The sequence below is a fragment of the Lepisma saccharinum genome, chromosome 18 (genome assembly GCF_977018435.1).
Source record: "Lepisma saccharinum chromosome 18, izLepSacc3.1, whole genome shotgun sequence".
Lineage (NCBI taxonomy): Eukaryota > Metazoa > Arthropoda > Insecta > Zygentoma > Lepismatidae > Lepisma > Lepisma saccharinum.
In genome coordinates, this window is record NC_139246.1 from 44,295,628 (window position 1) to 44,367,716 (window position 72,089).

A 72,089-nucleotide genomic window follows, 5' to 3' on the forward strand; every position below is an offset into this window, starting at 1 on the left:
AAGGGCCTGCTTTCAGTCATCAGAATTGTACTCCTTAAAGTAACACGTGATTTAGGATTTAGAAGAATGAGAATAGCGATGGATAATTTGCCTACTATTTTCTTTGCCGTTGGCTGTACGTACGTGCTCGATTTGCAAAGCATCGAGCTTTAGGTCTCGTGTTTTACCGAATTACGTCGTTCCTTGCTTAAACGATGCTTACCACGGCATAGAAAAATGCACTGCAAATATAGTCAATGAAAAGTATAAAACAAAGTTACTTTATAACTAAATGCTATGTTTTTAGAGTCTATACCTTAAATCAAAGCTAATAAAATAATCTTTAAGAAGATTAAGAAGATTGACCGGTAAAACAACCCAGTTTAAAGTAAATGAAATTCATATCTCCAATATCATATTTCAGATTTCACCTACACTCTGTCCCTTTATTTCTGGAGCAAGCGAACGAAAATAAGTCTTTGAGAAAGTAGTGACGTGTGACGGCTCCACCAATAAACACGTGTGAGGGAATGGGATTGCGTGGAGGGGGAAAAGCGACCTCTGTTACCAGTCTTCGCAGCAGCGTGTACTGCTTCGCTCTGCCCACTCGATCGCCCCTCCTTATCTGTAGCTATGCGCGGCCTTGCTCCAGAGATAGTTGGGACTGGGTATAGAATAAATAAACAAATAATTTCAGTAGCGGGTTCAGAAATGTTTCAAGGGAGGCAGGCCTCCTAAGAGAGTGAAATTCTCTCCTGTATACTCTATTCCCAAAATCTATGGAGCAAGGCCACGGATATCTACGGATAAGGGGGGGGGGGATCGAGTGAGCAGAGCGAAGCAGTACACACCGCTGTGAAGGCTGGTAACTGCGGTCGCTTTCCCCCCTCCACGCAATCCCGTTCCCTCTCACGTGTCCATTGGTGGAGCAGTCTCGCGTCTCTACTTGTACAGAGACTTGTTTTCGTTTGCTTGCTCCAGAGACACCCGGGACAGAGTACATCTTTTCTATGAACCAAAGGGAATTCAGTAAAGCCACTATTGACACACAAACTTTAAATACATAATTTCTTTATTAAATTGTAAAACTTGCAAGCGCAAATATATTACATAAAAATACATGTATAACTGTATTCACTATGTATACGAACTCCGTAATTATGTATCTACTGAGTTAAATAAGTAAATAACTTATAATTTAGAGTTAAAGGATAAAGGGTGGGGGAAATAAATATATTTTAATCAAGTGAAGGTTAACTCACTTGAACATATTGCCTAAGTATTTTGCAGACGCCAGCAAAGAAAGACGAAAATATTGCACGTGCTGTTTTCAGCATAGCCTCTGGCTACAGGTCCACGCTTGGCCTTCGAATTTAACGTCGATGTTCCTCGTCTGAGAGGATTGCCTTCACATCACAGCCAGTTCTTTGGAAGTTCATCCAGGGTTTTGGATTGTTCTACAATGAAGTTGGTAAGTGTGATCTGATTGAACGCTTCTGCTTCTCTGTTTCACATGAAAGCTTCTTTTCTATTTCCTATTAAGAATCTAACAGTGATAGACAATGTGGGGCTTAGGGTATTTTTTTTTTTTTTACCATTGCTTTGTGCCAACTTCTTTTGTTGGTTGTCTTCACTTTTACGATCTTTCGTGACCAGAACTTGCAGGTGTTCTTAGAATCTATTTGTGAATATACAGAGTGTATAAAGGCAAAGTCCACCTTACATATAGCATCGTGTCATGAAGGCGCATTCATGGAATGGGGGGGGGGGGGGGGGGTAGGACCACACATATTCTCGATCTTGGCCATTTTATTTGGAGATGATGTGATCTGCACGACGCTCCGGCCTACTTTACCCTTCAGGGTTGCCCCAAAGTACCCACTGATTTCAGACTGGGTGTGCTTCAGAGCCGCTTTCGTTGGCCTGCTCCACAGATTCCCGGGACAGAGTATAGAACCATCGTCGCCGTCTGAGATGTAGTGTTTATAAACAAGCCTTTGATTCAGATCAGGGCTGACAAAACGTCATACAGATGGAACCACGCGATGACAGAAAAAACAAGAAAGGATGGAGTTAACGGGACGTCGGTATATTTGCAAACAGTGACAAGCGACTGCCACGAGAAAATTTGAAGCACATGATAACGATGAGGAAAAATATGTACGTGAATAAATTTTGATATGCAGGGTTTTCATAAAGTCCCAGTATCATTACAATAAAACATAGCTCGGAAACTACATGCAATAGAACAATGCTGTGCAAAATGAGCTACAACTCTCCACGTTTATATGCCATGCACCTCAATGTGCGCCCCTCTAGTTGCTCTCAGAACATCAAGGCGGTAATCCACTTCTGCCCATACACGCCCCAGCATATCACCAGTAACAGTTAGGATACTCTCCGTTATTCTTCTTGGAAGGGTAGCAACATCTGGAACAGGAGTGCGGTAAACACAATCTGGACATACCCCCAGAAGAAGAAATTCAAGGGTGTGATATCAGAGGAGCGTGCTGGCCAGGGAATAGGTACATTACGACCTATCCACCTGCCAGGGAAATGCCTATCCAAAAGACATAGAACATCCTTGGACTAATGAGGAGGTGCCCCATCTTGTTAAAAAATTAGGGTTGGCTCGAATTCCTCCAACTGAGGAAGAAGATACTGTTAAAGCATGTCGTACTAAATGTTTTTTTGTAATGCTACCGAGACTTTATGAACACCTTGCAATCATAGTAAGTAGTTCTATAGTGATGTAGTAGATTTCGATTTATACACCACGTAGTATTCACGATTGTTTTCTGGCTGTACTGTTCCACTTTCTCCGGCTACTGGGCGTATGATTATGTTTGTATTACACCTGCATTTTTACAAACTCTGTACTGCAGAATGTGCCCAGTGAGAATCTAACAAAGTATATATTTAATAACAAATTATATATATTTTTCGCTTTTGATATACATAGTTTCAGTCTATTACTCCCCATTTTACATTTATTTAGTTTTGAAATTCTGAAGTGATACATTGCCGGTTCCATATTGCAGCCATTACACCGCAGCGTGTGGGTTAACTCCACTTTTACTCGCCGATCTCGAAGGGTAAAGTTCACCGTCCTATTACTTCCAGTTTACCCGGCGTTTCTGTTGGTGCAACACATATTCAGCCGATTCGTGGAGTAACTCTGAGTTGACTCAAAAGCGACCCAAATACCAGGTGGTTATAATTAAAGTGACGGTGTTCAGGGTAGTACAGCACGGGCTGTAATGAGAGTAGCAGTCTGAAACTTCGTAGGTATGCTAATGAAGCAATGCGCTCGTGAATTATGAAAAAAAAAAAAAAAAAAGTTCGAATTCTCGCCACCAGGGTGAAAAATGGCGCTGTAAGCAGTCAAAACGTGGTATAGTTACAGGAAAAAGGCACTATAAATCGCAGACGCTACAATTTCACCATTCGAATTACATGAACATTACTAAAGAAAAAAGCAACAAGCGTCACCAACAACAACCAGGGAGCTCACACAATGGTTAGGCAATATCACCGACTTTGACGTCAGAGTTACGGAAAATTCCACGTTTTGACTGCTTACAGCACCATTTTTTACCCTGGTGGCGAGAATTGGAACTATTTGTTTCTTTGTGGGTTTTTTTTTTTTTTGCATAATTCGTGAGCGCATTGCTTCATTAGCATATCTACGAAGTTTCAGACTGCTACTCTCATTACAGCCCGTGCTGTACCACTCTGAACACCGTCATTTAATTATAACCACCTGGTACTAACGTTCAAATACGCGAGAAGTAAATCCGCTGCGTATTTACGTTACTCCAGATTGCCGAGACATACACAGCGACGTACTACATTTTCATCCATACACCCTTCCCTCGGAGCAGTGGATCGAAGGCAGTGATATGCGTCTACGCGTAAACAACGATAGTCTACATTCGACACGTAGACTATTTTATACACGTAGATTACGTAATCTATGTAAACAACATGGCGAAAGTTGATAACTTAGTAAAGGGCGCCGTGGAATTAAAAGAAAATTATACTGCGTATCAGTTACTGATGTGTGAGGAGAACTTTCCATACTCTTCCTTCCAAATTCGAACAATTTGTCACCTAGGAAGAAACCTAATATAGGAAATAGTCTAGTGTTTTATGGGAAAAAGACTCTTGCCTCACGACTGCCATCTGTTGTTGTTTTTGCATACTATGTATCTTCTTCCATAGTTGATAATAGAAGAGAAGAGAAATTTTGTTGTAAATAGGGTTCTTTTCATTTCTTTAGGAACCAATATAGTTGAATATGTCACTTTCCCTTCATGAAACCCTTGAAACTTAATTTTAATGCACGTTAGATTGTCTACGAAGTCTACGTAAACTACAACCCAATGTAATCTACGCGTAGATTACGTGTAGACAACGCATGTAGACGTAAATTTATAGTCTACGGCACATCACTGGTCGAAGGTCTCGACTACCTATCACACGTGGTCCTAGGCTATGAAGGAAAGAAGAAGACAAGGTTTTCATAAACGCCATATGTACGTGAATAGATACAACCATTTTGCTGGTTCTCGACGTATTTCAAGGAAGTTATGTTGCTATATCAAGGTTGCAAACTTCTAAGAAATCAGGTTGTCAACTCCAGAAAGACCGCCACCTTATCAAAATGATTAGTTTTATCACAATTTTAGTCTCTGGGCTTCAGGCTTCGCAGATAGAATAACTAAGCTGCTCGTCAAGTCAACCTTGCAGCAGGTTTTCGCATATGTAGTTCCAAACGTGCGCGCAAGAACATAGTTCCACTGAGACGGGTTCTATTCCGACACAACTGCATACTTGCAAGAAAACAGTTATTTAATTTGTAATATACAGACAAAATAGTACATCCATTAGCAGGTATGGACTTAATTGGTTGCAATCACTGTGCAGACGAACTTAGAACCGTAGATTCGCCAACTGCAATGTGTAGTGCGTTGAAGATACACTGAAACTTTAGAGCGAGTCGAGCGAGACTGAATGCGTTGCAGAACGCGTGCAATCGGCGATACCAGTGTTGCACATCCCACTCTTTTAACCCTATGTTTATTGTAGAGCGGCGAGAATGGCTGAATCTACTGTTCAGCGCGCGGTTTTACCCTAATGTTATTTTGGACTTCGTCCGAAGGGAAATTTTCTTCAAAGACAAGCAAGTTGTTTTGAATGCATAATCCTCCTTGCGGCAGCAAGATCAAAGTAAAACAGGGCGTGAGGTGATTTGCCGTCAATGTGCGCACGAATTGTATCACGGGTGTTGAATGATTTGCTGTTTGAGTTTAGCAAGAGGAAACGATTGTTTGTTTTTTGACGACAAAAGAATCTCCGCGGTATTAAAAGATATCGCAGTGAGAAGAAACATGTTTATTATTTGGACGAGACGTCCTTCAACTCGGTGGGTGGGGGAAGGGGGAATAAAACATGGAAGGATACCAGCATGCAAAACCACGCCAGGGCTGAAGAAACCAACGATGAGGGGAAGGGGGAGGTTTATTGTTTCACCCACTGGCGGCAATGAAAGCTTTGTTGAAGGTGCATATTTACTGTTCCGCGCAAAGAAAGGGAAGGGTGATTATCCGCAAGAAATGGACAGACCAAGATTTGAATCCTGGTTTAGTGAAGTGATTCATAAATTGAAACCAGAGTAATAGCGACAGACAATGCACCTGATTGTATATATCACCAATAACAAATCATGTTTTTTTGGTGGTATAACTTGAATTGCGTGTGTCTTACAGGAACGGATGTATTGCGGACGAAGCAACCACGTTTTTCATAAATGTATTTCTTTCTAAACCAAAAAAAAAAAAATTGTCATTAAATTCAAGAGGGCCTATCGTTGTTTACTTTTATCTTTGTTCATTTTTATTCTTGCGTGCTCGAAATATACACACACGCTCTCATGTTTCGAAGATATTTCGCATTTATATTAAGTAATGACACATTTATTAAATAATCTATGCGCAGAAAGTACTTTTAAAATTTTATGTTTCAGGAGACAAAGAGAAGCAAAAATACATTCCACTTGACATGCATGCGGGTTTTGATGTGTTGTGCGGTTGGCAATACTGTGGATTTTCTCAGTGTCTGCGATGTAAGCAGCTCGGCGGTTGAGGAAAGACTGGCACGGAAGATTCTGAGCTCAGTTCTCGCGCGGATTGATACATAAAACCTGCTGCAAGGTTGACTTGACGAGCAGCTTAGCCTAGAATATAGGCTCTTGCCTCGGAGCCAGTGTGATGTGCGTTTACGCGTAAACAACGACAGTCAGAATTCTACACTTAGACTATTTTATGCACGTACATGACGTAATCTATGTAAACAACATGGCAAAAGGTGATAACTTAGCAAAGAGCGCCGTGGAGGTAAAGCAAAAGTATACTGCGTATCAGTTGCTGATGTGTGAGAAAAACTTTCCATACGCTCCCTTCCAAATGCGAACAATTTCTCACTTAGGAAAGAAACCTAACATAGGAAATATTCTAGTGTTTTATGAAAAAAAGACTAATTTTGCATCACGACTGCCATCTGTTGTCTTTTTTGCATACTATTTAATTTCTTCTATAGTTGATAAAGAGAAGAGAAATTTTCTTGTAAATCGGATTCTTTTCAGTTAGGAACCAATATGCTTGAAATGTCACTTTCCTTTCATGAAAACCTTGAAAATTAATTTTAATGCACTTTAAATTGTCTACGTAGTCTACGTAAACTACAACCCAATGTAATCTGCGGGTAGATTACGTGTAGACAACGCATGTAGACGTAAACTTATAGTGTACGGCACATCACTGCTCGTAGCCCAGTTCTTCCAAGCACAAGCTTAGGTAGTTCCGTACTACCTGCTTTCTATACAGGGTGTATCAGAAGTCCGATACCACCCCTTGTAAAATCCGCAGTGATATATTTTCATGGAATTTGATATGGGCGATACATAATAAGCCTAGGGGGACATCTTTTAGAGTATATCACGCGGACGGTCGCCATCTTGGTTCCGCCATCTTGAATTCAACTTTTTTATTTAAAACGATAGGTGGGTCATGTGATACAGTGTGTAGTGGACGACAGCGGACAGTCACGGATGAAGCACAAGCTACGGTTGTGTTGACCTCCTTCTCGACGTCACCGCAGCGAAGCACACGTCGTATAGCAATGCAATGTGCTATGAGTCACAGTTCAGTTTACCGGGTGCTACAGAGGCACAAGTGGCATCCGTATAAGGTGCAAATGCAGTAACACCTGTCCGTGGTCGATCCAGATCGCCGCGTGCAGTTTTGCGAGTGGGCTATCCCGCAAGTACGGCAAAATCCAAACGTCGCTATGCAGATACTCCATCCCGATGAAGCGATCTCCTACGTAAATGGGGATGTGAATAGACAAAACATGCGCTATTGGTCGCCTGACAATCCCACATGAACAGATCCCTCCAGAATGACCGGTGCAGGGAAGATTATGGTGTGAGCAGGCATATGGGGAACACGGATAATCGGTCCTTTATATATTAACGGAAAATTAAATGCGGAACGATACCTGGGGATGCTACAGGAACAGATACTGCCAGCTCTGATGTCGGAAGATGGTACATTTCCCAGATTTTTTCAACAAGATGGTGCGCTTCCCCATTATGGCGTCCAGGTGCGTCAGTACGTGGATGAACAATTTCCTGGGGCATGGATTGTTCGATGTGGGCTCGTTGAATGGCCTGCCCGATCAACACACCTAACGCCAATGGATTTCTACCTTTGGGGACACGTTAAGGCAATGGTGTATGATGTGAAAATTCGTGATTTTCGTCATCTGGAACAACGTATCATTGCTGGCTTTGAGCAAATTTCACCAGATACCTTGCTCGGTGTCCACTGACATTGGGAGAAGCGTCTACACACGTGCATTGCCCAACATGGACAACATGTTGAGCACATTCTGTAACAGGTAAATCTCAATTTCAGATGCAAATAACTTTTCACCAAATGAAGTTCCATGAAATCTGATTTCAGATGATATCCTGACGAAATTCTAGCCTATGCTCATGTATCACATGACCCACCTATCGTTTTAAAAAAAAAAGTTGAATTCAAGATGGCGGAACCAAGATGGCGGCCGTCCGCGTGACATACTCCAAAAGTTGTCCCCCCTAGGCCTATTATGTATCGTCCATATCCCATTCCATGAAAATACATTACTGCGGATTTTACAAGAGGTAGTAAAGGACTTCTGATACACCCTGTACAAAGGGGTCCCCAGGTACTGAGCTTTCAGCGGTTGTACCTAAATAATTATCGTTGTTCAAAGTAGCTTTGTCTTGGCTGAGGGAAGATCAGGGCATTATTTTCGCTGGTTCTTCCAATCCCAACCTGCCCTTTCATCCCCAACCGCCTTTACGTACGCGTATACGCAGAAAAGTTAAGACCTCCTAAACGTTTGGGCCGTTGGAAAATTAAGGGAGTGTGTAAGAATGTTACGGTGCGTACCATCCGCATGTCCCCAAATACTGTCGGATTTCTACGTCGCGTGCAAAACTTAATGACCTTGGCGTGTTTTTGCGTTAATGTATGTCCGCCTCGAAATTAAATCGACTGTGGTGCAAACATTCATAAGAGAGATTTCACACCGAAGTGACAAGCGACATGTCGCCTGGCATCATCTGAAATCGAGCAAGCGTAACCTTATACATGCGTAGTATTTCACATACGGGTGGGGATGTTGGGAGGCTATCTTGAATTTTGGAATTGTTGATTAGGAAGACCTGGGTTTCGATTTCCAATGTGTGTAATTTTAGGTGTGAATTCTTGCAAGAAGTCCCTGCATGGAGCGGTTCTGGAGTTCGCCCAGCCTCCAATAACTAAGCAACTATGTAAACTCTGAAGGGGAAGAGGTAAAATCGGTTTGAGCGTTGTGCTGATCACGTCATCTCCACATATGACCGATATTTTGAATATGTCGGGTTCCACCTTCACATCTTGCACGTGCCTTTCGGGCATGATGTAATGTGCAAGGAATATATTTACCTTTACCATTCTAACAGTTTCAAAAAATATAACTCTTCAAATATGGTGCGTGTTTTCATATGGGCAGTGAGCAAAAATTAAATTAAAAAATTTAAAGCTACATACATTTGAGGACTATTTTGAAATTGCACTTGAGCGAAATCCATCTACGGGTTATAGTTAGTGGCCGAGAAGGCAAATTTTCGTATGTCTCGCATGCTATACCTTGCTCAATATTATTTCCAAAACTCTGTCTACACTAGAGTTCAGCAGCGAGAGGATTTCGCTCCAACGCCAAAAAGTTCGCGTGGACAACGCTAGATAGCGCAAGAAATCGAAAGCTTCCTCGATGTAATGAATAACGCTAGAACATGCAAAACGAGCGGTATAGACTCGAAGCCCAGTAGTAGACGTAAACACAGTAATTTATCTGTAGTATTTGGCCCTCAAATATAGACCGTGAAATGAAATACGCAGTGAAATTGAAACGTAAGTGAATAAAGTCATCATCTCCATGTTAAAATGTACTTTAGTCTATCTATACAGTGATATATGAAAATGAAATAGATGATTTGGAAACTACGAAGGATATTTTACCTCTACTTTTTTTTTTTTCGAAGTCAGGACTTTTCCTGTCCAGCATATTGTTTATTGAAGTGGGATGTGGGTTGTTTACATAGTAAATGTGTACAGGAACATTGATAATTACAATGACATTAGTGTTTCCTGCTACTGTCGCAGGAGAGAGGTCGTGGGTATGTGCCCAACATATACAACTGACTACAAACAATACATACAAGATATACAAGGATTAATCATGATAATTTACACGAATTTGAACGATTTTATTACTATATTAAAATGATATTCGATTGTAAACGCTCGAGGGTGAGAGGCTCGAATGAGTACGAGCGAGCCAAAGTGGTACCATGCAGTAATCTAGGCTATACTATATTTTTAGGGTGTAAGAAACTAACATCACATGTACAATGGGGTTATTTGTGTTAAGAATTACAGAAACACTGCATTGTATGATGTGTATTTGATTGGTGCTGCCACCTGGTGGCTGATTGTAGAACTTATGACTCTTGGTGAGTAGTATGTGTGAACCACGGAGTATTCTGTGTGAGCAGTCTCTACTGCAAGGACGTTGGCTTTTTCTTGTTAGTTTTTTCTCTTATGTAATGCTGTTTGTACGCTAACTACAATATACGCTAAACATTGATACATTGGACTATTTTCTTCAAATAACTTTAACAATTTGCAATAAAAGTTTTAAAATATAGCTTTTAGTTTAAAATGACAAATGAATAACTCATGGCGCAACAGCTCGTGAGGGCCAAGGCCTAACTAGTGTTTAGTTTAAAAGAAAAAGTGAAGCAAATGTGTAAACACGATAATCCTTATAAATTTACAATCTTGATCCGGACTTTTTATAGTGCCTGGAGTAAATAGTTTGAACGTAATTCATCACAAGTTTCAAAATTGAAGAGACAAACTTACATTCCAAAATTCGTTTGATATTTCCTATGCTACATTTTCGGTGCTTATCAAACGAAGCTCCAGTAAATTAAAGGGCTTCAGGTCGTCTAGATCTGGCAATATAAATCTCCAGTTGAGAAGTGACGAGGAGTGAAAGGGGAAAATATCAGGACTTTTGCCCACTATAACTGACTTTAGATATTTTGAGCTTAAGGGGGTCGGTGGAAAGGTTAAATTTGAATAAATTTTAGATGCTCGACGTATCCTATTTACCCCCCATTTTGTGCCCTATCTTGAGGGAAAGCCTTATCACTGAAATTATAACTAATTTACAGAATTTCAAATATAAAGTAACATGTCGGTCTACTTTCAACAAATAACTTAGCTAATCGAACTAGGAAAGAATACATTTTGATCTTCAAAACCCAGACATTCATCTTCAGAGATAAATGAAAAGTCCCTTTATACCTTTTCTAACTAAGAATCTGAGTCCTCATGCAACAAATTGTCCTCTGTACAAACCAGCGCATTACTAATGCCACACTTCGTAAAGATTTAACCACTGTCTTAGTTTTCGCAGCATCCCATGAAGCTTTGGCCCATTCACAAACATTCCTGATGTAATTGAATATCTGCGTATCAGACTTATTTTTAAAGTACTTATACGCCGGTCAATCCAGCAAAACCTATAAAATTTCAGGAAATAAATGGTATTCTTGGCGCGCTGCAAATATGTAAAACATTATAAATTTGACAATAATATTGAATACATGTTTTACCTTACAGGTTTTCCTTATTTCTATCTTGGCATTAACACTGGCTAAACCTCAGTTTGGGCCAGGTACGTTTTCAGGCGGAGGAAAACAAGGTCCACCTGTTCCAATTTTAGCCTACAGTAATGACGTCAACCACGATGGATCGTACAGTTATACCAGCCTTTGTGAAATCTTATACAGAAGATGCTAGCTGTATTAATTTAAATTTTATCTTGCATGTTGTAGGTTAGTGGCATGTACGAGGTCTGTCCGGAAAGTTCGCGAACTTGGTAAGTTGTTTGCACTTACCTGGAAACTAATCAATTTTGCCACCTTCGAAGTAGTTCCCTCCTCAGTCTGCACACCAAATCCAGTGTTTCTGCCATGAAAGGAACACTTCTTTTGGGACGCTGTGCAGTTCCTGTAGCGAATTTCCCTTGATGGCGTCAAAGGATTTAAAACGGCGTCCTTTCAGAGCAAATTTTATTTTGAGGAACAAAAATAAATCCAATGAAGCTAAGTCCGGTGGAGGCTGGGGAACAAGTGGCGCCAAGTTCTTGGCCAAATACTTTCTTATCACCAGCGATATGAGAGTCTGCTTCTGATCCTCTGAAAACTTCCGTGGCACAAATTTTGCCGCTAGGTGATACATTCCAAAAATTTCGGTCAGAATGAGACACAGTTTTTGAGATGTTAACCTCTTCGGCTACTTCATGAATTGTCGGAAGGGTTGGAACGAATCACTTCATTAATTTTCTCCACCAATGAATCCGTTTTTGACGTTGATGGTGTTCTTGAAAGCGCATCATCTTCAACAGAAAGTGCGGCTACCTTTAAAACGCTCCCACCACTTGTGCTCCCAAAAGATGAATCTTCAAATCGTTTTTTTAACTCCATTTTCCGTTTCCGTATGAGAAACTTACTTACCAGAGGAGGGCTCACAGACCCACACTTTTCTTTATTAGTAACATTCAAGAAACTATTGTGTTATTGAATCACTGCTTCCTTTGTTGATTAGCCTATACATGTTCAGTTATTTATTAATTATAATAAATAACCATTTATTGCATGATTGTCACAGACATATTTTACCATCCACTAGAACTCACCAGGGGCGTCCCTGATGGCTTGGTGGTAACGTCGTCGCCTTGTAATCAAGAGGTTCCGAATTCGATACCAGGTAGAGCCACATCACAGTGGTTCGGATCCGACTTTAAACTGTAGGTCCAGTCCCGATTAGCCTTTCTGTGCATAAAGTGGACTTAAAACATAAATTCAAAATAAAACTAAAAAAAATCATTAATGCATTTTCGTTTACATAGGTGTAGTTGTTCATTAATTATAATAATTACCAAAATTACCATAATTACCACCCAATTGTACATTCTGACTAGCGTGATTGTCTGAGAATAACGCACATTAAAGGTGGCGCCTGATAAGACAACCTAGTGCATTTTGGCTCCTATTTACAATACATTTATGCTTTTATGAACAAAAGTTATACAGAAATGTTGGGAACACCCTAGGTAAAACTCTAATTTATTTTCAATTTTTTAAAAAAATGTTCACAGTTCTAAAATCGAAAAAAAGAGTCAGTGGGCCTGACAGCCCCCCCCCCCCCATCGGGTAAGCTAGGGTTAACATCTGATGTGTATCCGTGAAGTAATTTCTTAGTTTCACGCAGAATTTAATAACAATCAGCTGCTCCTCGCTTATTTCGGTACGAAAGAAAATCACTGAATGCAGTCAACAAGTATTTACACAAATGAAAGTAATACAACAAATCAACATAGATCAAACTGCTAGATACAAAAGTTGCCGCTAGATGGCTATCTAGAAAGTATTCCGATTCAATTATCTATTTCCGAATAAATGAAAAGTTCATGAACATTTCAGGCGGCACGTATTTGCATCGAGAAACTATGTACAAATTTTACAGACACGAGGAATCAATTGAACTAAGAATCCGTATGAAATTTTAGTTTTCAGCCTAATTTTCTCAGGTACGCTGCGGGAACTGCCTTATTTATTGCTACCGAGGTTATAATGAAAAATATAGAAAGAAATGTCTCTCTTTGTTGTTTATAAGCTTTTGAGTCCCAAGCCAATTTTCACATGTAACCCCCTTGGTCCCGAGCCGATTTTGAGCAAAATGCAGAGTTTCAATTAAATGAGTGTAGATCGGAGGCTAATTGCCCTAGAGAGATGAGTGATATACTGTTGTACGCGGAATGAACCAGAGATTCAGACTATATGAAATTTTTGCAAATTCGGCGTATATGTGGCGGTGGGGAGGGGGCTAACTCTCAAAATTTCGGGGGAAAAAATGGAGTTCCCCCTCCCCCCCAAGAAAAAATACATGACAGTGTCGACTTGCACATGGAAATGATCGCTGACATGTAAGAAACACATAAATATTTCCATTATTATCATATGACCAATGTAACGTGAGTTGTACCACCAAAAGGAATGGTACTAATTCAAGCTTCAAAATGCAGCGGTACCTTGAAATGAATTTAGCTCAGAGACTATTTGCCCTGGAGATATGAACGATATACCGTTGTGCGTAGAATAAATCACAGATTCAGACGATATATAATGTATGCACATTCGCCGTGCATATGGAGGGGAAAGGGGGGAAATCACTTGAAAAATATGTATTTTTAAAGAAAATAAGGGGTTTCTCCCTCCGCCCCCTCGAAAAAAAGGATATGAAAAGTTCAAAATGCACATAGATATTATCGCTGGCATGTAAGAAACATAAAAATATTTTCATCATTGTCATATGACCAATATTACGCGAGTTGAACCCCTGAAGCGAAAGGCTTGTACGCCACTGTCTCAAGGTTCGGAATTGAGCGAAATGCAGAGTTACATTGAAATGACTATAGCTCAGAAACTAAATGCCCTAGAGATATCAAAGATATACCGTTGTACGCAGAATGAATCACAGATTCAGACGATATATAATTTATGCACATTAGGCGTACATATGGAGGGGAAAGGGGGGAAATCCCCTCAAAAATACTTTTTTTTAAAAAAATGGTGTTTCCCCCTGCCCCCACAAAAAGAATATCAAAATGCATAAAATGCAAAATATATGCAAATTCGGCGTATATATGGAGGTAGAAGGGAGGAAACGCCCAAAAATAATTTTAAAAAATTATGTCAATTCACTCAAAAAATGTCCTCCCACTTGGGTACAAAACGACACACCTACGCACAACTTTCACGGACGAAAAGCTACAACGCAGTGAAAAATGAGCGCCGATTCTTGCAGCTGCTTGAAATTCTATTTTTAGACAATGCAGGATAACCTGTGTTGCAACTTGTGGACACTTGCGCTAAAAAGCAAAGGCTTCCTTCAGCGCGCTTCGAAATTCCGTTCTCACAACCCAGATTCAACAACCAGTCTTCCATCTCCCCCACCCCCTGCTTGCGATGCCCTCACGGAAAACTTTCATTTTGACATCGGATACTGATAAACAAGCTTCCTTCTAATGCAGTTACCAGGCGGGAGTGAAAAGCATTGCTTTAGAACAACAAAGCCCGTCTTCCTTTGTCGCCAAAAATTTTCCCTTGAAAAGAGACGCAAAAGAGAAGTCCCTTCTCCCGCCTTTTCCCCTCCATTTTAATGAAGAAAAAAAAGGTGCAAGAAACATTTCTGTTAAATACATGTGTTAGGAACAATATATATATAAAAAAAATCGAAATTCTAGCCAAAAATAGAAAAGTTATAACGTAAAAACTACGACCTTGACACAGCGTTTCGATCGAGACGCTTGGGACCGCGAGGGTTACATTTGGGTATCTCGATCGAGACGCTTGGGACCCAAAAGGATGACCTTATCAGAAAAGAACTTCACTTTCCAGTAGTACACCTCATAACTGCTTCTTGCATGCCGACGAGGATCTGGCGCCTGAACACACGGCCAGAATAATCCTCTGTGGGATCGTGTTTTCCTGTGTTTGTTGTTAGGTGCGGTACGTGCTTCTTTATACTCAGATTTATGAAGCCTCAGAGACAGTATATACCCTGTCCCAGTTATCTCTGGAGCAGGGGAGCAAAAGCAAGTGTCTGCGCAAGTTGTAACACGCAACGGCTCCACCGATGGGCACGTGAGAGGGAATGGGATTGCGTGGAGGGGAAAGCGACTGCAGTTACCAGTCTTCCAGTAGCTTGTACTTCTTCGCTCTGGCCACTCGATTTTCTCCCCTTCTCTGCCGCTATGAGAGGCCTTTCTTCAGAGATGACCGGAACAGGGTATAGCTTTAGTTGGTAGTAGTCTACGACAGTATTAGTTTTAAAGCAATTGAGTTAGGAAATTTTCAACATGGTTTTTAAAAATTGTATCCTGCTTTTCTTGTATTAAAACCCTGTCTTCCAGATTATTTAAATTAGGGGCTTATCCCCGTACTGTGTAACGGACACCAATAGCCTATGTGCTGACGCTCCCGTAATTTAAAATCAATCATTCTTATTAGTGTTTTTATGCAATGCATTAATACAATAAACAGTGGTGTAAGAACAAGAGGTAGACGTATTTATTTAGAGGGAGGAGGTAGATCCGCAAATGTGCTGTTGCAGTTTTAGATGCAAGGTGCGAATATAGTCATTAAATGTGTCATTACATAATTAACTAATATCATTAAAACGAGGATGAATCAAAAAATAAGATAACGAGCTCTCACGGGTATCATATCCGTCCTGTTCTTTGAATTTCCCGCCAGGCTCGCTGCAGAAGAGAACAGCTTTATCACACATTCGTTAGATGGCGCATATGTTGCGCCAGCCCCTCCCAATATCTGTTGAAAGATGTCCGCGCTCATGAAACATGGTCAAGCGAGGAAGTTCGTAGTGTGATCAGGTTTTTTCGTCTAAAGGCACCTCATCAACAGAAATTCATCGTCAACTGGTTAAAGTATACGGTGCTAATGTAATGTCACGGAAATAGGTGTGGGTTTGGCGCACTGTGTTCGATAACGGTAGAACAGATTTGCAAGATGAGCAATGATCTGGTCGGCCAAGCACGTCCACCACAGATGACAATTTGGGCCATACTGAAGGTCTGATTCATTACGATCGTCGCATTCGACTTAGCAAATATGGCTAAGGAACTCAACATCTCAGTGTGCAGTGTGCACAAGATCGTTCATGAGCAACTGGACTTCTCTCAACAGGCGTCTTGTTGCTACACGACAACGCCTGACCACATTCAGCCAACAGCACGCGTGAATTTTTACGGCGCTTCCGCCGGTAGGTACTGGACCATCCTCCCTACATCCCCCACCTGACACCCAGTGATTTCCATTTCTTCGGACCATTTCGCCTGGGTGGTAGGCGATTCACAAGCGACACGGAAGCTCAGCGAGCCGTCATGACGTGGCTTCAGGGACTTGACGCAGATTTATCCTATGCAGGTATTGATGCCTTGGTGTATCGTTGGAACAAATGTTTGGACGAACATGTCAATGTGTATCAGTGCCATATTACTGTGCATCAGTATATCTGCCTATGGAATACAGTTTGTCCATGAGAGCTCTTGTCACCTTATCTTTTGAATCACCCTCGTATATAAAGGAATTAATTTGCTACACTTATGAACTAGAAAATTAATTATTTTTAGAACTGGTGGAAAATGTTAAGTAATTACAAAATAGTTAAAATGTTTTTTTTATTAAGTGTTAAAGTTTATTTAATTCTGCTTTCTATAAATAATGAAGAATGAGATTTCATACTTACGCGTATATAAGTCTTGCATTCGTGTTTTACTTTTAGTGTGCATGTGTTGTGTAGATCTCTTAATTGTCTCTCCAGACAAAATATTTCCTTATCAGAGCTGCAGCTAGAGATTTCAGCGCTCAGGACAAGAATAGTCCTAAATTTCCAAGTGCCTGCCTGCATGAAGCTAGCATATTAAAGCATAGATATTAAGTTATGGGATTATCTATATACCATTTTCCGATGAATCTGACGAAAAGAAAACTTTGAATTCAAGAAATATAGCTAATAAGGGGACAGTCGGGTGTACAGCCCACCTCATCTTGATTCAATCGGTGTGAGGTATAGTTCACATCTGAAAATTTGATTGAAAAAATAGTGTCCAATATAAAACTAACATATAAATGGAAATATGAGAAGATAATTGTTGGATTTGATTGATTTGCTTCATTTTACTTCGCTATTTGTGCCACTTTTGGCTAATTTGCGAAGATGGGGATGAGTGACGATATGTTGAAATTGATGAATAAGCACTCACAAACATCCATGCCCAGGAAGGATTCGAACCCAGGACCTCTGGCGTCGTAGCGCGATGTGCTAACCACTTCGTTTTTAATATTTTTTTTTATTGTCTCATTCTGATATACAAGTTTTTGGATTACAGTGTTGTTTACATAAGTGTATTACAAAAAGTAAAAAGGTAAAGTGTTCCCCTGTGCATAGCACCACGCCATGAAGGCGTATAGGGGGTGTGGGGGTAACGCCCCACACTTTCTTGATCCGGTCGTGAGTGGGGGTGATGTGATCAGCATCACGCCCCTGACCGCCTTTACCCCCCAGGGTTTCCCCCAGGTACCCATGTTATTCGACGCTGGGTAGGCGCCGGGGCCGCTTCCACCGTTAGAAAAGTTCCCGGATTTGAACTGCTATTACAATTTGTATTTCTGTCTGGTTTGAAACTTTACATTTTTGTTTGACCTAAATTAAGTATAAATCACTATTAAGAAATTTGCATACTATTTCTTCCTTGTTTGAAGATGAATTTTTTTGTAGTGTTCTTGCAAGAAAATACTGAATTTTTTTCTGAAAACTACTCACGTCATTATGAAATATATAGTATAATAAGTATTCAGTTATCAATCATTGTACTGCTCATTGTAACCACTCCGCCACGGGGGCTGGCAATCATGAGAAGATATGAAATGAAGAAATAAAGGTCGACCAAATATCTGTGTACCATGGATTGCCGGGTTCAGTATCCTTGAAAGATTGGGCTCTTTACCCCTGCCCCCAATTTCAAGTTACAGCTCCGTTTCTTATTAGTCCAATATGGTATTATTTTATAATCTAATATATGACTATAGTGCTACGTTTTAATCCCATGCTGTTACCAGAGATAGTCTAGAGATGAGGAGAGAGATGCATACAACACTCAGAGATAGATCTTATTTTTCTTCGTGTGTATTTTCTACATTATTCTTAGTGAAGTACGTTTGAAGTCAAATCTAGTAGCTTCTCCTTGTTGTTATAAACAGGCACATATCTACATTTACATTTCGGGCGGGAAGTCCGATTAGAGTCTCAATAATAATAATAATAATATAAATAATAATAATGTAATTAGAATAAATATATTAAGTTAAGTTTATATGTTAGATATGAAATTAATTAATATTGTATTATTATTATTACATGAATAGGTAATTCTTCTCCTCTATCTTTCTCAATCTACATTTTCTTCCTACTTTCTTCATTCTCTCTCTCTCTCTTTGTTTGTTTACTTCTTTACCTCAACTTTTCTACTTCTTTATTTCTCTGTCTTCCTTCTCCTTAATCTGTTATATTCTTCTTCTAATCTTTTCCATCTCTCTTTCTAAATCAATATATTTTGTCTTTGTTTCCATCTCTGTATCTTCTTGTTTATTTACTTCTCTATTTCTCTACCTGTACACTTATTTCTATTTCTTTCTTTTCCGTCCTCTATATCTTTCTATCTTCCCCATCTCTCTACTGTCTCAATATCTGGGTTTCTTTCTTTCTACTACCTTCCTCTTTCTCTCTCTTTCTCTGTTACTCTGTCTTTCTTCCTTGCTCTCTCCTCTGTTTCTATCGTTTGGTATCATTCTTTCTTTACCCTTCTTTTTACCTTCCTCTGTGTGCAAGTAGGAGGCTATTTGATGACCTTATAGTACACAGCCTCGTGAGGACTATTTGCTTGTGCAGAAAACAATTGACCCCGTGTGACGCACCTGACTCAAGAAAGAGAGTAGTAAGCAATTTAAGAAAGAGGCAGCGATCATGATTGATTCAAGGAGGACACACAATAGACACAATGACTGTTTTCATCCTTCAAAGAATTTAAAATCATGAAATTATATAATAACAATTAGTATATTATTCAAGTAATGGGTTGATTTATAAGAGTCGCATTCTATTTACGATAATGGATTTTTTAACTCAAGCTGATCTTTCAACTGTCCTACCACTGTCGCTAATAGTCGAACAACAATTTAGACCAATATTACTCGAACTACCATCAATCGAACTAGCTTTCGACAATATTATTCGCTATACTATTTCTATAAATAGTAGATGAACTACCTTTTCGATTTATATTGGACGATCTGCAATTTTGAGTAATATTAACTTTTTGCTGACCAAGCGTCTCGAACGAGATACCCAAAAAGAAACCCTCAGGACACCAAGCGTCTCGATCGAGACGCTGTGTCAAGGTCGTAGTTTTTACGTTATAACTTTTCTATTTTTGGCTAGAATTTCGATTTTATTTTTTATATTGTTCCTAACACATGTATTTAACAGAAATGGTTTTTCGCTTTTTTTTTGTCTTCATGAAAATGGAGGGGGAAAGGCGGGAAAAGGGACTTCTTTTTGCGTCTCTTTTCAAGGTCAATTTTTTGCCGACAAAGGAAGATCAACTTTGTTGTTCTAAAGCAATGCTTTTCACTCCCTCCTGCTAAGTGCATTCGAAGGAAGCTTGTTTATCAGTATCCGATGTCAAAATGAAAGTTTTCCGTGAGGGCGCAAGCAGGGGGGGAGGGGGAGGGGGAAGACTGGTTGTTGAATCTGCGTTGTGAGAATGGAATTTCGAAGCGCGCTGAACGAAAGCTTTGTTTATTATAGCACAAGTGGCAAAAGGGGTTACCCAGCATTGTCTCAAAATTGAATTTCAAGCAGCTGCAAGAATTGGCTCTCATTTGTCACTACGATCTAGCTTTTCGTCCGTGAATGTTGTGCGTAGGTGCCGTTTCGTGCCCAAGTGCGGACATTTTTTGGGTGAAGTGACAATTTTTTAAAATAATTTTTTGGGGTTTTTCTCCCTTCCCCCTCCACATATACACCAAATTTGCATAAATTTTGCATTTTGTGCATTTTGACATTTTTTTCGGGGCGGGGGGGGGGGAAACACCATTTTTTTTAAGAAAAGTATTTTTGAGGGGATTTCCCCCTTTCCCCCTCCATATATACGCCGAATGTGCATAAATTATATATCGTCTGAATCTCTGGTTCATTCCGCTTACAACGGTATATCACTCATATCTCTAGGGCAATTAGCCTCCGATCTACACTTATTTTATTGAAACTCTGCATTTTACTCAAAATCGGCTCGGGCAATAGAGGCTTACTTGTGAAAAAGGTCTTGGGCGGCAAAAGGTTAATAGAACTACTAGTTTAACTAACATTGATCGAATTACCAATTTGACTAATATTGGTCGAACTACCAGTTCGATTAATAAGAAACTACATTTTTATTTTTATTAATGTCTATTAGTCAATATTGTTCAATTGCGCTTAATGCTTATAACTAGTTTCTAGCAACAAGAGTTTTGAACTATGTTATTCCAAAGATTATGGAATCGGTTTGAGCATAAGTATACAGTTTTGTGCGTGTGCGTGTTCCATTCTGATATCATATCACCATTGACGCTCATCGATATGATTAGCCAAAACAAGACAATTTCTGAATATATTTTTTTATGTCTTCATCTATTTTCGTTTCATTTGTGTTCAGTGTTAGGGAGATTTCACACCAAAGATGCACGCGACATAGAACTTCACACCGAAGAGACAAGCAACACGCGACATAGTGCGAACTTAGCAAAGAAACAAGTGTCGCATGTCGCGTGTCGCATGTCGTGTGTCTCTTCGGTGTGAAATCTCCCTTAAGGATATATTTAAATGGCAGTAGAACTGTAAAGGTTTATGCGTTATTTTCATTAACACCTTCTTTTCTATTCTTTTTAGTTACGAGACCGGAGACGGTAGCAAGAGACAGGAGTCGGGCTTCGTTAAGAATGCCGGGAGAGCCAACGGCTTGGAAAGTCTTTCGGTCCAAGGTTCATACTCGTATGTGGGACCCGATGGATTCACCTACACGGTGACCTACATTGCTGATGAGAACGGATTCCAACCGCTGGGTGCTCACATACCCACAGCCGTCCAGACACCTCTTCAGCCCGTATCGGAGTTAAAATTCGGATAAGAGAATTATACACCCTGTGCGAGAAATAAGTGCGGACATTGTCTGCTCTGCCATTTCATTTGGTGATGGAATAACTCAAAATGACTTGCTGGCGTAAGATGCGAATTAAATGAAGGATGCTGCTCCCGCAAGTACAAAGGATTCCCTGTTAACAAAAGTAAAATTTATATCCCATTTATAGCACTATCAAATACACCTACTCTTTCATGGAGCAATCGTTTCGAATCTTCAAATGTTATTATTGTTCGTTAATAGTGTTGGGCGATAGGATATATCGCGATATTGAAATAAATATCGTCCAGGCGATATCAAATAGGCGATATATCGTCACGATATTTGTAGATATCCTATCGTATCGGCGATATATCGTCACGATATTTTGGAGATGTATATGGTGTCGGAGATATACCGTCACGATATTTGGCGATATATCGTGGAGACGATATATAGTTACGATATTTTGGCGATATATATCGTGTCAGCGATATATCGCCACGATATTTGGCGATATCCTATCGTATCGGCGATATATCGTCACGATATTTTGGCGATGTATATCTTGTCGGCGATATATCGTCGCGATATTTGGCGATACATATCGTCGAGACGATATATCGTCACGATAATTGGCGATATATATCGTGGAGACGATATGTCTCCGATATCGCGATTCGGAAAAAATATCGTATCGTCTGTGACGATATTTTCTTTACTGTATATCGCGATATAAAATTTCCGATATCGTCCATCCAACATACAGGGTGTCCCAAAAGGTACTTTACAATTTTCATGTCATGCAGCACAACTTTATATGAAGAAACAGCATCTCCGTTTTGATTTACCAACCCATGAAGTTGTATTGTTAGTCCAGTTCAACATGCGCGCCTCTGGTGGCGCTTAAAACATCTAATCGTAACCCCAACTCTGTCTACTGTACCCTCTCTGGCATATCCCTGTCAACTGTAGCAATGGCAGCTCTTATTCTGGTTTTGAAATCATCAAGATCAATGACAGGACTACTGTACACTGTCAATGCCCTGCGCAGGACATCACTCGCTTCTAAGGCCCAGTGTGGGATGCACCATCTTATTCAATACCTGACAAGAGAACTTTCGCCGTTGGTGAATCACCTACAACAAAGTATATTCCTCTACGTCAATTACAAGTTTTGCTCTATGACATCAAAGTTGTAAAGTACCTTTTGGGACACAGTGTATTTTCTAGTTTGGAAGTAACAGCATGTACAGTCACCAGCAATAGAAATATGATACTCAGAACCTGAAATTCTGGATTTTCTGCATTACGTTATGTGTGTCGACGACGAGCGAAATAGTTCAGACATCGCTGTCGAGTTAGGCAGCACACATAACGCATTACATGGTAGAAGGTATTTCAGGATAAAGCTGTTCCATTCTATTCAGGTGACGGTACGTACGTTTGTACCAAGACGTGAAAGAGCCCGGTCAACCCTCGAACTAAACTAAGTTCTGCAGTCACCGCAGATAATGTTCCTGACTGTACACGTGTAGCTATATGCACAGTCACAGACATTACTGGGTTGTAATGATTTAATTGAATGCCAAAGGGTTGTAACAAAACCCACAAGTGTCCGTGATTATACAACTTCTCTCTTGCTTTATTTTAAAGAATTCAACAACATCAGCTTTCATTTTGCATGGTTTTTCTCTTCATCCTGATACAGAAAGCTTTGACTCGATGATGGTGACGACATTTTGGCATGGGCTGGATCACATGGCAAGCAGCTGATTGCATCAACCAAGTTCCTTTTGCTCGCTTACGGTTGAAAGTTAGACGACAGCGCTCCATGGTTTTTCTCTTCTAGGTAGAGCAGTAAAAGTCTTAAAGGGTAATAAAATAAGTTCGCCTGGTTATCAGAAAAGCATTCATTTACAACAGAGTAAATGAAAGATTGAAGATGAACAATGAACAATCTTGAATAGCTTAAATAATGTGTTGGCATTTGCTTTCTTTGAAAACTAATTGAAAGTATTTCAGTGTTAATAGCAGTGTTGAAAGTATTTGCCGACTAAAGTGTTTAATTTACATTAAATGAGATGTTTTGTAACTTTTACAAGAAAATAAACCGATTATAAGAAAGAAACAAGTGTTTTTCTTAATCCTGCAGCAGAATACAAGATGATTCAAAATTTTTGTCTGTGTTTCCATAAACCAACACTTCAGAATACTATTCAACTTCAGCGTATGTATGTATGTACGCATGCATGTATGAATGTATGTCTATATGTATCTATGTAATGTATGTATTTAATCAGTGGCGGCAATTGGGTTCCATAACTGGGAGGGGGCAAAGTGCCAAAACTGGGGCGCAAGGACAGTTTACTTTCCTTTGGTAGATAAGGTTTAGCATAGTGCGAGGTCAAAAGTGGCAAAAAGTGGAGCCAACTGCCTCCTCTCGCCTCCAATCGCCACTGTGTGTAATATATGTTTGTATGTTTACATGTATTTATATATGTAATGTATGTACACAATGTATGTATGTAATGTAATGTAAATATGTGTGTATGTAATGTATGTATGTATTAATGTAATGTCTGTAATGTGTGTATGTAATGTATGTATGTACGTAAATGAATGTACGTATGCATGCGCACTTCCGTCCATGGTCTCGGCTAAGGCAGCCAGACAGTATGCATGCATGTATGTATATAAGTATGTGCGTAAGATGTTCAAGTAATAATCAATTTCCCTCCAAATGTTCACTCTTTGTTGGTGCTGAACCAGTGATGGCCCCAGAGGGTGGTAGTTCGATCAGACCACCCCAAAATATGGAACTTTGGTATTGTATTTAGGTCTACACTAAATGTGCCTGCCCCAGAAAAAATTCCCATCTCCCCCTGACTCCCCATTATTTTACCCTGGTGCCGCCACTGAGCTGACATCCACGGAAATAGCCTCAACCAATCTAGGATAAGGATAGTATTACCTAAAGTTGAAACTTCTGTTGTTGCTTATACTGTTCGAAAAAGAATAGAAAGTATGCACATTGCTTTTTCAAACAGTCGCCATTTTGAAGAATTGCGTCATAATTTCCAACAAAAATGTAGCGAGTTAGTGTCACCAAATAACATAAGCCGTGAGAATAATAACAGAATACAGTCAAAAAATTAATTGGAAATGTTAATTTTAATTCTTTACACCTTATCTTTACGTAGTATGTAGTATATGTGGTTGAGCATTGGGGCAGGGACGGAGTGTAGACGGGTGTATCCCCTCAATTTTTTGGACAGGGTACAGAACTTCTTAAATTCTTTGATCTGAATTGTATCCACCAAATAACTCGTCAAAAGCAAGATGCTACAATCTTGTTTTAAGTAGCAAAGCAAAAGTTATTTTTTCGTATTATCTCCTAATCCAAAACAATTCTAACCACCGTGAACCTATTGCCCTATAATATATTGTACACGTATTGTACTATATTGTATTGGTTACCTGTGCTCCCGAAAAACCTTATTAGAAAATAAAAACTAATTAAAATTAGTGCAAAACAATGGATTGAAACCTAGAGCTTAACTGTTCCCTTATTGTATGGTTTTAAAACGTTAAAATTTTAAAAAAGAAATTATTATTAAAAAAAATATACTTTTTTAAGTAATACGTTTTTTAGTGATAGAATTCATTTTATTTTAAAAACTGACAGCCGTATAGCCTGCTCTAAAATATAATACTTGTGTGTACGTATATGGAAGTTTACCTTAGTGCCCCCAATTTTTTTTTTTTTTTTTTAAAAAAAACCTTCCTGCCGCACTGCATTTAGACATGTGTAATGAGTCGTTTTTACTCTTCCTGCAGGCCTGTAGCCAGAATTTTATTTCGGTGGGGGAGCTCATTCCTAATGAGCAAGGGCCATCCAAAAATGAAACAATGCGGAGGGTAAAAGCCCTGAAAATGAATTTCTCAGTATATTACAAATTATTCTACAATATGTTTAATATTGTTAAGAAAGTAAAATTAATTACCACTATGCATTATTTAAATTAGATACTTGTATAATTTCGGGAGGCTTCAGCCCTCCTGGCCACGTGCCTGTCCTCCGGTAAAGGTGGAAATCTCTTACAAAGTTTCCAAGGATTGGATGTTAAATTTCATTCTGTCCTTTACGTTATTCTTATCAAGTGACAACGTCAAGAAGATTTTTCATGCATAAATGTATGTATTTGACTAGATACAGTAAACTTGTCTTCTTTTGCCGTTCTTCTCCACATAGTTTGTTATTAAGAGTGTTATTTTGCTTTATTTTACTTCGCATTTTTTTTTGCCACTTTTGGCTAATTTGCAAAGATGGGGATGAGTGATGATATGATGAAATTGATGAATGAACACTCACAAACATCCATGCCGAGGACGGGATTCGAACCCGGGACCCCTGGCGTCGTAGCGAGATCTGCTAATCACTCAGACACGGGACCGGCTGACTATGAGGGTTATTAATTGGGAATGTACAAAGGGAAATTCATGCCGACACTCGGACAGTGACCACTGTCTTATTTATAAAATGGGTATTTTATAATTCTACTGCTTAAATTAGTATGCGTATGTTAGTTCCTTTTGACAAGGATGAACATCCACTTATTTCATACCCAATGAGTAGACGTGAATTTCCTCTCGCAGCCCTTTCTTAAACTCGAAAATTGCACACGCTGAAAAGCTACGATTCAGAAGATATATACTTGAAGTTTTCGTTTAATTTTCCCCTCAATTTCGATGACATTTTTTGTTGCAATTCTGTGTTATTTTTCACGGTTTAGGGCAAAAATTTGATGTTATTAAATGCGTTTTAGTGTTCCTTCTACGCTTAAGATTTTTCACATTGCATTAGTTCTGGAAAATTGAGACAACGTTTAGTTTTAATGTAAAAAAAAATATTTAAGGCTTACCTTTGTGAGAAATGACCGAATTTCTTGTATTTGCAAAAGTATTTTATCTCATCGAACACTAAATATATGGTATATAAATAGATGTGTGTGTGTTTGTTCAGGCATAACACTCGAACGCCTGAAGCAATTTCAACCAACTTGGTACACTTATCACTTGCAATCTGGATAGAAATACTGGGGGTAAGACACCCCTGGCACCACTAGGGTAGGGGTGGGAAGGGAGTGACATATAAAAATAATCGAAAACCACCGATATTAGTATGGATTCCATAGTTTTCGGGGTCGATAAGATGAATAGTAACACTACGAATGCCATTCAAACCTCTGGCATCGCTATGGGTGAGGTGGGAAGAGGGTGACATGTATCAATAATCTAAAACGACCGATATTAATGTGGAATCCATAGTTTTCGGGGTCGCTAAGATGAATAGTGACACTACGAATGCCGATCAAACCCATGGCACACATAGGAGTAGGGTGGGAAGGGAGTGACATGTAAAAATAATCGAAGACGACCGATATTAGTGTGGAATCCATAGTTTTCGGGGTCGCTAATATGAATAGTGGCACTACGAATGCCGTTCAACTCCAAGTTCAACACCTATTGGTGTGGGGGCTGGGAGGAGGTGAAAAATATATTGTCAAAAATAATTTACAATATTGTCGAATCCATAGTTTTCAGAGTCGCTAAGCTAATTGGTGACATTCACGATGACATTTGAGAGAGAAAGAGAGAGAGAGATACTCGATTTCTCGATCACGACCAATAAATCACATGGGCAGTCTATTAAGTAATGCGGAGTGGATTTCAAATCGCCATGTTTCTCCCACGGACAACTTTAATAGAAGATTGGGATAAATAAATACCAGATCAACCCCAGGCAATCAGCTAGTATAAAATATAATAAACACAAAACAGCCAAACTGCAATAAATGAACAGTGACAAGCTCTTTAATCGATATTTCACTAATTAGGTTTGGTTTGGTTTGAGTTGCTGTTTTAAGTCCACTTTCTGCACAGTAAGGCTAATCGGGACTGGACCTATACTTTCAAGTGTGATCCGAACCACTTGTGCCTCCACCGGGTATCGAACCCGGGACCCCTTGATTGCAAGACAATGACTCTACCACTGCGCCATGGGGAGGTCCCTCACCAATTAGGCTAGATATAACAGAACTCATAGCACTTCAGGTAACGAACTCTCTTTTTGTAGAGAAGAAAGTTATTCCTAGTTTATATTGCATATTTCGTGGCGTCTTTAGCGTTAAAGTGCAACATTCGGTGTTATTCTTAGAAATAGCATGATTCACATTATTTCGCTATACCCTTGCGTCTAAAATTTGCCTCCTTAACCTACCCAAATACATTTTAAACACTTTATTGTGTTATCCGCAACTTTTCGGTGTTATCGTTAACACGAAAAATGCACATCCCTCGAAATAGATTAAAATAATATTGTCATATTAAGAAGAGAAGGATTGTAGAAGGAGGACAGGAAAAGTAGATAAGTAAATGATTGAAAGGAGAGAAAATACAAAAAGGCCAGGATAGCGAAGGACTGGAACTGATTTTTTTTTTTGGCATTAATGGTGAATTTTCAATCAGAACATAAGGACAAGTAAGTAATAAAGTTTTCATTTCTCTGCTCCTTTTAAATCAATTATTTCAATAACCAGTGGCGGCGATTGGGTTACAAAACTGGGGGGGGGGGCAAAACAGTTTACTTCCCCTTAATACATAAGGTTAGCATAGTGCGGGAGCAAAAGTGGCAAGAAGTGGGGGGCAACTGCCTCCCCTTGCCCAACCTAATCGCTGCCACTGTCAAAGACTAAATATAGGTCTCCTGCAACCTTTCCTGTGTTTTCGTTGTAGATATTTGTTGTGTTAACACGTACCTTTCATTTCTGTACTGAATTTGGTAAAATGGATAGAAGATTTGTAAAGATACCTCTTCAGAACAGAAAAATACTACCTTGTTATAGCTTAGTGTTTTAATGTGACTTGTTTATTCTGTGTAATATTTTTTTAAAAAAATGTAGGTGTTAGGTAATAATCTTTCACAAGATGGATATAACTGACAACTATGCAGCAATGGGTTCGAATTTCTAATTATATTTTATATACAGGTAAATTTCACCCTGCATATTGCAATATGGATGTGGAGATATTATACCACACATTCACAAGCTGAGCTATTTGTGAAGGAGGTGTTATCAGCAGCACCCTTCGCCAGTCTCCATATCACTCCAGCCGGTTTTGGACCAGAAAGAAGGGAAAGTAGTAAGATAGGAATAGTGCAGAAGGGTGTGAATAGGTGACGTGAAGAGTAGAGATAAAGCATTAAATAGACTATTTTTGTTCGTTAACCAATGCATAAAGGTCAGAATGTATCGTTACTGTATTAGAAACGTCAGCTTTGAGGGAGGGAAGGCAATGGACTTTCTGCTCCCCAAAATTACACATGAAGGCCACATACACCACACACACACACACATACACACACACTTGTCAGACTTGCAAACTTTAAAGATCAAAATCCCGGAAATTTCATTAGCTTTCAAATTCTCTAGATTAGAATGACCTCAATATCAGCTGTTAACAGCTTGTGGTCTTGCTGCTGTGAATACAAATATGGAATCAACTCCATCAAAACAATCTAACAACCTCAATTTGTAACAAAACAAAATAAATATAAGGATACGCAGACCCTTCTGAAGGCAAATTGCATAATGAAGCAAAATTGGTTGGAATAAAATAAAGAAGTCTTGAGACTTTGACGCAACAATGTGTTCAAAACTTTAAACTTTTTATTTCTCTCTCCTTCCACTTACTTAAACAATGGCGAGTCTTCTAATAATATTGTGAAGTTGAATTGTTTGGTTTGCAGTAACAGATTTCTTAGTTCGGCAAATGCATACAAGAAGAAAATATTAGGAAATATCATAACACTAAATCTCATCATTCCGGGAGAAAAGAAGGTTTTTTCCGGGAGACCGGGACAAAGAGTTTCATTCCGGGAAACTTCCGGATTTTCAGGGAGAGCTGGCAAGCCTCTATACTGTGCATATTCTGTTTCCCTCCATATTCGTCTTGGTCTTCCTACATGTCTCTTACCATCAGGTTTCCCAACAAGAATCCTGTAAACTCTTCTATCCTCTCTCATTTGTGCCACTAGGCATGCCCACCTAAGTCTTTCGATTTAATCATTCTAATAATATATGGACATGAATACAAATTGTGCAGTTCTAAATTATGTGACCTTCTCCACTCACCTGTCTCCTAATCCCTTTTAGATGCAAATATTTTCTTAAGGATTTTATTTTCAAATACTCATAATTTATGTTCCTCTTTGAATGTGAGGGAACAAGTTTCACATACAAAATAATACCTACAGGCAAAATTACTGTGTTTTGTATATTTTAACTTTTAGTCTCTAAGATATTATACGAAAAATAAAAGTTTATGAAGTGAAAAGTGAAAAAGGCAATTCCTGAATTAAGTCTGCTTTTCATTTCCTCTTTAATGTCATTTTCATTTACTTTTTACTCCTAAGTGCTTGAATTTGGAAACTGATTCAAGCGAGTTGTTATCAGTAATTAAATTTTGATTATTACCTATAATTATCCTGTGTTTCTAGAAACATATATATTCCAGATTGCTCATATACTGAAACATCTTTCTTCTGAATCAAGGGTTAATTACATTGCATGATTTATAGGCTACGTGTAGTGAGCGAATACGCGACCGAACATACCACCGACAAAACGTACCGACCACCTGACCGGCTACCTGCGAAGGGTCTGCTAATGATTTTTAAAATATTTGCGATGCGACAAAACGTACCACTTGATGGGACGGCAACAAAAATCATTTACGAAATTACGATTTCTCTAGTTTTGCTGATTTCCATCACACTTTATCCAGGCTATGGACTGGCAAAATTACTATATAATGTATATATATAGCTATTTTGGCCTGTTTAATGTCAGCTGTAGTTAAGCTGTCGTCCACATTTTTTCTTTTCTTTTATCTTTTCGTTTACTTTTTCGATCTTTATTTTAGTTATGTCAGTTCTAACCTAACCTAACCTAACCTAGCATAACATAACCTAACCTAACCTAGCCTACCCTCACCTAGCCTAACCTAGCATAACTTAACCTAACCTAACCTAACCTAGCCTAACCTAACCTAACCTAACCTAACCCAACCTAACCTAACCTAGCATAACCTAACCTTACCTAACCTAACCTAGCCTAACCTAACACAACCTAACCTAACCTAGCATAACCTAACCTAACCTAGCCTATCCTAACCTAACCTAACCTAGCATAACCTAACCCAACCTAACCTAACCTAGCATAACCCAACCTAACCTAACCTAGCCTAACCTAACCTAGCCTATGCTAACCTAGCTTAACCTAACCTAAACTTACCTAACCTAACCTTACCTAACCTAACCTAGCCTAACCTCACCTTTGTCGTGTAGGTTGCATAGAGTATCGTTGTAAATATTGGTAATTGGCGTGTCTTCCTCTCGAACCCTTTCCTTCAGCTGTTGCATACGCTTTTTCACATCTAACTGAGCATCATTCGGGAATCCACAACGGGTGGCAGCTAGCGCACCGTATTGGAATGTCTGACATGTTGAAGCGTTTTCCTTGAAGTGGTACGTTTTGTCGCGGAGTAAATATTTGAAGGTAGGTGTTTATCTGAGTGGTACGTTTCGTCCCGAAAACCCTAGTGGTACGTTTTGTCGCTGGTACGTTCTGTCGGGACACCAGAGTGAGCATATAAAAACTTAACAGCTCATCTTGTGCGCCATAAAAAAATCCATGTCTGTGAAAGAATTTCCGGACACAAAATTCTTCAGGATTTGTTTCTAAAAATACAGAATATGGATGCGGAAATAGGCTTCCTTGTACAAATCCTCCCCTCCTTCCCACACGCACACAAAAAAATCCCATGTAAGAGTGCGAATGGTTCTCAAGTGGACAGTAACCACATTTTGTTGACAAGCGGATTGAACTCGTTCATTGATTGGGCTAACCATCAATGCGCTCTCTTTACAAAGCGGTTTTTGTGGACATATAAGTGCCTTTCTAAACACACGGAATGGGCTCTATGAAGATTTACTACATGCAAATGCATACGACCATCACGCTTGCTAAAGGTCGTAACATCTCACAAGCGCTTTTGCATAGAGACAAGATCCACGAGAAAGAAAGTACAAGTACCAATTAGTTAACGCGAGTTGCCCATTTGGAGCAACAGACAGGCCAATGTTAGCCAACTGACTTTTAATCCTACCACCCCCGCAGTTATGTAATACATCTGACCTATGAAATCCTGCTGTGAGCACCATTAAACGGGATGAATTACTTGCACCCAGGATCATCCTTAAAAATAAACGAGTTTTTGCAAGCCAGTATAACCGTTAGGCACATATGTGAACAAGGATGTAAATGCCTTGCTCTCAAAGAACTGCAGATGTATATAATTTTGTATGCAATACCCATATCAGAGAGCATATAGAGAGTGATAAGGAAGCGTCGTTTCCTTTGATATTTCTGTCCCTCGCGTGGCGGGTAACGTGATTGGTGGACGGGATTCGCGCCTAGCAGAAACAGGTTTCACCAATGTTTGGCGCGTGCACTGTTGAAAGTCGATGCCGTAAAAGTGTTATTTGAAGGTGCACAATGCCGAGAAGAGGGTGCCCTTGGTGTTCTGCAATAAATTGCAAGAACAATCGAGGAAGAAAAGATGAACAAGGAAAACATAGAAGTTTCTTCCGCTTCCTAAAAGAACAAAAAAAAAAAAAGTTTCCTTCATATATTCATACACAGAACAGCATTTTCTAAAAGTCGTACAACGCTTAATTTTGATCGTTAATAACATAGAAACTGTTAAAAATATTCTCATTTTTTTCAACATTATAAAGATCCGTCCACTGGGCTGTTTTTAAAATCATTTCCCCTTACTTGTTTGTCGCTGCTATATAATATCGTCAAGAAATTAATGAATATAGCATCCAGAAGTGTATATTGATATTTTTTGTTTAACAAATCAATGAAATGAGATCTAACAAACAGTTCTTGTGGTGTGATATATTTCCTGTGATGATGTGAAACACCTGGTTTATGACTGTGCGTGCAAGGAGGGCGTGGGGCAGTAGGGTACCGTTTCTTCATCATCATTCCTTTATCATTTACAATAATTTATTCTAATTCAGTCAGGTTTAACTTGAATGTCTCTAACTTGTATACCCGTTACTGCAGTATTCAAGAGACGGCATTTATTTTTATTTGGGCAATATGAAATGTGTGCTATTTTATCAGGTTAGGAGCAATGAAACAATGGAAAGTTCAAATTTGACCGCAGATATGGGTAATATACAGGGTGTTTCAAAAGTAATTGCGCAAACTGACACAAGTGAAAGTATATGATAATAGAAGCAAAAAAGTCTCAGTAAACATTAGTCTGCAAACGAACCGTTTTCGAGATAATCGCGAATGTGTTATTACAAGCTACCACTGACTTCATTGTTTGTAAATGTCGTCCTAGTTGGTAAAATGCTAATAATACGTAGGGGAGACCGAGGCAAGTTGATACAATTTGAGAGTTTCATTTATTTTATTTTTTATGTTGCTAGCAAGAAAATGAAACTTGTTACTACTCGATAGCTTAGCTCCTTACCTTTATAGAAAGCACATATAAATTTCACAGATATAATTTGTAAGCTCACGAGAACCTAATTAGTAACGCACAACACAGCGTGTCAACTCGCCCCGTCGTGGGGCAAGTTGATTCTGGTATGGGGCAATTTGAAATAGGTTCATTACGATGTGATATGATTTGGATAAATCAAAAACAAAAGGCAATTTTGTGTTTTCGCAGGAATAAACGAAGACTGGGTGTGTCTGTCGTCACCACTTGGATATTTGGAGTGACGTGGAAGTAGGAGTATCCATCACTGCCCCATTCAGCAAAGGAGCAAAAAGGTCACACGTATGGATGCACCACTCCACGAATGCACCATCGAGGAACAGCGTGCCGTAGTGCGCTTTCTGTGGTCGGAGATTGTGAAACCGACAGACATCCACTGTCGGCTGTTAGCGTAGTATGGAGCAAGCACCATGACTGAACGAAAGGTGTATGAGTGGGTGAACCGCTTTAAAGCGGGACGTACAAGTGTAACGGACGAAAGTCGAAGTGGATGCTCAATAACATCCCGCACAGTAGAAAACGTTCAACGGGTGGATACCATTATCAGGGACGATCGAAGAATCACAATAGCACAAGTGGCGGAGCTCTTGGACATCAGTTTTGGATCATCATATGCAATAGTGCATGATGAATTAGGGTACCATAAAGTTTGTGCGAGGTGGGTACCCAAGGAACTCACAGCTGCGCATCAGCAGCAGCGTTATGAGTTATGAAGCCGATTCCAGTATCTTGGAACGAATCGTGACAGGAGACGAAACATGGGTTCACCACTGCGAACCATAGAGTAAGCGGCAAAGCCTAGAATGGAAACATCCGTTGTCCCCTGTACGCAATAAATTAAAACAACAGCCGTCCTGTAGGAAATTGATGCTAACGCTGTTTTGGGATGTGATGGGACCAATCCTGGCGGAGTTCCACCCATATAGTGAAACTGTGAATAGTGCAAGTTATTGTGCGGTCCTGCAAGACAAACTGAAACCTGCAATTCGTCACAAGCGACGAGGACTGCTGTCTAAGGGGGTGCTCGTACTCCACGATATTGCCAGGCCTCATACAGCAAGAGCAACAGTAGACACTGTGCACAGGCTTGGCTTTGAGTTGCTTCCCCATCCTCCGTACAGCCCTGATCTGGCGCCATGAGATTACCACATCTTCTACCCTTTGAAGGAGGCGCTACGTGGTCGTCGGTTCAGGTCAGATGACGAGGTCCAGCAGGCGGTGCAACCAAAAACCTTCTTCGCGGACGGGATACAGAAGCTGATTGCACGATACCGAAAGTGCATTGCCGTGCAGGGGGCATATGTGGAAAAGTGATATGTGTAGTTCTTCTTCTTGAGTGGAAATAAAGATGTTACTTGAAAATTGCTTTTACTTTTTGATTTACCTGATATAAGACGAAATACAAGTAAATAATTTTGAATTAAATTTTAGTATTTAGGAAAAACATAAGAACATTAAAAAAAATATCGTATGCTTGTATTCTGTCTTATGTAATCAAACTATCACATCGTTATCAAGCTACTTCAAATTAGTCACTATCACTTTCTGATATGCACATATCTGATTCACAAAGAACACAGGTGTACACGTACCCACATTTTAAATGAGCCCATCTACTGCAGGAAATGCATTTTATTCATTTTTCACCAGGCTTAGAAGATAGAAATGGTTCGAGGCACACTAAACACAAGCTGTCTTCATCTTCTGACTCTGACTGAATTATTATTTATTCATTTTCACCAGGCTTAGAGGATGGAATTGGTTCGAGGCACATTTTACACAAGCTGTCTTTATCTTCTGACTCTGACTGAATTATTATTCTTCAAATATTTCCTGTTTGGTCTATTCTTCTTTTGCCCTAGAGTTTCTTTTTCGGTCAGTCCATTATATATTTTATTGCTGTTTTTTGCTGACTCCCTTTTTCCAAAGAATAATAAACTCTTTTATAACTCTTTCTGATTTCAATAACTTATTGTTAACTCTTGTAAGAGCTCTATTTTCTAATCTGTTCTTTACTGGTGCGTCTGTAAGAATTGATCACATCATTGGTTGTTTCCCTTTTCGATTGGCTTTTCGTTCTCCAGCCTTAGGGTGGGTATGTAACTCTTCTGGGCTTACTAATTCACGAAGCATTTCTTAAGTGGCACTGCTGGCGGACGTTGCTTCTAATCCATGGATTTTGATTTCAGATACTCTACTTTCATCAGATAAACGATCTTGCTCATGTTCTTCAGTCGTTAGTAGATCAGTTACGACGGAACATGGTAAATAATCTTCTTCAGTAAAAATATCTGAATTGAATGGTATGATTCCTGGTGCTTGAAAGCTTTATATAATATTTTTTGGTGTTAAAGCATTGGGTAGTGAACTACTAACGACTCCTGGTGTGTCGTATATATTAAAGGTTATCCAACTGTCAATTGATGCAAAATGAAACTTCTTAAAAGGTCCATAAACTGACCTGTCCAGGGGTTGGAGTCTGTGGGAAGTTTGAGGTGAAAATGACAACAGTGGCAACGGTTACAGCTGTGCCCCTCTCTGCTGTCGTTGCCTTGACTTCTTGACGTGCACCCTTTTCTGAAAAGATTTTCCCAGGGCGCTGAATAGTGTGAATACCGGTTTCGTCGGTGTTCCAAATATCTTTGCTCTAAAATTTGTACTTATCCAGAACTGCTTTTAAGTTACAGAAGAATATGTCCACGTTGTGTCGGATGAAACTAGTACAGTGAGAAAAAGGATTAGTTGCAGATGCAAAATGTATTTTGTTGCAGAAAATTTCTTACTGATAAACAAAGTTTCGTTACTCCTACAGTGCAACTGTTTACAGAAACAATTTGGTTGAGTTCCATTAACAAAACTATTTGTTTCAGCTTATTTCGTTTCACCGAAAGATTACATAGCGTAGCGTAACAGAAGAACTTCCCTTAGGTACAGATGATTTTCCTTTCAGAAGTCTTACTTCTGCTGCCAACTCGTCGCCTGACATTTTGAATGTTCTAGCTTACACGGCTATTTCTTCATCCTTTACATTCAAGTCAACCAGAATTCCCATGGCACTGATGACCCCAACAGTTTCTTGACGAAATCTCTCATCAATACCACAAACAACTGAGTCTAAAAGAGGATAATAACAATAAATTCTCATCTCCGCTTCCTTTGTTTCATACAAATACAGCGAGCTGACTAATTCATCAAGAGTCTTTGCAATTTTGCGCCTCTTCACTGGAGGAATTGAAATCTCCAGACTATCACGGATCTTAATAGCTTCTTTGAAGAGTTCCACGAATTGAGATTAATTTCTCATGGATTGCACAGCATTGCGAAGCGATCTGACAGTAGATAAAGCCGAAAGTAGATTTACATCTGGACTTTGGAGTAACTTGCTAGCCTTCACGATCATTTGCAGAGTAGTTCCTTTTCACTGCAGAAACAGCTTCAGCACGACACGCCCATCTCGTTGTTGACAAAGGAGGTGGGATTCGGGGATAAACTCAGCAAGTTCAATATTTTGAATAATCTCTACTTTTAATAATTTTGTCCTGGAAAAAGAAAGATGCGCTAATTATTTTCTCTCTTATTGAAATATCTGTATTTAATTCTCTTTGATAAAGCAGCCATTAGGGTGTGCCTAGGGACACCCGGCAGACCCCGTAGCTACGCCTATGGTTGAGCATGATGCAGGAAGCAAAATATCATAGGTGCCGGAAGTACAGGGAAGCATTTCATGAATGATTGGCCAGTACTACAGCACAAACTGGGATATAAATTGGTAAGCATTTGTCTAATTTAGTTTCTGCAAAAATTGAAAATAAGTAAAAGTGCACAATTCTTTGTACAAATTATTCATTTTTTGAGAAAGTAGTTTAAAAGTAGGAATTGACAGATCACCAGAAATTCATCTCTAGATATAATAATAATAAATTTTCTTTATTAAGCGGGCAAGGTTCAGCCAAGTTCTGCTCTGCCTGGTTATCTGCCCATGTGTGGGTGTGTTAAGATTTCTGTAACATTAAAAACTACGTACATATTTTCCTCTTTCAAATGTACAGTTAATATTTTCAATCATTACAAGGCACTTCATTTTTCTGATAGTTGTTTCAGTTTTTCTAGCTCTACTTTATGGACAAACAGGCTAATTGTAACTGCAGCTGTAGTTTAAAGAGGAAATCAAACTATTGTTATGTGCCGTCATAATGAGTGGAACATGTGAGGCTCACACATTGCATGCTACACATATCTATCTTTCCCAAGAATTTCATTTGCCTATTTTCTACTGTTGTATACAGTATTTTCAATTTATTGATAGGTATTAACAATATTGGCCAAGGGATATATTGTGACCATACTTTTATGATATAAAACTTTTGTAATGTTATCATATTGACAATCATGTCTACAGTACATATTCTCTCACTGATACCCCACAAATTGCATGTATGTTGTAATTTTTTAGATACACCATGAGCTTATGAAAAGACAAGGAAGTAATTGTGTAATTGTGTAGCACAGAATAGTAGAAACTGCCTATTTCCACCACCTCGAAAATCCATATTGGAAACTTCGCCTCATATTTTTGCTGTGGTGCAAGTTAATGAAAAATGAAATAATCATATGCTCAGGTTGATTGCTGCAGGAGGTCAATCAATGATATATTGTTGATATCGCAGTATGGTATAAAAGCACAGGATAAATTTTATAAAAATAATGCAACTACCATAAATAAAATGATTGTCCATTGTTTGTTACATAATTTTTGCAAACAATAACTAGCTAAATAACTCTACATGGTGAAGCGGCGAAGATACATATATTGGCCATTGCTTCTTTCTCTGATTTAAGTGCCGTAAAGTAACTGTAAAGTAACTTGAAGCATTACTTCTGCTGAAAAAAGTAACTCTAGTTACAGTTACAGCTACTTGATTTTAAATGTAACTAGTTACAGAGCTGTTACGTGTAACTGACTTACTAGTGTGTATCAAAAAGTAAGGTGAATTTTCGATTTATTGAAAAACGTGCATAGAAAAAAAATATGAAACTGTGGTATGTTTGACACATGGTATCACACTAAAATTCGACAAAGGAACCACTGCCTTCGTAGGCATATCGTGTGAGGTGGGTCAGGGAAATGCCCATTCGGTGGTGTTTTTGGTCCTCACTCAGATTTTGGGCACCCAGCGCGCACACACTTTCCTGAAGCCAAGTTGGTCATGGACGATACTCCTCACTGAACCATATGAGATGTTCGATGCATCAGCAATGTCATGCAGCCTGACTCTTCTGTCTTCGCGAATCATCGAATCCACGTCTCACACATTGCTGTCGGTGATGGACGTTGCTGGTCTGCCACTTCTGTCATCATCTGGCACACTACTCCTACCAATTGCAAATGAGTTACACCACACATACACTTCTTTCTGCGACATAACACTTTCTCCATAGACCTCCAACAATTCTCGCTGAATTTCAGATGGTTTCTTTCCCTTGACCCGTAAAAAACGAATAACACTGCGCACCTCCTCCTTGGAGTAATGTTCAAGTCGTTGCGCTATCTTTGAATTGCTCTAGGTACCAGACGGATTGACGTAGAAGACTGTAATTGCCGTCAGACTTGCATCACCTTGGTAACTGACACATACAAAAAAAAATAATTAGCTACACGAAAAACTCTGGGTTTTACAGACAAATTCACCTTACTTTTTGATACAACCTAGTAATTCGAAATACTGGTCATAAGCAGGGCTGGGAATAATATTTGCTAACAAGTGGCTTTATGTGTACATATGTATAGACTAAAAATTGGCAAAATTTAGACAAACACATGCGTAAAATTACCCAAAACGATGCAAAGAAGACTTCTTTATAATGAGTTTCTGATTTGTGTGATTTCAAATAAAATAAACAATTTATTATATGTATTTCATTGCATTAATGCTTAAAAATGAGAAGCGACCGAAAACAAACTTAACCTAATCGAATAGGTGAGCTTGCAAAACCAGCTTGTTGTAAACTTAAGATATGTATTTAACAGTAGAATAATATGAATAAGTAGTATTTTTTACATGGTTTTTATTAACTGATAGTTTTATGAATAAGTTAGCAAAATATTTTTAACTTCTAACTAGGGCTTAGCCGATACCGATACCAGCCGATACTTTTTTCCGGCATGTTGGTCTTTCACGAGATCTACAAAAATCCTGCATGACATTTTCATGCAGTGTAATTATCTTGGATATTATGCAAAATTCAAACTTTCTTAATAATTATTAAGAAAAGCTGTATTTTTTATTATATAACATCAATTTTAATATGCTGATATAATTCTTGAACATTCTAAAGCAAATTTCTTGGCAAATTCATGCGTATTGGTAAATATTGTAATTTTCATGTATAGGTATTGGTGGGAATCTGTAAGAGTATCGGGATCTGTATTATCGATATTGGTTCAAAGTGGTATCTGTTCAGCCCTTTTAACACATTTCTAAAGCGATTAATTCAGTACGGATTAAAGCCAATGTAGGTCAGTTGTTAAGCCGTGAGACTACAATGTGAGAGACCCGGGTTCGGTTCTTGTTGGGGGAGAACCGGGATTTTTTTCCACTTGTTCAAGCAGCTTCGGCACCCACCAAGCATCTTATAAAGTGAGTACCTGGAGGAAACTTTGGGGAGTAAAGGCAGCCAAGGAGCATTGTGCTGATCATATCACCCCCACCTTCACCCGTGATGAAGAAAGTGTAGGCCATAACTCCCCATCCCCTATACGCCTTCATGGTGCGTGGTACAAAGCACAGGGGAGTACTATAATTTTTCCTTTTTAGAAACCGTGCATCTTTTTATCTTGCTCTGAACTTATCGCCCATCAAAGCATGGCAATTTTAACAAAAAAAAAAAAAAAAAAAGATAGAACAAGTATCGCTATTTTTTCTTTACAGAGTGTATATATAATTAATTATATATATACACATATACATTCATTATATATCTTACATATATATGTCAGGTATTTATCAAGTAGCAAACTAATCCTCCCTTTATCAACTGGATTCTCGTAGCACAAAATTGTTGGTGGGGGAAATTCTCCCCTTTCGCCCCGGGGTTTTCATGCTTTTTAATATTTTTAATAATAATAATAATAATTCCAACAAGAGATCCTTTACTGCCAACAAATTGATTTGGTTGATGGTATCAATTATCTTGTTCAGAGAACTACGCCCAATTACATACACCATCCAAAAGATTTGGTTGGATGAACAAAATTAAGTCAGTCACATAATTTTTTTCAGGGAACCTCAACGTTTTGCTCGCGTGTAACAAATAAGGGATTTGGTTGCTGTAACTAGGATTTGTTGCAGCCAACCAGACTTTTTCTCAGTGTACCACGGCTTAGGCTCGTGCCTTCAGGCTCTCTAAGAGACTGTCTAGGATGCCTTTTCATATATGCAGGAAACCATTCTTTGGAGGCAATTTTATTATTTATCCAAGTGGCAGGACTTTTCACCTTGTTAGCTTCTGCAAATTCATAAGCGAACTCTGACGTGTTTAGGTGTCAAACCGTAGTAGATCTCTGAACAATGGACAATGTATTCTCTTAGTTGAAGTTCTAAATCTTCACTGAAGACCTGACGATGTTTTTAGTAACCCATTCGTATATTGGTCTCCTCACTTTGGTTGATTTCTTCATTCTTTTTTATACTTCATGAGAGTCATTTTGTCAATCCCATATGTCTTTGCGGCTTCTCTCAGTGACAAAGTACCATTCTTGACATCGGCGTATTTCTCCTCGTCTGGTCTTTTTGACGTAATGCCGGACTATTTTCTGCAAACAAACAAAATAATAATTAGAAGAAGCTGGGGTAAGTTTATACACCGTATTAACCTGCCCCAACTCAGACGTATCAACTTTCCCCAAACCAGCGCCATTTCAATTAACCAACTATAACCTACTACAGACCACAGAAAAACAAGGAATAATAATTGAGTTTTCTTACCTTTTAGTGGCACAACAAACATTTACCAAGAAAAATTAATTCACAGTTCATATAAGCTCACCAGGAGACTTCAAATAACATCCAAAAAAAGTTACTTTTCACCCTGAGAAATACACTTCGTAGGATACCCTTGTCCCCAAAATGTTTTGTTAGCCCTGCACACGCCCAGACAGTGGGGACTGGTGAACGGCTTCTCCTATTCAAAGGACATTACCCAGCGTATGAGAGATCCCTTGTAAATTGTACTGTATCAACTTGCTCCCGTCTCAACTTGCCCCGGTCTCCCCTAATAATTATGTTCTCTGAGGCGCTGATGTATCCTTGTAAATGTGCCACTCTCGGGGTGCCTTCGAGCTGGGAATTTTTCTTGTTACAAGAGTGCAGCCTCCCGCCAAACCATACACAAAATGCATATCCGCATACTCTTCGTTGCTGTAAGGTTCCATTTTCACTACGCGGTCCAGGACAACTGACGTAACTCCCAGAGTACGATTAGACTGTGTATTGATTGCATCCGTACAACGTCACCTCTCGGAAATGTTCTGTTTTGTAAACAAAGAGCAAACCTCGGACGTCTCAGTGGGCGATAACCCTTAATATGACCTGCAGACGTGTTCACTTATTAACACATGCTATATTTAAGTCTTTATTATTTTTATGTGCTGGGGTGGTAATTCATATTATAGGGGATGTTCAAGATATTCGTTGTATGGGTGGTTTAATTAATAAAATACCAATAACCATTTCTTGTTTAATAATGTCTAGTCTTGCTCTATGTGGTATACCATTTTTGGCTGGATTTTATTCTAAGTATTTAATTTTGGAGATGTTAAGTATATATATTTTTTTAATTTGGTAATATTTATTTTATTATGGATTTCTACTGGGATAACTATCTTACAGCTTTCGGTCAAATCACTATTTAGCTGGCAAATCTTATAGAGGTATTTCATTCCAATTTTTTTCTGATGATGGGGGCTGGGGCATATTTAAGGGTATATTAGGTTTATTATTATTATCCATTATGGGTGGCTCTACTTTAAGATGATCAATTTTTTCATCTGTTTTGTTATTATTATTCCATTTAATTTGAAACTAGGGGCAGTTACTTGTATTTTATTGGGGGGTGAATTGGATATAATATTACATCTTTTTATAAAAAAAATATCCTTTCTTTAGTTACAAAATAATATATTATGTGTTAGGTGGGATATGGTTTCTTCCCTATTTATCTTCAGGGGGTTTAATTAATAGTTCATTTGTTATAGGTGGGAGGTATATTAAGTCTATTGATTATAGATGAAGTGAATTGGTTGGTGTACAAGGAGTACATAAATACATAAGGAGTGGTTCTCTGAATATTCAACTAATATATTCTAATTATTTTAATATTTATTTTATATTTTCATTTTTAATAGTAATTTATGTGTGTTTATATAGCTTATAAGTAAAGTATAACATTGAAGTTGTTAGGAAAAGTGATTAAAAGCTCTGTAAGCATTTCTTGAGTTTATTTGAAGCTCAGGTTTATCATGAAAAGATAATGTAATGTTATACCTCAAGAAACAGCGGAAGGAGTGTTAATGGAATCTCACCACTAAAGATGGAAGTTAGCAGCCTCCCCTTAATGTTATATTCCCTTAACTGAGGAATTAACCCTAATTTTATTATTAACATTCGGTTCCGCTCGCTTCCCTGTAGTGGGCGTTACACCATTTAACTTCAATAGAAGCAGACAACAGAAGTTCTGTTTCTTTCTGTTGTCGCATTTCTCCGCGTCTCAGTGGGCTTTAAGTTCTACATGTAAGATGGAACTAGTATTCTAAATCATAGGCTTGCGCAGACCCTCTGATTTTTGGGGGGGGGGGCAGACAAAATCGTGATGAATGTTCAGTCGGTGAAAGAAAAACCTCATACCATCTCATTGCTTTAATATATTTGCGTGCACAAAAAAGTTTGTGGGTAGTGTGGGGGCGGGTTACATAGTGTGTGTCTGGACCCACCGCAAATCCAATTAGAATGAACTTCTGCCATGTTACGAAAATATCCTATGTTACAATGTAACGGATAAATCGCAAGAGTACTTGTTACCACACTTGCTGACAGACTTTTGTTCCCACAAGGCATTATGCAGAGCAGACAAGCTAGAAAGAGGACTTCAGAAGAACATCGTAGGATAATAGCTAGAAATTGACTCGAGAGAAGAAATTGTAATCAAGGTGTCTGTATAATGTTGTTTGATAATGGTGATAAGATTCCGATGCGCTAAATTTCTGAAAGTGAAAGTATTTGGTGATGGCAAATGCCCCCTTGCTCCCCTGTGCGCACGCATAAACCACGCAAACTTGTTTCTATCTGGAACCGAAGCGGAGACGGGTCATCTACTCCGTCCCAGTCTACCGCTGGTAAAGATCACACACTCGGAGCCAGTGTTGCCACAAGGGTAACAATTTCCCTTCAGCAAAATACATCAAGTAACAATGGTAATAATACAAATAATAATAATAATACAAGTAATAACAGCAACAATAAATAATAATAATAATAACAATAGCAATAGTGCTTTTGTTGGTCCACGTTCGTCGTATATTTGAATGCCGGCCTCCGTGGCCGAGTGGTTAGCACGTCAAGGATCCCGGGTTCGAATCCCGTGCTGGGCATGGGTGTTCCTTGTGAGTGTCCCTTCATAAATTTCATCATATCATCACTCATCCTCATTTTTGTGATTAGCTAAAAGTGGCAGAAAAGCGAAGTAAAACAAACCAAGTCAATCAATCAATCTTATATATTAAAAATCTTAAAGAAATTCATCATAGCCTATACATTATAGCCAACGTTTTTCTTTCTACCGAGCCATATGTTGATGGTTCGAATCGTGGTCAAGCATGATTGTACAGATGAGTTTGTTCCATCACCCATAAGTCATCATTCATCTTCGTCGTTGCTACTAACCAAAGATGAAAAAAATCTGCATAAAATGAACAAAATATAATTATAGACATTAGGATTATATTCAAGGGAGTGCTAGTATGAAGTCACAGTTAAGATTTAAATATAAGAAACTGGCATTTAATATAACCTGAACAGATGTTGTTTTCAAATTTCCCTGATATGTTGATATTTTAAATCGAATGTCCCTTTTTCCTTTTCGCCTAAAATTCAGAAAGGGAAATTTTCCTTGATAAAGGGGAATTTCCCTTCAGTTGGCAACATTGCTCCCTGTGATCACCTCAAGAATTGACCAACCTTTTAACCCGAATGGCGAATGGGGGCTACAATTGACCTCGGGGGAAAAGGGCAAGGGGAGCAGAGAAGGTGTCTTCACCGTTAACACACTTCGGTAAATCACCCATTATCGTCATGCGTTACGGGACGAGTGACCAGAAAGAAGAAAAGAAAGAGTTCTCCTGACCGGTGGGTGGGTGAACACCACACCTCCCTCGGATTGCCATATAAATATCCGTTCTTTCATCCAATTGAATTCACATTCGTTTTCTACTCTCGTTGGATCTGTGTGGGAATGGCCTCATGATGAGATTGGTAAGGATACTGTACATTTCATTATATACTTCTCGTTTCATCGTGATGTGAAGAAAAAGTTGTGCGTTTCCCTGTTCGTTGTGTGGAGGTTGACGTGGTCGGACAATGGACTCTACAGTTGCGTAGCATGTGATGTGAAAATATTTGAATGCGTTCTGCTTATCTTGTTTTAGCGATGCTCTTTATTTATTTATTTTTTCGGATCGGAATAATGAAGTTGTAGATGTGGCGTTGGACAAGAACTGTCCTACTACGCCAGGGATCCAGAGTTCGAATCCCGGTCTTGGCATGAGTGTTCTTTGCGACTGTCCCTTCATCAATTTAATTGTATCATCACTCATCCTAAGGTAAAGAAAGCTACCCCTGTGCGCACATACTATGAAGGCATATGGGGTGATGTGGAGGTAGAGCTCTACATATTCTCGGCCATACTTGGGATGATTGGATCAGCATCACGCCCGGCCGTCTTTCCCCACAGGGTTGCTCCCAGGTACACATTGATTTGAGGCTGGGTGAGCCCCAGAGCAAAACAAGAACTCTTCAACCAATGATGTCTTTTTGATTGATGAAACTGAACATGTTAAGTCGAACAACTGTAAAACCAATAATATTTTTATTATATTATTTCAAAAATACTTTAATGCTGTTAATGAACAAGTTTATTGTATACCTACATAATGGCATCAAAAAAAATCTTTTAGCTTTAAATTGCTAGATGATTTTGCAATATACTTATAAAGTTATTCAGCAGTAGCATCAATTAATTCTTGTCAACATAAATCCAACTCTTTTTAAAACAAATAGCCACGCAGCCGGTGGAGGCACATAGTGGTTCGGACCCCTCATTGAATTGTATATCGTCTCCATTTGCTCTACTGGTCTCCAAAACTAAACTCACGCTTAGGATATGGCTCTATCAAGGATGCCTCGGTTTGGCGCTCCGAGTAGTTGCCCGGCCCTGCATGTTAGATGGATGCAAAAAATATTATTCTTTTTGTCACTATAATCAGCAGAGCGAGGGAGAAAGTTTTTACTAAATATTTTTCAAATTGAGAATAATATCGAATATTGTAGATCGGTATGTCTATGTTTTTAGTGATTTTGTCAGGTTATCGAGTGTTGAATTATCTATACCCAATAACATTTATCTTCTGGTCATCGACGGAAAATTCACGAAGATATTTCGTTAATATTTATTTTATTTTTCATGAAAAAAAAACCTCTCCCATAGCCTCATTTTCAGTAAAAGGTGCCCATAACTTGGGTTTCCAATACATTTTGCATCATTATGTACGCAAAAACGGGAGTGGGTATTTGAGAGGGGAAGTTTGGTATTTAAGAATTTTCCAGTGGGGATAAATTGTACTGACTGTCTAGGGACAGAATGAGATAATTACTTTATGCCATATAAGATTACCCGGCCGGTTCAAATCCGGGAACTTTTCTAACGGTGGAAGCGGCCCCGGCGCCCACCCAGCGTCGAATAACATGGGTACCTGGGGGAAACCCTGGGGGGTAAAGGCGGTCAGGGGCGTGATGCTGATCACATCACCCCCACTCACGACCGGATCAAGAAAGTGTGGGGCGTTACCCCCACACCCCCTATACGCCTTCATGGCGTGGTGCTATGCACAGGGGAACACTTTACCTTTTTTTACCATATAAGATTACCCCCCCATGGATAAAATTTATCAAGCAGAGAGGGGGGACACAAGTACCCAGGTGGGGAAATCCCCCATCCCCTACAAATTCCACCCTGGAGAGAGGTGATAAAACACTTCTGGATGCGAGGCTCAAGTGCACACCCATAAAGTCAGACCACCAGCCGTCACTGCTTATAACCTGTTCATAATAACATTTAGAAATTTCATGTGTGCTTAAATCTAATTTATTAATACTTTTTCAGATACTTTTTGTGTGCCTGTTGGCTCTGGTTGCAGCTAAACCACAATTTCGACCAGGACCAGTGCAACGTGTGGGAAGACAGGCGCCTCCTGTTCCAATCCTAGCCTACAGCAACGAAGTAAACTATGATGGCTCCTACAATTATTAGTACGACTATTTATATTATCAACTTTTAGAGGTAGTATTGGTGTGGGAATATTTTCCTCTCTGTGACCGTCTGTCCATTGGGAACAAATTCTCCATTAAATATACCATGCAGTCGAAAAACGTGATGAGGATCGTTTTGATAACTACGGATCCGACGTCTGCAGGTGAATTTTCTTGGGTTCTGAGGATCCTTGACTTTTTCACACCGACATCTAGCGCTATCTTAACGGCGCATATTGAAAACACAGGTATAGGCATTGTTGTTTTCTGGACATTTCCGACATGGTGACCTAGGATGCTGTCGCTGGATTTACTGTAACTTTTAAGAGGATCCTTCCCCAACGTACCAGAGAGAAAACATAAAGGTAATTAGAGATGTCTTTCAAAATTAAGCAAAACGTAAATGCACTACGACATCAGTACAGAAAATTTTGGGACACACTGTGTATATAGAATCCACAACACAATTCGTACCAATCATTATACTGGCTGCAGGCCCATTCGCCAGAGCCTCGTTAGTCTGCAAAAATATAACTTGATGCACTTTTGTGTACATCTTCCTGCATTTATCGATGCCCTTAAAAATCTGATCAGACTTTATGAATTTTTTGTTTCAACCGATGCATTTACTTCTCTGTTTGTTCGCAGACGCCCCTCTAGAATATTCGGGATCTTTTTAGCCACATGAAGCTTACGGTATGATACAGACCACTAAAGATTATATCAAAAGTTTCTGGAGATTATAAACGTATATTTATGGATTTACAGTCTCTGTGGAGGCACAGAGGCACCTGGTGGAGGCACAGAGGCGCCTGGTGGAAGCACAGAGTGGTTTGGATTCCACTTTAAACTGTAGGTCCAGTTCGGATTATACTTACTGCGCATAAAGTGGACCTAAAACGCCAACTCAATCAATCTGTTTCTGTTTCTCTCTTTTTCCTCCTGTTATTTTTCTTCCTCTCACTGTATCTTCTTTCTCACTTTTCTTTTCATATTCTCCATATCTCTTTCTTCCTCAATACCTAAGCCTGACAAGTTAAGTCCCGATATGCGCAGATCGCTGCGGAGCACTTCCTATTACGTCATCCTCCCCACCACTCTTCTACGTACTAGTCTGGCCTTGAGAGTGCGAGTGGTGCCAACTCAGCAAAATTAAGCTAAAACAAATATGACACGATTTTTACTGTGTAGATTGACGATGCCGGCTCATATCAGTTTATCAGTGCTTCATTTGATTTAATCCGGTCTTTGAAAATGCGTGCGGTGTGCGGATCGTAAACTGTAGTATTACGCACGCGCGTTAAGGTTTCTAACGAAGAGAAACTACAGGGCGAATGATTTCATTTTCTGAATGCGACATCGAGCAGTGGCCTGATTTTTTTTTAAAAAAAATCGAGTGGGGTGGAGTTTCTTTTGTTTATCGTACAACAATCGCTACGAAAAGGCAATCTGATAACATGCTTGCCTGTGTTCTTTTCTAAAGCATTGAAATGTTCTTGCTCTTTACTCTTGGCTACATATTTTTGAAATGCAAAAACCAAATCATGCCGGGTCCAACGAAATCCACAATCTGCTCTGGAAAGTCCCTTAGAGGACAGGCCAGATAAATTGTTTACAATGTTGCAACATATTTGCGAAATCAGAATGAGTTACATAAACTTAAGTATAATGTTGTCGAGTCCACAAGCGCAAAGGTGAGCTGAATTTCTGTACTCGGACAGGTAGGAAACAGCCCAGGAAAAAGCAAATACAAATTTCGTTGAAAATCCTCAGACCATTCCGCTCCCTCCAGGTTGCAACACTGCGAACCAACGTCGCTGCGGAGAATGGAGTGGGGAAATGTGGTGTGAGATGCGCAACAGCTATTTGCAGCGTCTTGTTTTTAAACTTGTCAAGTTATAATTTTATTTAATCTTCTCTCTCTCTCTCTCTCTCTCTCTCTCTCTGTGTGTGTGTGCTTCTTTTTTTCATGTTTTTTCCCCATCGCTTTATATCTCCCTCACTTTCTTCCTCAATATATATATATATTCTTTCTACTTTCTTAAACCAGTGGCGTAGCAACATATCTCGACGCCCTCGGCGAGATTAGAATGCGAGACTCCCATCCATTCTAAAAATTTGAATGAATACAAACTCTTCACGCGTGACGTCAGAAAATCCAGTTTCCCAGATGTATGGAACATTCCACAGCAAGTCAACGAACGAATCCCAATCCGCTCACTCCAGGGTGCGCTGAATAGGTGCAACGGGAAACAGCTTCTCCTTGAAGCTTCTCAAATAGCCATGCCCATCCTCAACAGGAAGGTAAGGCATGACTTACCCCAAGGCGTAGTGGCAATGTCGTTTTGTTGTAATCAAGGGATCCCGGGTTCACTATAATACATTTATATGAAGTAATAAGTATAAGTATAAGTATAAGTAAGGAATGTTGTTTACATCTTCGGCTATTTTTTGTTAACATTTGTTCTCTGTTTAGAATATACAGGGTGAGTCACCTTAAAAGTAGTACCGAAAATATTTCATGAACAACAATGAATATTGAAAAACAACTTGCATAGATATAAAGTTAGGAGAGGGGCTCATGAAATTAGTAGATACAACACATTCAACCACGTAAGAATGTATGATTTTCCTCAGAAACTTACGTTTCTTTAAATGGAAAACCCATATTTTTTGGCGCATTTGAAAGTAGGGAAAAATACATTTCTTTACGTGATTGTATTTATTGTATCCACTAATTTCATGAGCCCCTCATCTTACTTTATGTCTGTGGAAGTAGTTTTTCAATATTCATTGTTGTTCACGAAATATTTTCGGTGGTAATGTAAGGTGAATCACCCTGTATTTGACTGGTTTAGTAGAAGTATGAAGATTTATACTTTGGTTATATTGTTTTCATTAATTCCTTCTTTTCTCTTATCTTTAGCTACGAGACCGGAGACGGTAGCATGAGGCAGGAGTCGGGCTTTGTGAAGAATGCCGGAAGAGGCGACGGGTTAGAAAGCCTCTACGTCGAAGGTTCGTACTCGTACGCGGGACCCGATGGAGTGAAATACACGGTGACTTACATTGCTGATGAGAACGGATTCCAACCGCTGAGGGCTAACTTTCTCTCAGCCTTCTCGACTCCCACATATGGTGCGCCCAGACCGGCGTACGCTGGTGGTGGTGGCGGTGGTGGCGGTGGTGGTGCTGCTGCACCACCTGTGATTCCAAGAATCGGATAACAGAATTATAGGTCATGTGCGCTAAATATATACATTGCCGTTTCACTTGGTTATGGAAACACGTAACACAATTTGCTAGCGTAGGGTACGAATTAAACAGTGGATGCCGCCCCCGGAAGTCCAAAACTTCACTGGTAACAAAATTAAACTTATGTCCTGTTTTTAGCATAAACAATTTCCCAAATATAGACTTGTCCATGAAATGAGAATCGTTTCGAATCATCAAATGTTAGCAGTGTATTTGTTGACAATATATTTACTATTTGAAACATGTACAGTCAACAGCAATAAAACTTGGGACACCTGAATCCTCAAATCCTGGCTTTTCTGCATAACGTTATGTGTGTTGCCTAACTCGACGGCTATGAGCGAACTTCATAACACATTGTACGAGAAAGTATTTCAGAATATAGCTGTCTAATTTTTTATTGCGGTTGACTGTATTTACTGATGTACCAAGAACAGAAAGATACATAGCTTTCCTCTCTTGCTTCCTTGTAAAATAAAACAGATAACTCTAAATATTTTGTTATCTGTTTTCGCAATTTTTGATTTCCTCTTAACGGTGATACAGAAAACTTAAACTGAATAATGGCAAAGAAGATGCCTTTAAAAATGCAGCAAATTTTGGCTACATAGGGGTTGATTACATGGCAAGTAGGTGATTGCATCACCAAAGATCCCTTCGTTTACTTACGGCTAAAAGTTCAATGACAGTGCCAGATAGTTTTCTCTTCTTGGTAGATCAGTAGCAGTCTTAAAGGTTAATGAAATAAGATCACTAGGTGATAAGATAAGTATTGATTTATAACAGAGAAGATAAGAGATTATCAACAAGAGTAGTGAACTTTAACTGGCTTTTACAGCTTGTATTAACATTTGCTTCCTTTGAAACTAATTCGTAATATTTCAAAGTGTTCAAAATACTTGGCAACTTTATACTCCGTCCCGGATATCTCTGGACCAAGGCCATGCATAGCGGCAGAAAAGGGGGGGAGAGTGGGCAGAGCGAAGCAGTACACGCTGCTGTGAAAGCTTGTAACTGCAGTCGCTTTGCCCTCCTCCACGCAATCCCGTTCCCTCTCACGTGTTCATTGGTGGAGCCGTCTCACGATAACACTTACGAAGAAACTTGTTTTCATTCGCTTGCTCGAGAGATACCCAGGACAGAGTATAGTGTTTAATTGTATGAATTGAGATAAATGTTTTGTAACTTTCACAATGTAGTAAACATATTAGAAGGGAAAAATACAAGTTATTTTCTTGATCCCGCAGCTAAATACAGGATGATTCAAAATTAGTGTCTGTCTTTCCGAAAACCTACACTGCAGAATACTATTCAACTTGAAGGTGAGCGATCTCAATGGGACGTTCAAGCTATAGTTCCCATCCACCATTTGCGATGCCCTGTGTTTGTTGCTGTTGAACCACTCAAGGCCCCAGAGTGTTCGTTGTTGGTCCACCTGTCCGCCCTCAAATATGATTTTTTGGTGTTGATTGGTTGAGTGGGTGTTCTAAGTCCACTTTATGCACAGTAAGGTTAATCGGGACTGGACCTACTGCTTAATATGGGATCCGAACCACTGTGCCATGTGCCTCCACCGGGCATCGAACCCGAAACCCCTTGATTACAAGGCGACGACGTTACCACTGTACCATCGGGGAGGCTCTCCATGCAAATTGCCTGAACCAATGTCGGATAGCATTATCTGAAATTGAACATTTTCCACATTGTTGTTTCGGCATTGAGTTGTGACAATCGACTGTTCGAAAAAGAAAAAGTATGCACGTTGCTTTCTCAGGAAGTATCTCCGTCCCCGGTGGCGTAGTGGTAGCGTCGCCGCCTTGTAATCAAGGGGTTACGGGATCGATACCCGGTAGAGGCACATAGTGGTTCGTATTCCACTTTTAAATGTAGGTCCAGTCCCGATTAGCCTTATTGTACATAAAATGGATTTAAAACAGTAAGAAATGCAAGGAGTATATTGTTACCAAATAATACATACTGCAGACTATAGTTACAAATATTTAGGTTCACTTTGTGATGCATATATAGTTACACATATATAGTTGAGCAGTTGTGGAGTACATTACCCTCTAAATCCCTTGATCTGCATTGTATACCCCAAACAATTTGGGAGACGCAAGATGCCAGACCAACGTGGCGGAGTGGTTGGTACCGTGGGGATACCGGGTTCGAAACCAGGCTTGGGTATGGTTGTCCCTTCATCAATGTCATCATCGCCGCGCTTAGCCAAAAGTGGCTGAAAAGCGATGCTAAATAATACAAATCAAATCAAAAGCAATCTCGGTTTTAGTACCTAAACTCTTGTACTGGTCACGTGTGATCTCGAAATATTTTATAACGAAGTAAAAACTGTTTAAAATGAATGCAAAAAGATGGAGCCAAACTTACAGCGCACCTGTTCCGGAAATGTATGTTCTTTTAAATCTATTAAAAATTATCTTTAAAAAACATCATTGTTTCATTAAAATACGCTTTTTTATCAGCAGATATTCTGAAATAGATGGCCCGTGGACAAACATATACACACATCACACATACACATATGCACATAAGTTTTAACTTTTTTGTTCCCCACATAAAAACGGTGTATTTTACCTTGACTTCTCTTTAATGAGTCATTTAATGAGTAGAATAGCTCTTAATCAGATTGCAAGGATTGGATGTTCAAATCCATATTGTGTTATTCTTATGTACTGTCAATATCAAGCTGATATATCATACAATTTCCGAATTTGACTCGATAGTGTGGATTTGTCTTCTCTTGCCGTGGTTTTCCGTCTAATTTGTTAATAACGACTTTGAAGTCTATGGAATTAGAAATGTACAAAGTGAAATTCATGCCGAGTCTGATAGTGATCAATAGCATGATTGGTGTACAGTTTTGTTTTATTTTATTTATTTTTACGTATTTATTATTATTATTTCTCTCTTGTAATCAAAGGATCCCGGGTTCGATACCCCGTAGAGGCACATAGTTGTTCGAATCCCACTTTAAACTGTAGGTCCAGTTCCGATTAGCTATCTGTGCATAAAGTGGACTTAAAATCCCAAATCAATTTTACTTGTTTCTTGTTTTGGATTACGATCTTAAGACACGTGTTTTTCCTTCCACTTAACCATAATTTTAAAACTAATTATCATACGTAATTATTTTCCTGTAGTTTACGGTTATTACAAGCATAAGAAAACAGTTTCTCGTTGTGACGTTTCAGGAGAACACACGCTCCCTTCATCAGACATTTATTTTCATTTTAACTAAAGAAAACTACAGGAAAATAATTCTACAATGCAAGCAATGCGTACATACAAGAAAACATACGTAATTGTTTGAGAAATATTAAGAAGAGAAAACACTTGAGAAAAAGACACACACACACTGTAAGAAATGTACAAAATATGATTGATATTCATGTACATCTTTATTACATAATAAGGTTACATATTTTAGGCTTCATAATTTGTATTCATGTCCAGATATTATTAGAATGATTAAATCAAGAAGACTTAGGTGGGTAGGTCATTTAGCACGAATGAGAGGAAAGAAGAGTTTACAGGATTATTGTTGGGAAACCTGATGGTAAGTAACCTGTAGGAAGGCCAAGACAAAGATGGAGAGATAACGTTGAGAGGGACCTAAAGGAAATCGGTAAGGATGGAAAAGATTGGATTAATCTTGCCCAGGATAGGGACAGATGGAAGGCTTGTGTTGCTGCAGCCATAAATCTTTGGGGTTTAAGAAGGCTAGAGAGTTAGTTAGTTATGCATATCGTTCTTAATATTGTAACGTCATGCACTTCCACTTGGCGACATAGAAATGAAAATAAAGGGTGTTCCGTATAGGACGCCGAATTTGAATCGAGTGCTATTGTTTTGTTTCGAGGTTGGCAGACCTGTTTTTGCCAATGTTGGCATATGTTGTCATGCCGATTAATGTATCCTCAATTGTTTTGACTGGATTCTTGTGGTTTCCTTCCGAAAATCATCGAATAATCCAGGAGCGTGAAATCCATCCATTCGCTGAGAACGACTGTGTGGTGCGTGTTTTGGTAGGTGGAATGTGATCTTACACCCTGTGATTTCTTCTTATGGCGGTTTGTGAAATCACAGGTGTATGCCAACAAACCACGAATCCTTTTGAAACTGAAGGCGGAAATCATACTGGTGATTGGAGGCATGGGGACAGACATCTGCGAGGGGGTTATCAATAATTTTGTGGAGCGCGTATAAATGCATGCAGACTCAGTAGGGGTAGACATACGCCTGACATTGTCTTTCATACTTAAATGGGAGACGTTACTGCTTACATATATGTGAACTATAACTATCTTGACGATTTAATTTTCCAATTCGGCAACACCCTATCTATGTAGATAATTACATAAAATACTTGGTGCTAGCCATTACATAAGTTTATTCATAACTTCAAAGTGAAATTTATACCTTTCCGGACTGTGCAGATGGCGGCAGAATAAGCAAAATCATGGACACGTTGACATTTCTGTAATATTACCACTACTTTGTCACGACTCAAGAACTTCATAAAATCACACACTCACAGACAAAGAGAAGAATGGGTTTGTGCGTCTCAGAGCTACCAAGTGAATAGCGACATGAAGATGACTACGGCCGATTCTCTGCAGACTTAGAAAGTCATTGCATCAGCAAAAGAAGCCACTACAGATAACTGGAGGAAATGACACAGTCTGGTAGACACAGGAGCAGTGTTGCCAATTTGGTGCTCCTTACACCAGACCTGGCGTGCAGACACCTCGAGTTGGTGCCAACGTTTTGATAAATCTCATCGTCATATTCAATTTGTAATGAGTTATAATAACCCCAATGGGAAATAAAATTCTAAATTAATGATATGTTTAATGAAGGGGTCCCGGGTTCAATACCCACTGGAGGCACATTGTGGTTCGGATCCCACTTTAAACTTTTGGTCCAGTCCCGATTAGCCTTACTGTGCATAAAGTGGACTTAAAACATCAAATCAATCGACCATTAATAATATGTTATTCATTTGTAGCTGAGTATTTCAAGTACACTGGAACAGATATTACTACAATTCCATAATGACAGCGTTAAAACCTTAATATTATTTTCATGGAATTTAGGCATGAACGAATCTATTCTTATAAAAAAAGATGTTTCCTTTGTCAGATGATGATAATGATGTTTGTAATGGAAAATACACAATTTTATGCTGTAGTTTGTGATGTAGCGCTATTTCGGGTGATTTTTCACTTTCCCTAGAGTTTTTCTGGTGATTTTGAATCTGGAATCTAGCGCTTTTATCCGCTGGTATTTGGCAACCCTGCTTGTACGTCACCGTGAGAAACTCCCAATACACTCAGATGCACCGCTCTCCGAAAATGGTGACGCTTCCCACCAACAAACGCAACCTCACTGAGTTCTCAGGATGTGCGCCACTGCACATTGTGCAATGGTACAGCCTGATTTCCATGCGAACATTTGGCATAAGGAAATGACATTGGTGGAGGTGACACAATTCACTCTGGACAGAACAATGTTCCAAATGTGAAATGGACGTCGTAAGATGTTTGTAAGTCCATGTGGCTTTTCCCTTTCGTTGCTATTGTCGGTCTAAATTAGCGATTGTTTGATGGTTCTTTCCTGCAAACCATGCATATAAGAAAGCAGGGTACTCTTTAAGAAACCACCACAACAAGTAACCATCAACAACAATCGCAATGCTCTTCCAAGTGGTAAGTAGAAATCTAAATCTTAGGTTTTTCTTTCGTCGCTTTTTAATTTCACATTCCAATGCTTTCTCGCCATTTTCTGGAATACTAGGTAACTTTAGTTTGTTGTCGAATCTTGATGGTTGTTTTAAGTCCACTTTATATACAGAAATACTAATCGGGACTGGACCTACAGTTTAAAAGCGGGATCTGAACCATTGTACCATGTGCCTCCAGGATATCGAACCCGAGACCCCTTGATTACAAGGGGACGATGTTACCACTACGTCATCGGGGAGGCCTAACTTTAGTTTGTGTTTTAAACTTCGTATATTTAATAGGTTTGCTACCTCTCTAACTTAATTACCACGGGAATGACATTTAATACAATAGAGGAAGGAACAAGAATTGAAAATCCATGCCTCTCTAGGATTCAAACCTATGACCCTTCAATGTTAGTTCAGTACAATAACGATTACGCAACGTAAGAGGCCGGCATTCTCATATATATATATATGTCCTATATTATGATTGAATGAATGGTTTCGTTTAATTCGCTTTTCTGCCACTTTCGGCTAATCGCGAAGATGAGTTGATGTTTTAAGTGCTCTTTAAGCACAGTAAGGCCAATCGGTACTGGACCTACAGTTTAAAGTGAGATACGAACCACTATGTGCCTCCACCGTAATAAGTTAGAAGAAATAACTCGCATTTTCACAACTACCAATATTCTCGTTTTTCTTCATCACTTCGAAAATTATTTCTCGAAGATAGCTGCTATACTACGTACAAGAATTCAATTCAGAACTAAAGTAACAGTTGAACTACATGTATACCCAACGACAGTTACAATATTGGAGGGACAGAATAATTAAAAATTGTTGTTACAACTGAAGAAACGGGCATGGTGTAGTGGTTAGAGTTCTCGATTGGGCTGCCAGTGGTCTCAGGTTCAATTCTCATTACGAGGTTTTCTCTCTTTTTTAATTATCTTTTTATTAATGAAGAGCATGGGGACATTATTTGTAATAGCAGAATAAAGTCGTTACAAAGGTTGTGCATCTGGAATTTATATACGCGTATACATATAAGAAAAATGAATTGACACACGTTCAAAGGGATATTTTCATGTATAATATCGTGAATTATGATACTCTAACGATAATTGTGTACTGCTTCAAAGACATTCACAAATATTAATGACATAACTATTTATATTTGTCTAAATTCAGGACATACTAATTTGACCCATTTCCCCACTCGAGTTCAATGCAAAGATATCTCCGCAAATATAGACTGAAAAGTTTGGTAAATGTTTACTATCCTTCGGACGCCTATAACTTCTGAGTATCGTCAATTTTTGACATTTCTACTTACCTATCTGCTTCGCGGATAATTTTTTAACGTGTATTCACGTTTTTTTATCATGTTTTTTTTTTTAAAAAAAGTGTTTTTGTAACTGAAGAACGTACGTTTCCGGAAATGGTTTGTGGGGCTATGTGACAATGGTTCGTGGGGCTATGCGAGAATGGTGTGTGGCGCTACGCATATTTTTTCGAAACCAATTTTTAACTATTGTAACCTATTGTGACCCTACCTAACCTAACCTTACCGGAAATGGTTCGTGGGGCTATGTATGAATGGTTCATGGGGCTATGCGTCAATGGTTGAATTTCCGCTATGAAACATTCCCACATCACACAAAACATCTTCCAGATGTTAGACAATACTACAGGAACTTATTACGGTAAGTAGTTTCTTCTGTAGAAATGAAGAAATCTGTCCGAAGGATAGTAAACTAGTACCAAAAATTTTCATCATGTGCAATTCTTCATTAAATGTTTACGCCGATTCGTACTACCTTCGTTTTCTTTGTTACAAACAAGTATTCTTTGCACATTACATGAAGGATGAGAGTTGCATCCACATTTCACATTGGGTATCACCTTCTTCCTGCTTTCAGGAGCGAAAGATTGTAGGGTATTGGTTAACGCTAAGGATTGTCAACCTGATGGTCGTAGGTTCAAAACCCTCCCGTGGCAGAAAACGGAATGATTCAGTTTGGAATTAACGGTGGGGGAGGGGAAATATTAAATTACAAAACCTCCATTTCAACTAGTGTTGCCCACGGGACGAGACGGGACAGGCTTTTAAAAATTCGAGACGAGACGAGATTGACCATGTGTCATAAGACAAACGAATATTTTCGAGACGAGACAGCATTTCCACGAGAAGAGACAGGCCAAAGTCTCGTCTCGTGGGCAACACTAATTTCAACGAACCGAGAAGTGGAGAAAAATTGGATAATTCTTATAAATATTAAAATTACATTCATGTTTTTAGTGATATAATCACAGGTAAAATCAAAGATCTTACGTGGAATATTTTTTTTTCTTGCTCTGAACTCGGCCAAAAGGCATTTCGCACCGATCTAATACATTCTCCAGTACATTTTAAAATGTTATTGAATGTTTCATGTCGATAATTTGATCAATGCATCTATTTTTGACGCCGAGACGATATTTTCTTTAACTACCTCTTCTCTCCTCTCGTCTCCAGTCCCTTCTAGTGTTCTCATCTAATTTTCCTTCTTCTTTCCTCTCCTTCTCCTCTGCTTTTATCTCATATCGCCTTCCCTACTTTTCTCGCATCTTGTCTCCATTCCACTCTTCTACACTCCTCTTATCTCCTCTCCTGTCTTTGATTTCCGACTCCACTGCACTCTTCTCTTCTTTACGTTCTTCTCTTTTTCTCTCTTTTACTCTACTCTCCACTCCCCTCTTCTCGTCTCCTCCCCTCCTCTAGTTTTCCTCGTCTCTTCTCTTCTTTGCTCCATTTCCCTCATCTCTCCCCGAATCTATTTCCTTTTTCCTCACTACTTCTCCTCTTCTCGTCTATCCTCTCTTTCTTCTCACCTCTACTTTGCATCTTCTCCTTTCGCTTTCTCTTTCTCCTCTCCTTTGTCACCTTTCGTTTCCTCTCACCTCTTTTCCTTTCTGTAGACTCATCAGCGATTAAATTATACGAAAAAATCTATTTTTATCTTTCAGAATTTTTTTTGTCATTTGCGATATAGTAATAGTGATATTTTTACATTTTTATACACTAATACTTGTTTTTATTTCTTTCGCGTATTTCATAAATATCTATTGTGCATATGGCAACACTGAAATTGAGCCTGACTCTGAACGTAACCCACCAACGCTTTGCGTAAATTGGGTTGCCTAGTTTAAAATGTCGTTGTCCTAAGACTTTGGAGACACTGTACAATGTAGAAGTAAATGATGAATGGTATACTAAACTTGAAACTTCATTTTATCATTTCAGATAAGAGTTACTCGCCCGAGCTACGTCACTAGTCAAGATGGCGCTGACAGTTGCAGCGTAGGCAAATTGCATGATATGCATGTTGCTGGATGTTCAGTGCCATCTTGGCCAATGACTTACCCTAGGGCGCGTGGCACTTATCTTAAATGAAAAAGTGAAGTTTCAAGTTTAATATACTACTATTCACACTTTACATTGTATAGTAACACACTACATTTACTTCAAACGTGTAGCCATATTTCTGAATCACCCTGTAGGTAGCGATGTAATATTAGTAATATGCTAATACCAACTCGTTCCTCAAACAGTTATCCATTGGTATGAGCATACATATTACATCACTATCTACAATTTCGACCGTGGTGAGTAATAGCCCCCTTTTCCACTAGGGCCAACAATTTAGAAAATGTTGGTACGATATTATTCGTGTTTCTGGCAGAGTTAAATAATTACTAAAATTTAGAGATTTACTAAAATAAAGTAACTATTTAATAGCAGTGGAAACTAAAACGTGAAAGTGTTGATATCTTTTTTACAACAATGAAACATTCAAATAAAATTTATATAAGTTTTATTTGTTAAGAAATTAAATATATTTTCCTATAAATGGAGAATTTATCTTACAGATTACCTTCAGGGTTTTTAGCCACATTTCAAATGAACTTAAATTAAATAATAAACTTTTTTAGTAACAAAGAAAATGATCCAAGTTTCTGAAATTAAATTTTACCAAAACATAAATTACAACAGGGGCACCATTACACTTTTATTTTTCTCGCCTAAGATTGATTGATTGATTTGCTTTATTTTACTTCGCTTCTTGTTTCACTTTTGGCTAATTTGCGAAGATGGGGATGAGTGATGATATGATGAAATTGATGAATGGAAACTCACAAACATCCATGCCCAGGCCAGGATTCGAACCCGGGACCCCTGGCGTCGATGTGCTAACCACTCTGCCACGGGGCCGGCTTTCTCGCCGAAGAGATCTAAATAAATGACAGGGGAACAAATTACGGATTCAGCAATGCAAGCGAGATGAAGTAACCCATGTTCGCGTAAAGAAAGGGAAACGAAGGTAACTAAAACCCCAAACTAACTACAATAAATCTACACGAAGGAAGTGCCACTTCACCCCACTATACATTACCAAATCCTCGTAAACCTAAGGAAGACCAAACATGAGCAACCAAGAGTCTGTATCGGACCAGGAACAACCAGCCCCGACCCGTAACCAAGGTTACTCTTCTCGTTTAGCGGTAAAGTGAATGTATCGCTTGAATGTGAAGCCACATGAATGTCGGAACAACAGTGTTGCAATATGCAGATATTAAACACCGGAACAAGAACAATCTCTAAGTAAGAATGTTTACAATAGCCTGTGGAAAAGGAGATGCCGTAGCCATTAGCGCCGTCAAACGGTTAGACGGGAACTTGAAGTTACAAAGTCATAGACCGCGGCTTAAGAAGCTCAGACTGATTTACTACATTTCATCAAATTACATTGTAGGGTGTATTATTTGTATTGTATTTTGTGTTTACATTACATTATTCAAACAGAAAAAAACAATAGTATTACTCGTTTTGAACATCGGTGTGGTTTGAGTTGCTGTTTTAAGTCCACTTTATGCACAGTAAGGCTAATCGGGACTGGACCTACAGTTTAAAGTGGGATCCGAACCACTTGTGCCTCCACCGGGTATCGAACCCGGGACCCCTCGATTACAAGGCAATGACGCTACCACTGCGCCATGGGGGAGGCCCGTTTTGAACATCGGGCAATAGCTTTTATTATAGGTTTTGTATAATAAGTAGCTACCCGTCAGTATATTCATTTTATCTCAAGCCATAAACTGTACATGAATTTATTGCTTATTAAGGAGAAAGCATCTTACATCAGGAAATGCGCTTTCTTGTGCTATATTTCGTGTACTCAGTTTCTGACACTTTTTCCTATCTGCATATTGCAACACTAGCGCATAGTTTTGCAATTCGTTTCAATGGTTAAATTCACCTCTTACCGTCGTTCCTTCATCACGAGGTAATCGAGCTATTGCCCCCCTCCCCTCCTTACCTCCGTACCTGCAACTACCGTGACGTCACTCCCATCCTATGCTACCAGGATACCCTCTCCCTTTACTCCTGGAAAACTAAATATTTTGTTTTTCTTTCCGAAGAATTGACCTTTAGGATGTACAGTCACGGATGGTTCTGGATTGTAATGATTCTATTGAGAGTCAATGGGTTTGTTACAACCCAGAAGTGTCCGTGACTGTACAAGCGGCTACATTTAACAGAATGTATTGCTATGTCTTAGGATGGATATGGAAAAGAATGAAAATCGTGCTTTTATCCTAGATTATTGCAGCTATTACAATTGTGATAACGAGCAGGACAGCAGCACAACACTATGAAGAGGAAAGCAGGACTCAGGACTATTCTTCCCAGTACAGCCAGCAGCATCCGGTAGTGCCCATCCTGAACTACAACAATGAAATACATCCCGACGGATCCTTTTCATTCAAGTGAGTTGCTTCAAGCATTGTCATGATTGATTGATTGATTTTGCTTTATTTTACTTCGCTTTTTGTGTCACTTTTGGCTAATTTGCGAAGATGGGGATGAGTGATGATATGATGAAATTGAGTAATGAACACTCACAAACAACCATATCCAGGCCAGGATTCGAAACCGTGATCTCTGGCGTCGTTGCGCGATGTGCTAACCACTCCGCCACGGGGGGCGTCAAGTATTATCATAACATTACCACATACTTTTGTTTTTATGCTTATTTCCATTATGCTTAAATACCGGGTGGTCAGAATTAAAGTTACCCAACTCTGAAGGCTGTTTGAGGCATCGTAGAACTCTAAAATTGGGTGAATCCACTATGCAGACCATGGGGAAGAGGATGGCGATTTTTTAAAAAAATAGTTCAATTTTCCGCAACCAGGTTGAAATGTGGCGCTGTAATAATGAATATTGAAAAACATAAGTCAGGTGTGCAAATCTTTATTGTTGGTTTCTGCCAATACTGCTGTGCAGCTGCACTATTACTACCGTTCTGATAAAACAACTTCACCAGCAATGCACGGTATTTCTTATTTAATGGCATGGTGATCACTTCCGAACTCTTGTTCAGCAGTCACGTTAAGTGATTTAGCTGAGTTATTAATTACAAAGATATTTGTTATTGGCTGGAAGTTGCGAGAAAATAATCTCTCGTTTATTGCAAGATTGCAAGGTAAAGGCAAATCCATAACCAATTGGAGCAGTTTACGTCATTATTACAAGCCATCATGGAAGTACAGCGCCACATTTCAACCTGGTGGCGGAAAATTGAACTCCTTTTTTATCGCCATCCTCTTGCCCATGGTCTGCATAGTGGATTCACCAAATTTCAGAGCTCTACGATGCCTCAAACATTCTACAGAGGGCTCTAAGTTAGGTAACTTTAATTCTGGCCACCCGGAAATATGGCAGCCTACAGGTAATGTCAAGGGTTTGTGGAGGCCGGTAATATATTTATTTCTAAATACAAATATTGAGTATAGTCATGGACAAGTCTAGGTTGTAACATCTCATTAACTTTCAGGGGAATCGTTACAACCCAGAAGTGTCAATGACTGTACATGACCTTTTCTTCGCTAATAACTTATAAGGTAACTCATTTGCCATGTGCCGACCTTCATGACGGAGTGCTTAGAACACACCCCGCTGAGACGCCAGGGGTACTGCGTTCGAATCCCGACCTGAGCATGGATGTTCTTTGTGAGTAAAAAAGGTAAAGGGCTCCCCTGTGCTTAGCACCACGCCATGAAGGCGTATAGGGGTGTGGGGGTACCCTTTCATTAATTTCATATTATCATTCATCTTCATCTTCGCGATTAGCCAAAAGTGGCAGAAATGCGAAGTAAAATAAAATAAATCAATCAAGCATTCACCGTCCTGAAGCTTTATAACACTCTCTGGGAAATCCATCTGAAAGTTGCAAGTTTGTTTAAAGTTGAATACAAGTCTGGATTATCCTACCTGAGCATAACGTGTACTTTGAACAAACTTGCAACATTTATATGGATTTACCAGATATTAATATGAAACTGTAGTAAATTATAATATAAATATTTGCCTTCAGCTTTATGAATTTATAAAAAATAGATAACGAAACAGACACAATCAGGCCAGTATCCAAAATTTTATTTCGGAGCGGGGCCATCTCTTATCAGCAACCGTCATCTGAAAACGAAGAGGTAGAAGGTACGTACGTACAAGTCCTGAAGATGAATTTCTCAGTATATCACAACTTATTATTCAAGATGTCTAATCCTGTTAAGGTAGTAAAATTAATTATCACTATACACTATTTAAATTAGATAATTGCAGGATTTCGGTGTAGGGCTTCACCGCACGAGACGCCCCCCCCCCGGCTACGAGTCTGGACACAATGAAACGTTCGTTCTTTGTTCAGGATTCGAACCTAGTATCGACGGCTTTGTTGCGAGGTTTATTTCTACTTTCAAGAACAGAAACGTGAAGAAAAATAAATCAAATCATTCATTCATTCAACTTTCTAAAAGAACAATTTCACATTGCTTCAAATCCATTTTAAGTATGGAATTCGAACCTCTTTAATTTATCTTACAATGAATGAACCATAGATGTCTAGATGAGACTGCTATGCGATAACATGAATCAGTGGTATTGAAACTCTGCAACGCGCCTCCCTGGGGAGGCGTTAAATTTTGCTGAGGAGGCGCGACAACTGTCTAAAAAATATTCCTTTCTGATAGTTTAAAATGTGTTAATAAGAAACATTTCAGCATCCTAACTAACTAACTAATTCTCTAGCCTTCTCAAACCCGAAGGTTCATATCTGCAGAAACACATGCCTTCCACCTGTCCCTATCTTGTGCAAGATCAATCCAATCTTTTCCATTCTTACCGATTTCCTTTAGGTCCATCTCAACGTTGTCCCTCCATCTTCGTCTTGGCCTTCTTGCAGCTCTCTTACCATCAGGTTTCCCAACAACCATTCTGTAAACTCTTATTTCCTCTCCCATTCGTGCCACATGTCCTGCCACCTAAGTCTTCTTGATTTACATATCTGGACATGAATACAAATCGTGCAGTTCTAAATTATGTAACCTTCTCCACTCACCTGTCTCCTCATCCCATTAAGGTCCAAATAATTTCCTAAGGATCGTATTTTCAAATTCAATTTACGTTCCTGTTTCAATGTAAGGGACCAAGTTTCGCATCGTATCCTTCTCTTGTATTATTGCCACACACGTTGTTTGACTCTCGGAGTTGCCATCTCTCGTGTTTTTGAACTGAGACGAAAACTTCGCTTGTACCTTGCGGAAGAAAACCATGGCAATGCTGAAAACGTAATTGACAGTGTTTTGTGGATACCTTTCCGATATTTTCAACAAACTGAATGTTCTGAATGTATCTCTACAAGGTACGTACGTACAAGACAGTCCCGTACCCAGGGGAGACCATGCCGCTCCCCTCGAGCAATGAAATTTTAAAATGTGAAACTATGAAAGCTACGAAAATAAGAGACGATTTTTAAAACTTGTAAAAATTTCAATTTTGTACTTCCATCAATGAATGTGCTTCTTGTGTGGAGAGGCAGTCTCATGAAGTCTGCAGTCTGCGATATTAGGTACTTTTAGTCTTACAACCAGTTTTGCTCCTGCACTATGGCCTCTTAATGCTATGCCTTGTCTACCCAGACCCGGTGGAGAGACATAGTGGTTTGGACCCCACTTTAAACTGTAAGTCCAGTCCCAATTAGTCTATCTGTGCATAAAATAGTACCTAAAATAAAATCTCAAACTCAAACTTGTCTACTAAGAGAAAGTAAATTGTCCTTACACCTCAGTTTTGACACCCAATCTCCGCTACTGGCTACCAGATGAAAATGTCTCTCTCTTTTTTTTGGTTAACCATAGCCCGCTTCAATCCTTCGTAGCGAGCTATGGGTTAACTCACATTTAGAATTCTTTATAGTAATAATAATTGTAATGCGTACAATTTAATTCATAAATATATTAATTTCTAAACATATAATTATCGTGGCTGTTCAATGATTCTGATATAAGAATATGAAGGAAATTTGAAGACATTTTTAATTTCCGAAACTCAGAACTATCCGAATACTTCTGGCCAGTATCGACGATTGGGTGCCAAAACTGGGGAAGGGGAGGGGTCAAGGACAGTTTTTTTTCTATTGGTAGATAAGCATTAAGAGTCCATAGTACGGGGAAAAAAGTGGCAAAAAGTCGGGGCAACTGTCCCCAGACCCTCTTCCCAAATATCCGCCAATGTGTATATATATATATAAACACGGATCTGGCACCTCCCTCAAAAAAAAACTGGGTACGGGCCTGGTACAAGGGAATCCTGCACCTATCAGACAAGTTGGCAGCCTTTAAAAGGAAGTTGTTGCTTTGTAAGAGGAAGATTACATTGAGCATGTCGTTACAAGAAACAGGACTACAATTAAGTGAAGAAATCCAAATATTGCTGTATGCCTATTTTTAATATTATCCGGCTTTTCTTACCGTCTTTTAAATCATGAATATCGTATAGATTAAAAAAAATGACACCAGATTATAAACATTAAAAAGATATACGGCACCTGTATTAACTACACACATTATATTCCCATTACTTGAATGTGTACCGGGCTGTAAGGGGTTACCCTTTCAGAAGATAAAGGGGAGAACCCCCGAAAAATGCCCTCCTACACCCGCATACATTTTGAGGTATGCCCTACTGTCCCAGTGCCTTAAACTATATCGGAACTTCAGTTACGCGAAATATTTACCGGTTTCCCCCTGTAGCCTTCTTCTTTATTCTTAATTTCCATTTTTTTACAAGGACCAATAATTATTCGGAGACCAGAAAAAGCATTGGTTTACATATAATCGTATCCCGCGGTAAGGCGTGACTCGAACCCGGGACCACTGGCGTCATAACTCAACAGGCTAACCACTTCGCCAAAGGGGCCTGGCCGGAGCGTTGGAAGCATAGCACCGGCAATCTTCAACGGATCTTAAAAACTCCCCTGACACGGGATTCTACCGGAAACCGTACGAAACATAGCCTAAGTAAACTCAGCTTTATGCTGAAAACAGCGTTAACGGCAGACGACCATTCGCCAACGGCTCTAAAGATCGGAAATTCGAATCTCACATAAATAGTTCGAGAGAACATTTCTCACCCGAGTTGTACTCAGAAATCAGAAATGTATCTCGTGAACAGTCGTTGCCTCATATTTACAATTGCTACGTAAAGAGTTACCACGGGAGTTGCGCTGCTGAAAATAGTTTTATTTCAGGACCGTGCTTAAACATACACCGAACTCTTGCAGACTAGCAAGGCACTGGCGTCTAGACTCATGGCCAGTATAATCCTCCGTGGGGCTCGTGTTGTGTGTGTCTGTGATTGTCCTTCCATAAATTTCTTCCGCTCTCTGTTCGTTCTCTTCATCGCGAGTACCCAGAAGTGGCAGAAAGAAATGAAAAGTATAATAAGACAGATCAAACTGGTATGGGTACTAAAAGTAAACAAACATCTGAGGAGATTTTGTGTTTATATTTCATGGTCATATATATTTATTAGTTATTTTTGATAGGAGGCGTGTGCAAATTTTGGCAGCGGAAGGGAGCAACGACAACAAACATTTTGAAAACTTCTGACTTTAACAGAATGACACGAGACTTTTAAAAAATATATAGAACGCAATGTGTGCTTGGTAGTCGAGGAAATTTATGCATATTTTGGCATAATTTTGGCATAATTGAATCTCTGAGGTGCTGAAAGATCTTGATCTACATTTGGCTCAACTCTGAAAAATAACAGGACGCTGCTGCTCTGTGGCTGCAATACATTAGGATGCTCGATATTCTTCTGAATGTCATTCAAGCCGAGCGTATTGGGAAGTGGAGTTTACATCTTCAATCAGTTACGCATATGTTCTCCTCTTGCTGCATCAGGGGCAACACCTGTGCTACAAGTGTACGTCTGTATGAACAGGAAATGATCAAATTGAACATGTTATCACCAGGTATCTACGAAAAATTCTGAAATGGACTCTAAGTTAGGCAAAGTGACCGGTTTAGAACCGTATTTTACTGTAGCATGTTAGTTCAGTACACTGACAGTGGCGACGATTAGGGGTGGGGGGCATGAGGAGCAGTTCTCCCCCCCCTTCCACACACACTTCTTGCCCCCACACTATGGTCTCTTAATGATAAGCCTTGTCTACCAGCGGATTTGACCCAAAATCATCTGCCCTAATTGCATTTTCAATACGATTCTTTCTAATTGCAGTTAAGTAGAAAGTAAACCGTACTTGCCCCCCCCCACCTCAGTTTTGACACATAATCGCCGCTACTGGGACATACATTTTTAAACAATAAAAGCAACATGCAACAAACACAAATGAACGAAACGCTGCAGAACCAAAAAATATTACGTTCTAACGAATACCATTAGAAATGAAGCACGTAAAATATAGGGAAACACATGACTGCATTAAACTACATATCTCGTCAACCATGACCCTAAATGTACGAAACCAAAACCATTTTCTAGAGGAAATCATGAGCTATGAATTTGGTCCAGTGACTTTAGGACATAAATTGCATAGCCTCTTACATATTTGCTGTTATTTGTGTCGGAAACAAAATTTTACGCTAATTCTAAGAAATATAGAAAATGTTTTAAGCTTTGTAATTCAATTACGATTAATCCTAGCTCTATCAAGCAAAAAGCATAATTTAGAAAATTTTCTGCTCTTTCATTTTGGTTATCTTCACTTTTTGTGTACAACGCACCGTTTTCGAGATATTAATTTTTTTACTTGTCAAGGGGAATTTTGGGTGCCATTTTTCAAGATGGTGGCGAGCGTACAGGTCAGACACTGGTAGACTCTTGAATCGGATTCCTCACATTTTTTTTTACTATAGGGGAAGTTGTTCACCAGAAAACATTATCTTTCCTCGACTATGGGAGAGGAGAGGGAAGAGAGAGAAAGAAGTGGAAAGTGAGAACATAGAACATCAGGGTTCACAAGGGAGACACACATGTATTCATTGGCGTTGACCTTTCTGTTCTCGACTTCTCAATTTTAATGCTCATGTCATTATTTTACAAGCGCAACTGTAGAAATATTTGCTAATTTTGCTACTTTATTGAATACCAGTTGCTTTTATTAATTTAGTGTATTGTATCACCCATTTATTCACACATTCTTCCCAATTTTATTAAAAAAATATTCATTACAAAAGAAAATATCGCTTCTAAGTTACTGAGTTTTATGTGCTGCCATCTATTGTTGTCTCTCGAAGCTGTTTTTATTTAATCCTTGTGTTCTTGACATCTGGTTATTAACAATATTTATTAACTTTACGATTCAAGTAGCCTATTTTAAAGTAACCATTACTTCCTATTGCAGCTATGTGACGGGAGACGGTGCATCGCAACAGGCAACTGGCTACGTAAAGGACGCAGGCCATCCCGATTATGAAACGCAGGTAGTGCACGGTAGTTACTCGTACACGGCACCAGATGGCACGCCGATCACTGTCAACTACATAGCGGACGAGAATGGATTCCAGCCACAGGGAGCCCATTTGCCGACTTCTCCGCCTGTTCCAGAAGCTATCCAGAGGACATTCCAGAGACGAGCTGCCGAATCCAACCTGCACGGTCAACGTCCCACCGGTTTTCACCATCGAAGGAGTTATTTCTAGCGCACGATATTTTCGAATGGAAGCAATTAAGAAATGACAGTCGTGAAAACCGCTCGCCGCGGATCTTGAAAGTGTAACACTCTAACACCATAGTGTTACATTGTGTAACATATTTATGTACTGATGTTGGACTTTCTCACGGATATTTATTGAAAATATACTAGCTGGATTTTCAGTAAGAAAAGCTCCTTTGTGTGAAAATGGTAAAGGTTTCCCATTCCACTGCACATTGCAACAAACCATTAGGGGTGCGCAGGTAGCGGCAAGACTTTTGTCATTGTTGAGATGATGTGATCAGCACCACGCTTCAGCCTATCAGTGGTACGGTATGCAGTAAATGGCGGGTCTCTCTCTCTATGTAGTTTATATATTATTACATGTTTAACAAAAACTTACAGAAATTCACCCGCTTCCTATTGAGAGTTTTTGCGTTTTTGGGCCCTTTTTGGTAATAACTTGACGCTAATATGTCATTCGGTATGACGACATATAGTATCGCACTTGCATTCTTTGTTATTTAGCGTCGCTTTGCGTTCACTTTTGGCTAATCGCTACTGCCGGGACTCGAACTTTGGTGGTGAAATCGTAAGTCGACTGCAGATGATGTCATACTGCTAAAACATACTTGTTTATATTGAGTCTTGACTTACTTGACTTAATTCCTGTTATTTCCTGTGGAACATAGGACATCAACAAAACATCTCCACCTGGTCCTACTGACGGCAATTCTCTTCACTGCATTCCAGCTCTTTCCTTCCTCCAATGCCTCAGCGCGAACATATCTTCGCCACGTCTGTTTGTTTTCTTTCTTCCCAGTCTAGTGCCTCTCTCTCGACAGCCCCATTTTCCTTCCTCAACGCATGCCCTATCCAACTCATTTATTTGTATGGACAACTCGGTTTCTCCCCAAAGTTCTTGGTTTTGAATCACTTCTGGCCAAAAGATATTCAAAAATTTTCTCAGGAAGCGATTGATGAAGGTCTGTAGTTTAAAGGTGATCGTTATTATTACCTTCCATGTCTCAAATCCATATAACAGCACAGACTTAACATTACTTCGAAAAATACGAAGTTTGGTCTTCATAGATACGAGGGCCACTATTTATATTTTGAGCCTTGGCAACACTGATTGAAGTTAGGCGCGATTTGACATTTGCACGGAATCGTCTGGCATTATTGACCATAACGTACTTCAAATGTTTTGTCAATAGCTTCATTTGTGTTGTTTATGTTGCCTTGGAGATTGCGCGACAACAATAAAATGAAATTAACTCGTGAACATTATCGTGCGATGATTTTTTACGATTTTCGACGTGGATTATCAAGACAAGAGTGCATCGATCAACTTACTTCCACATCTGGCGATGAAGCCCCATCCTTTGCCACTGTGAAACGCTGGTATAACGAATTTAATCGTGGCCGCCATTCGCTCACCGACGAGATTCGCGAAGGTCGTCCAAAATCAGTTGTTGTTCAAGAAAACATTGATGCTGTGCAAAACCTAATACTGCAAGATCGTCATGTGACATACTGTGAGATTGAGGCAACCATAGGCATTAGTTCCACCAGCATATATAAAATATTACATGATCATTTAGCTGTGAGAAAGGTATGTTCTCGTTGGATCCCACACAATTTGACAAAAACTCAAAAAGACGCTCCCGTCAATTGGTGTAAACAAATGCTCAATAAATACAATCGTGGTGCTTCAAAAGATTAAGATTGTAACAGGTGACGAATCATGGATATATGCATATGAGCCAGAACGTAAACAGCAGTCGACCGTATGGGTGTTTCAAGATGAACCCAATCCAACAAAAGTTGTTCGCGCTCGAAGCACATCGAAACAAATGGTCGCCTGTTTTTTCGGGAAAACTGGTCATGTGGCAACTGTGCCTTTAGAGGAACGTAGAACGGTCAACTCTGAATGGTACACAACAATTTGTTTGCCAGAGATCTTCTGTCAAATACGGAAAACAAACGAATGCCGTCCGTCGGATCATTCTTCATCAAGACAATGCCAGCTGTCACACATCTCGTCTAACAATCGACTTTATGAACAGTCAAAAAATCGAATTGATGGGTCATCCGCCGTACAGTCCTGATTTGGCACCCAATGACGTCTTCTTGTTCCCGAATGTCAAGAATAAATTACGTGGACAACGATATTCGTCGGCGGAAGACGCCGTTGATGCGTTCAAAAACCATATTATGGAGGTGTCTCAAGAAGATTGGAAAAACTACTTTGACAAATGGTTCGAACGAATGCAAAAGTGTATTGACCATAAAGGAGAATACTTCGAAAAACAATAAAGCAGTTTTCAATGCCAAATTCCTGTTCTTTCATTGTTAGGCTCAAAATATAAATAGTGACCCTCGTATATGCTTGTTTTTCCATACTGGATAGAGCCTCACAAAGGTGTCGTTTGCTTTCTGGATACGTTCAGAGACATCCTGCGCAGCCCCTTCATCTTTTGCCACCACACTATCCAAGTAAGTAAAGCTATCTACATTTTCAATACCCTCTTCACCGATACTAAACGGGTCTGTTTTTGTGGAGTTAATCCTCAGTGTGTTAGTCTTCTTGAAGTTAATCACAAGTCCTACTTTTTTGCATTTTCTATTAAACCTGCTAGTTTTGTTTACATATCACCATGTGCTTCAGACAAGAAGCACAAATCATCTGCAAAATCAAGGCCCTCTTGTATGCATATGTCCTTGTATTGAGTTATGATTTAATATTTTCCATCCTGGTAGTTAACTTGGTGATATTTCAACAACCGAAACGTGGCACATTACTCATGGATTACTGGAGTACCACGGTTCCCTTTCCACTTATATGTGGTTAATCGCCATGAGAAGAATAAATTATGTGTGTTTGTTTTGTCTTAATGTCGTCGCTCTTCAGCTATTTTGGCTAACCCTGACAATGGTTATTTATGAAGGGACACTCACAAAACACAAATGCCCAGGACAGGACTCAAAGTCTGAATCTACAGTGCCAAAATCGTTGTTCGACCACTCAACTGCCACATAAGCGGCTTTGATGAAATAGGTAAATAAACAAACATATATGGACGGAATTCAAACCTAGGTTTCCACTCGTATCAAGTTACGCTAAGGACCCTTAACGGATTCCACACGTTGTATGCGAACATGCGTTTATGTGTCTGAGCGATTATAAGTGTTCGACTCACAATCTCACCACCAAACGTTCAGGGTTAAAGTTCTGATATAAGTGTGCAATTTGTTTTTAGTATTTTTCCAATTCTTGTTGCTTTTCCTGACGATAACAATGAATGGGAGCAACTGAGGAAGGCATCATGCCCAAAGCCGGGAATCGAAAACCCATACCTTCGCTAA

At 39.2% G+C, this 72,089-nt stretch overlaps 3 protein-coding genes across 3 annotated transcripts; all 3 read left to right on the forward strand.

Annotated features, from left to right (window-relative positions):
• The first annotated feature begins 16,339 nt into the window (after nucleotides 1-16,339).
• On the forward strand, nucleotides 16,340-21,456 carry LOC146002229 (endocuticle structural glycoprotein SgAbd-2-like). The gene is made up of 2 exons (XM_083139947.1): nucleotides 16,340-16,494; nucleotides 21,219-21,456. Exons 1-2 carry the CDS (start codon nucleotides 16,340-16,342, stop codon nucleotides 21,454-21,456), a joined length of 393 nt encoding a protein of 130 aa, XP_082996073.1.
• Nucleotides 21,457-44,562: 23,106 nt separating this feature from the next.
• LOC146002037 (flexible cuticle protein 12-like) lies at nucleotides 44,563-51,138 on the forward strand. The gene is made up of 3 exons (XM_083139750.1): nucleotides 44,563-44,621; nucleotides 46,528-46,673; nucleotides 49,600-51,138. Exons 1-3 carry the CDS (start codon nucleotides 44,610-44,612, stop codon nucleotides 49,898-49,900), a joined length of 459 nt encoding a protein of 152 aa, XP_082995876.1. The 5' UTR covers nucleotides 44,563-44,609; the 3' UTR covers nucleotides 49,901-51,138.
• A 4,496-nt stretch (nucleotides 51,139-55,634) lies between these two features.
• LOC146002036 (endocuticle structural glycoprotein SgAbd-2-like) lies at nucleotides 55,635-68,851 on the forward strand. Its single transcript, XM_083139749.1, has 3 exons — nucleotides 55,635-55,657; nucleotides 61,319-61,485; nucleotides 68,430-68,851. The coding sequence occupies exons 1-3, from the start codon at nucleotides 55,643-55,645 to the stop codon at nucleotides 68,725-68,727; spliced, it is 480 nt and encodes a 159-aa protein (XP_082995875.1). The 5' UTR covers nucleotides 55,635-55,642; the 3' UTR covers nucleotides 68,728-68,851.
• The last annotated feature ends 3,238 nt before the right edge of the window (nucleotides 68,852-72,089 follow it).

What these genes read in the sequence shown, in the direction of transcription:
- LOC146002037 (XM_083139750.1), top strand. An exon ending in GATGGCTCCTACAATTATTA is followed by an intron (nt 46,674 to 49,599) that starts GTACGACTATTT and finishes TCTTATCTTTAG; the next exon opens with CTACGAGACCGGAGACGGTA.
- LOC146002229 (XM_083139947.1), top strand. Translation starts at nt 16,340, where the DNA reads ATGGCTAAGGAACTCAACATCTCAGTGTGCAGTGTGCACAAGATCGTT. An exon ending in TACGGCGCTTCCGCCGGTAG is followed by an intron (nt 16,495 to 21,218) that starts GTACTGGACCAT and finishes TATTCTTTTTAG; the next exon opens with TTACGAGACCGGAGACGGTA.
- LOC146002036 (XM_083139749.1), top strand. An exon ending in GACGGATCCTTTTCATTCAA is followed by an intron (nt 61,486 to 68,429) that starts GTGAGTTGCTTC and finishes TTCCTATTGCAG; the next exon opens with CTATGTGACGGGAGACGGTG.